General features: G+C 46.3%; 2 protein-coding genes across 2 annotated transcripts; both read left to right on the top strand.

Annotated features, from left to right (window-relative positions):
- Positions 1 to 26,498: 26,498 nt before the first annotated feature.
- Positions 26,499 to 31,530, top strand: NKX2-6 (NK2 homeobox 6). Its single transcript, XM_032144385.2, has 2 exons — positions 26,499 to 26,930; positions 30,185 to 31,530. Exons 1-2 carry the CDS (start codon positions 26,657 to 26,659, stop codon positions 30,814 to 30,816), a joined length of 906 nt encoding a protein of 301 aa, XP_032000276.1. The 5' UTR covers positions 26,499 to 26,656; the 3' UTR covers positions 30,817 to 31,530.
- Positions 31,531 to 50,252: 18,722 nt separating this feature from the next.
- Positions 50,253 to 54,477, top strand: NKX3-1 (NK3 homeobox 1). The gene is made up of 2 exons (XM_032144022.2): positions 50,253 to 50,587; positions 51,549 to 54,477. Exons 1-2 carry the CDS (start codon positions 50,302 to 50,304, stop codon positions 51,965 to 51,967), a joined length of 705 nt encoding a protein of 234 aa, XP_031999913.1. The 5' UTR covers positions 50,253 to 50,301; the 3' UTR covers positions 51,968 to 54,477.
- Positions 54,478 to 59,416: the final 4,939 nt, after the last annotated feature.

Raw genomic sequence — 59,416 nt, 5'->3', positions numbered from 1 at the left:
AAAAAAAAAAAAAAAAAAAAAAAAAAAAAAAAAAAAAACAAAGAGAAAAGAAATATATGATGCCAGTTCTTCCAGTTTCTGAGAAATGCCAAAAATCAAGATTTGGTGATTTTTTTCACCCTTTCTCATTTGAAAAACTTCTAAACTTTGAAAAAGTTGCAAGAACAGTACAAAAATTCCCATGCGCCCTCTACCAAGTCCCCGGACATTAAAATTTTACATTTACTTCATCCTTTTTTTCTCTCTATGTGTGCATGTGTAAGTTATTTTGTAAACTGTGAAATTTAAGACATAATGCCTCTTTCTACCTAACTAAATACTTGGGTATATGTTTTCTAAATACATTCTCTTACATAACAAGAGTGAAGTTATCAAAATCAGGAAATTAGCACTAACATCTTACTCAGATTTCACCAACTTTCCAGATATTGCCTTTCACAGAACAAAAAAAAAGATTCCTGGATCATGTTTGGCATTCAACGTCCAAGACTCTTTAGTCTCATTGAATCAAGAAGAGTTATTCACTGTTTCCTTAACTTTTATGATCTTAACAATTTTGATGATTAAAGACCTGTAATAGATCGCATGTTCTAAAAATGGCCACAATATTTCTAGTTCCATATGCTCTTCCAGAATAGTCTTGCCACTCTCCATTGAGAGGTAGAGTCTATTTCTTGAACATGAGTGGGTTATTGTCGCTTTGACCAGTAGAGTACAGCAGAGGCGATGCTCTCTGATTTCTGAAGCTAGGTTATGAAAAGAATGTGACTTTTGTCTGATTCTCTCTTTCTATCTCTATCTCTTTATCTCTCTTGCTGTCTCTCTCTTCACTTATCCTTGGAATCCAGTCACCAAGCTGTGAAGAAGCCAAGCAGATCTCATGGAAAAACCACGTATAGGTGTTTCTGCCAAGAGGCCCAGCCAAGATCCCAGCAACAGCCAGCAACAACTACCAGACATGTAAGTGAATGAACCTTAAGACACTTCCAGTCCCCAGGCTTTGAGTCTTCCAGCCAAGACCCATACATCACAGAGTAGGAGCAAACCACTCCTTTTCATACTTTCTGAATTCCTAGTGCAGAGGCCATAAACAAAACAAATGATTGTTTGACATAAATTTGTGTTGGGGTTATTTGTTACACAGCCATAATAACCAAAATAAGACCTGTTATTTTTTAAGATACCCCTTAATTTGTGTTTGTCCAATGTCAGATTTGTTTCTTAACATGCCTACTTTTTTTTTTTTGAGATGGAGTCTCACTCTTGTCACCCAGGCTGGAGTGCACTGGTACCATCTTGGCTCACTGCAACCCTCACCTCCCGGGTTCAAGCAATTGTCCTGCCTCAACCTCCAAAGTAGCTGGAATTGCAGATACCCACACCCACAGCCACACCCAGCTAATTTTTATATTTGTAGTAGAGATGGGGTTTCACCATGTTGGCCAGGCTGGTCTCGAACTCCTGACCTCAAGTGATTCACCCGCCTCGGCCTCCCAAAGTGCTGGGATTACAGGAATATTTCTACTTTTAAAATATGGGCTTAAATTAAAACACTTTAACATACAGCGTGGACCAGGCAATGATTTTTTTTTTTTTTGAGATACAGCACTGAAACACAATTAATGGAAGAAAAACTGATAAATTGGACTTCATTAAAATTTAATACTGCTCTGCCAAAGATACTTATATGAAAAGACAAGCCATAGACTAGGAGAAAATGTTTGCAGAATACATATCTGAAAAAAGGCTCGTGTTTAAAATATACAAAGAACTCAACTCTCAATACAAAAACAAACAACCTAATGTAAAAATGGGCAAAAGACTTCAACACATACCTCACTAAAGAAGATACGCAGATGGCAAAATAAGCACATAAAAAGATGCTCCAATCATTTCCCATTAATGAATTGCAAATTAAACCAGTGGTGAGATACCACTACAATGACTAGTTGACTAGAATGAGGTATCATTCGAATGACTAATATCCAAAACACCAACAATTTTGAATGCTGGTGAGGATGTGGAGCAACAGGAACTCTCACTCATTGCTGGTTGGAAAGCAAAATTGTACAGCCACTTTCAAAGACTGTTTGGAAGTTTCTGACAAAACTAAACACACTCTTACTGGTCCAGCAATCAAACTCCTAGGTATTTACCCAGATGATTTTAAAACCTCTGAGCACACAAAAATCTGCACACTAATGTTTATAGCTGCATTATTCATAATTGCCAAAGACTAGGAGTAAGGAAGATGAGCTTCAATAGGTGAAAGGATAAGCAAACTGTGATACATCCAGATGACGGAATATTACTGTGGCTCACGTCTATAATCCTAGCACTTTGGGAGGCCAAGACAGGAGGACAGATTGAGCCCAGGAGTTTGAGACCAGCCTAGGCAACATAGTGAAACCTTGCCTCTACAAAAAATAAACACAATTACCGAGGTGTGGTGGCGCACAACTGTGGTCCCAGCTACTCGGGAGGCTGAGGTGGGAGGATCACTTGAGCCCAGGAGGATGAGGCAGCAGTGAGCCATAATCACACTACTGCACTCCAGCCTGGACAACAGACTGAGAGTCTCTTAAATTTTTTTTTTTTGAAAGAGCTATCAAGTCATGAAGAGACATGGAATTACCTTAAATGCATATTGCTAAGTGAAAGAAACCAGTCTGAAAAGGCCACAGACTATGATTCCAGCTACATGGCATTCTGGGAAATGCAAAGCTATAGAAACATTTACAAAATCAGTGGTTGACAGGGATTCAAGGGGGAAGGAGGGAGAGATCAAGGGAACACATAGGATTTTTAGAGGAATGAAACTATTCTGTATGGTACGGTGATAGTGGATACATGACATTATACATTTGTGAAAACCTATAGAATATGAAACATCAAGAGTGAACTCTACAGTAAACTATGGAATTTAGATTAAGAATAAGGTATCAAATATTGGTTCATCTATTATAACAAATATATCACACTAAGGCAAGATTTTATTATCTAGTATGGGAAACTGTATAGGTGGGGTATGTGGAAACACTGCTTTCCGCTTAATCTTTCTATAAATCTAAAACTGCTCTAAAAAATGTCTATTAATTTGGCTGGGCATGGTGGCTCACACCTATAATCCCAGCACTTTGGGAGGCTGAGGCAGGTGGATCACGAGGTCAGGAGATCAAGACCATCCTGACTAGCAGGGTGAAACCCTGTCTCCACTAAAAATAAAAATGAAAAAATTAGCCAGGCGTGGTGGCAGGCACCTGTGGTCCCAGTTGGTCAGGAAGCTGAGGCAGGAGAATGCTGTGAACCCAGGAGGCGGAGGTTGCAGTGAGCCGGGATCACGCCGCTGCACTCCAGCCTGGGTGACAGAGCGAGACTCTGTCTCAAAAAAAAAAAAAAAAAAAAAAAAGTCTATTAATTTTTTTAAAATACAGCATGGGCCAAACCCACCATCTCTGCAGGACCAATAATTGATAACCCTTGCTTAAGAGAAGTGAAGCCATTAATATACGAATGAACCCTATTTTCAGAAAAAGGAACAGATGGCCATTAACGACTACAGTAGTTAGTTAATGGCTAAGTCAAGATTAGAATTTAGCCTTCTTGTTCAATTCCAAGTTCTTGTCAATACACCTTACTGCAACATTAGGGTCCTAACCCTATCTAAGAACAGGCTCAGATAAAACTTGTCTTTGCTGTAAGTGAGCTGTAAGTTACTACAGTAAACAGTCCACAGAATAGAAAAATGATCATCACTCCCAAAAATGAGTTGGAATGAGGCCTGATAAAGTACCAAGGGCACTGGTCAGTGTGGTCAAGGGTGCCTTCCAATGCCCAGCTCCAGAGGGCACACCATGCCTCTGAGGGTCCCCACCCCAATGCACATGCCCTCCTCAGATTGATGAGAGGTACAGAAACTAGTGCTGCCACAAACTGTCATTTTTCTTTCTATGCCTTTCCCTAAGAATTTTAACTCACAATAGGGAACCATGATCCTTGAGTCATTTCAGGGAGAGGAATGTAACTTTCACTTTTGAACAAAACAGCTCTGTGTGAATGCACATGTATTTAATATCCCTTTTATTTGCTTGGTTAGTCTCATCAATCTACCTCTTGAGAACTTACTGCAAACCCATGGAGAAGAAAATATAAACCTTTAAAGTCAGTCAAGGCTTTACATCCAGAAAAAGCATGTTTACATGGGGGTTTTTCCCCATAATTCTTGCATAAACCCAGTGATACAGATTACTATACCCATTTTACAGATGAGGAAACAAAGTTCAGAGAAGCCGTGTGACTTACTCAAATTCAAGCAGTAAGTGATATAAGCCAAACTTAACAACTTGGCCTCCAAGAGGCCTGCTCTTCATTACAAACCGCCTTGTTTTTTGTTTTTTTTTTTTTTTTTTTTTTTTTTGGTTTTGTTTTTTGTCTCACTCTGTCACCCAGGCTAGAATGTGGTGGCATGATCTCAGCTTACAGCAGCATCCACCTCCCATGTTCAAGGGGTTCTCCTGCCTCAGCCTCCCAAGTAGCTGGAATTACAGGGGCACACCACCATGCCCTGCTAATTTTTGTATTTTTAATAGAAATTGGGTTTCGCCAAGTTGGCCAGGCTGGTCTCGAACTCCTGGCTTCAAGTGATCCACCCGCCTCTGCCTCCCAAAGTGCTAGGATTACAGGCATGAGCCACCTCCCCTAGCCAAACGTCCTTGCCTTTCTAATCAATTCATAAGCAAAGAGCCTGCTCAAGCAAAGGAAGATGGTGCCAACTGAGGGCTGTGGGGAAGGGCAACTACCCTAAGTTTTCCGTCTCTTGAGCTAGCCCTGAACTCTGAATCCCTTAGACCTTTGCTATTCAAAGTGTGGCCTGAGGACCAGCAGCTTGTGGGAAGTGCGGAATCTCAGGTCCCACATTACTGAATCAGAACCTGCACTGTGACAAGGGCCAAGGTAATTCCTAGGCCCTGTAAAGTCTGGGAAGCCCTGGTACAACACTCAGCCCTGTGGGATAAGGCATTTTCTCTAGCAGAACTGTCCCTCATCAAGTGAACATGGAAAGTGGAGAAACAGATTGAGCCAGACACCCAGTGCCATCAAATTTGCCAGCTAGGTTGTTGGTTTTTTCTTTCCCCAAAGGGGTATGTCCTGGCAGTAGGCCCCAGTGGGCAGGTGAGCGTAGGTACATGAAGGCTGTTCCAGCAAGGCAGCTCTAGCAGTCACAAAGTGGGCGAGCTCTTGAATGGCCCCAGAGTGGTCCTGGAGTGTAGGTGAGGCACCACGGGAGAGCAAGCGGCAAGACTGTCAGCACTCCAGGAATCGCTTTCTAAGCTTACCTACAAAACCTCAGGTGTGGGCTGGCTGGTGCCAGCAGATGCCAGGTAGGTGGTCTCCTGCACCTCCCATCCCTTCCCAGGCTGGGAGAGCAGTGAATGTTCAGTCAAGGCCCCTGGGCTAGGAAGCCAATGTCGACAGCCTCCTCCAGCCACCCCGGAGCTGAGCATCACCGTGCCAGGAATCCAAGCGAGAAAGGCACGCGCAGCCGGGTGTGGGGCAGCTGCGGGGCAGGTGTGGGGCAGGTGTGGGGCAGGTGCAGGGCAGGTGTGGGGCGGGTGCGCGCTGCCATCCCCAAGAAAGGTCCCTACGCACCTCACCTCTTTCATCTGTAAAATGGGACTGGTTGTGGTGGGGAGAAGGGGTGTAAAATAGGATTAAACAATCTCTCGAATGTGGTGTGCAGGTCATAGATAGTGTGAAAGACGATGAGAAGAGACAGTTTTGCAAGTTATACTTACAATGCAATAACAGCATCCGTTAAAGCATGGTATCATATGCTTTAACGGATACTATTATCTAGATTTAAGTTAAAATAAATATTTTGTTTTACTTTTTCTAAAAGGTAGTAAAATCAACATAAACTATTAAGTAAATAATATTAACAGTACAGAGGGAAGTGGAGTGCGAGAGGAAAACAGGAGTAGGGTCGGGACGAAGGGTCTTGGCCACCATGCAGGTAAAGTGCTCAGGGTGGGTGCGCGATCCCTGCCGGCTTCGCTCCTCCGGAGTCCGGGAAGAGTGAGAGGGCCCCTGGTCGTTTCACGGCTCTGTGTGGGCTCGCGCCGCCCCTGCCCGGCCCAGGGCCGCCGCCCGCCCCGGCTCCTCTTACGGTTCCCCCCGGCCCGCGCCGAGCTCCACCACCAGCCCTGGCGCCGGCGGCCCCGCGCCGTCAACAGCGCGAGGTGTCGGGTGGCCCAGGGTGTTTGGGCCACACCGAGAGGCTGTTGGAATGACAAGGACGTCCCTGGGGCCAAACGAAAACAACCCCACCCCCTGCGGCGCCACCTGGCTGGGAGCGGAGAGAGACTGACGGAGGAGGCGGGGGCTCACGGCGGGGACCCGGACCCCAGCTGCATCGGGGACAGAGTCCAAAAGTAAGCGCGGCCGCGGGGAGAGCGGGCACCACAGCCGCGCCCTTCCAAGAAGCGCCTAGGAGGTGGCTGGGGTGTCAAAGCCGTCCCTAAATGTGTTTTATTTGTCGTTCCAGATAGCTCGCGTCCTTGGTGTTCGCCTCGTCGCAGGAGCCTCGCCATCGCGCAATCTGCACTCGCCCCTCTGCAGATCTAAGGCCAGACCTGGGCAACCCTAACTTCTCGGTATCTCCTATTTCTGCAAACCGGCCGGGTGGAGGATGCAGCCGGGCGCGGTGTCTACAAGGAAGTATCCTGGTGTTAAGAACTCAGCCTCTAAAACCCGCCGCCCAACTTCGAGTCAGCGACGTACTTTTGTTGTCCTGGCCTTAGCATCCCCGCTGCAATAAGAGGTACTCAACTCAAACCATCTGGGCGAGGATTAAACGAGTTCATATCCGTAAAGGACTAGAACAGGGCCTCGCACCACGTAAACATTCTTATCATCAAGGGTTAAAAAACAAAGTTCTCTAAGATTTAGAAAGTGAACAGGTTATTTTTCTACGGAGTATTTGTGTCTGTTTCAATGTAAAATTCAAGGTGTATATTTCAAAATATATAGCTAAATGAATAACTATTCTATTAAAATGATAAGAGAAATCTCTAATGAGAAAATGCAACATACAAGTAAACCTTACACAAATAATTCTGCTGAGACAATCACCGCTTATCACTTTACATTTTAAAAATCGAATCATCAGCCGGGCGCGGTGGCTGACGCCTGTAATCCCAACAATTTGGGAGGCCGAGGCGGGTGGATCACGAGGTCAGGAGATCCAGACCATTCTGGCTAACACGGTGAAACCCCGTCTCTACTAAAAAACAAAAAATTAGCTGGGCGTGGTGGCGGGCGCCTGTAATCGGCTACTCGGGAGACTGAGGCAGGAGAATGGTCTGAACCCGGGGGGCGGAGCTTGCAGTGAGCCGAGATTGCGCCACTGCACTCCAGCCTGGGCGGCAGAGCGAGACTACTTCTCAAAAAAAAAAAAAAAAAAAATCAAATCATCAAATCATCCAGCAAGTTCTGACTTGCCTGCGAACTCATCCTGTACACTTTTTTATTTCTTTTTTTAAGACAGGGTCTTACTCTGTCGCCCAGGCTGGAGTGCAGTGGCATGGTCAGGGCTCACTGCAGTTTCAGCCTCCTGGGCTCAAGCGATCCTCTGCCTCAGCCTCCTAAATAACTGGGACTACAGGTGGGCACCACCATATCTGGCTAATTTGGGAGTTTTTTGTTGTTTTATTTTGTTTCTTTGTTTGTTGTAGAAATGGGGTCTCTATTGTCCAGGCTGGTCTCAAACTTCTGAGCTCAAGTGACTCGCCCTCCTCAGCCTCCCAAAGTGCTGGAATTACAGGCGTCAGCCACCACACCCCAGCCACCTTCTACACTTTCTAATTCCCCTCGTTTCCCTAATTTTGCCCTGAAATTCTTCCCCAGTTGGCCCATACATTCCCAGTAGTATGCGTAGGAGTGAACAGCTTCCTTACCTGCGATGCTTTCTGTCTGGTTTTCCTGAGAATAGGGAACGGGGCGGGGCTTAGGGAGCCTCCACCTCAGGGTTCCTCCCAGTCGGAGGCTGAAACCCTGGTGGGCAGCTGGCTTTTGTTAACTCAGAATACACCTGACTGGGAATAGTGACTTATTTGAAGTGTTTGCTCTATTTGTGGAGAAAAGTTTTGGTAAGAAAAAATAATTATAATAAGGACATAGATACTATAACGCTAGCAATGGTTAATTTCGTAAATGCAAAGGTGATGACTGCAGGCTGCTTTCAAAAGCTGGAGACACTGTTTCAGGCTAAGCCTTGTTACGTTCATTACATTCAAGTAAAGATAAATCAATTATCTCTACTAAAGGACTAAAGTGGCCCTTAAAGAATCTCTACTAGGAAAGAATGTGATGTCCACAATGTCTTAACATAGTTTCACTTTATGTTTCACTAACATGGTTTCACTTTATGTGCATAGCTGACAACAGCAAAACTTTATCCCTCCACTCCTCCATTCTTTAATCAGAAAATAATAAGGGTTTCCCCAACCTCTGCCTCAGATAATATCTGTCCCTATTTTAACTGGGAGGAGGGATACAAAATATAGCAAACACACACACCAAAAAATGTATAAAACATAAATGTTGAAGCTACTGAACTGTAAAACAAACATTAGGACAACACCTGTCCAGGTCAGGATACCCCAGAAACTCTCACAAGCCTCTTCTGGCTCACAAACCTCTCTCTCTCCCTCCTCCTTAGTAGTCATCACCACCCTTACTTTTACAGAATTCATTCTTTTTCTTTTTATTTAGTAGTTGCATTACCTAAGTATTCCTCTGCAATATGCAGTAGTTTAATTTTGCCTGCTTTTAAGACCTTATGTAAATGAAATAATTTAGTATGTGTTTTGTATCTGGCTTATTTTGCTCAACATTTTGTCTTTAAGATTCATCCCTGGGGCCAGGTATGGTGGCTCCCACCTGTAATCCTGACTCTTTCCAAGGCTGAAGCAGGAGGGTCACTTGAGCTCAGGAGTTTAAGACCAGCCTGGGCAATATAGTGAGACCTCACCTCCCTTTGAAAATAATTTTAAAATTAGCCAGGCATGGGTGGCACATGCCTGTAGTCCCAGCTATTCAGGAGACTGAGGAGGGAGGATTGCTTAAACCCAGATAAAAGATGCAAGGAGCTATGACTGTGCCACTGCACTCCAGCATGGGCAAGAGAACAAGACCCTGTCTCAAAAAAAAAAGAAAGATTCATCGTTGTTGTGTGTATCTGTACTTCACTTACTTTTTTGTTTTAGAGTATTTCATACTACTTATTTCTTTACTGAGCATTTAATACTTACGGTATTTCATACATATTCTTCTGTGTCATTCCATACTATAACATATTTTGTTTTATCCAATTTTACTATGGGTGAACATTTGAATTATTTCCATTTTGGAGCTATTGAAAACAGTGCCACCATGAACACTGGTGTAAGTGTCTCAGCGCAGGTGTTCACACACTTCAGTGGGGTTTATTTGCACAAGCGGAATTGCTGGGTCATAGAATAATTGGACCTCCAACCTTGTTAGACACTGTCATGCAGACTTTCGCTTTTCACCCCCACTCACAGTGTATGGACATTTCTCTGGCTCCACATCCTAGCCTGCGCCTCCTGTGGTCAAACTTTGAATTTTCAGCCAATTTAGCCTGTTGATGAATGCCAATTTTTATGCTTATCGGCTGTTTAGATTTCTTCCTTCTGGGGAAAAAAAAAAGTTGTTTGTCCATATTTTAAATTATTATTGATTTGGAAGAGATTGGTCCATATTCTGGATACCAGCTCTTTGCCATGATGTGCTGCAAAAATCTCTCTGGTTCGCCTTTTTGGTAGAGTACTGATGGTTTTTGATGACCAAAATGTAGTCTCATTTGCCAGTCTTTTCCTTCATAGGTTGTATGTATTATAAGAAATCTACCCCCTACCCCAAAGTCATGAAAATATTCTTCCAAGTCTTTTTTTTTTTTTTTTGACAGAGTTTTGCTTTTGTTTCCCAGGCTGGAGTGCAATGGCACGATCTTGGCTCACCACAACCTCCGCCTCCCTGGTTCAAGTGATTCTCCTGCCTCAGCCTTCCAAGTAGCTGGGATTACAGGCATGCGCCACGACACCTGGCTAATTTTGTATTTTTAGTACAGACAAGGTTTCTCCATGTTGGTCAGGCTGGTCTCAAACTCCCGACCTCGGGTGATTCGCCCGCCTCAGCCTCCCAAAGTGCTGGGATTACAGGTGTGGGCCACCGCACCCGGCCTCATTTTTTAAGAAGTTTTAACTATTTGCTTTTCACATTTAGGGACCTTGGGGTTTTGAGTCGGTGCCTTAAAATTCTACCTCCAAGACATTCTCCTGCAATGCAAGACAAATATCCTCAGGATTCTGGTTGTGGCCTCTGTAACCACTGGATTTTCTTGGCCCCAGGCAGCCCGAAGTGGGGGAAGCTGCGGACAGCCAAGGAAAATTCATTTCTGCTTCTGTGCAACCATCTCAAAGCCAAATGATGCAGATGCATTCCACATTTGCCCCTTATATCCCCAAGGCAACTTGCAAAAATACCAGAAAGCCCTCACGACCCTGCCCTGGCTGCAGGCTGTGTTCAACAGTGGGGTGCCCAACATGAGCACTTCTCCAAGCTCCAACAGCCATTTCCGGGCCAGGGAACTCTCTGGGAACCAGGAACTGGGCCCATTCAATATCCACCACCACCCCACCACCCCTGTCACTTCGTGATCCCTTGGCTTCTCCTGGGGGTATCACCTTCTCTAGAAACTGAGGTCTCCTAGGAGACTGGAAGGAGCCCCCCCACCCCACCCCCACCCAGAGAAGGAGTGGCTGTGAATGGATCCCGCAAGGCACTAAGGCCCAGCTGGGGACAGAGGGACTCAGACTACACCCAGAGGCATCTACTTGAGACTCTCTGAGTGATGTCCATTTTTTCTAGTAGGTTCTGCCACCACAGTCCACCTTTCTGGAAGAACTGATGCCTTCCATCCTCCTCCCTGTCCCCCACTTTATACCAAGGAAAAACAGTCTGAGAAAAATATTTATTACAGGAAAGTTTATGGTGATGAACAATACCGTAGGAGGCCATTGTTTTAGACTGAGCTCTTGCACCAGGCTCCAACAGACCAGACCAGCCATAATGGAGTCACTCATGCTAAATGCCACAAAATCAAACTGAAATTTTATGAAAGCAGACAGGTTTCAAAACGAGCCTTTTTTTTTTTCCTAAAAACAAGAGATTCCAGTCTACTCAAGTCAGGATAATCAGGAAGTCCCCTCTGCTTTAACCCTTACAAAAAAGTAAACTGACGTTAACCAATCAGCTTCTTTTTTATTGTTTTTTTTCCTTGTTCCCACCTTCCAAAACTCACTGTTCGAACACCGCCCAGTGCAGCTCTCCAGATATTTTGTAGAATGGAGGCTGCCCCCATTCAGGAGTTGCAACTAAAAGTCAATTGCATCTATCACAAATTTGGTACAATTTTATGTCTTTTGACAATAGAAATGTTACTTATAAAAGTGAGAATCTGTAAGAAAACTAAATATCCCACAAAATAACTCTAATATCAAAAATTCTATAGATCCACTGGGCATGGTGGCTCACATCTGTAATCCCAGCATTTTGAGAGGCCAGGGCAGGTGGATCACCTGAGGTCGGGAGTTTAAGACCAGCCTGGCCAACATGGTGAAATCCAGTCTCTACTAGAAATATAAAATTAGCCAGGCATGGTGGTGGGCACCTGGGAGGCTAATGCAGGAGAATCGCTTGAACCCGAGAGGCAGAGGTTGCAGTGACCTGAGATTGCACCACTGCCCTCCAGCCTGGGTGACGGAGTAAGACTCCATCTCAAAAAAAAAAAAAAAAATGAAAAAAAATGAAAAAAAAAAAGAAAGAAAATAAAAATTCTATAGATCCACACGATAAAATATTATATAATTACTCAAAATTGTGTTAAAGAAGAATGTTTGATGACATGCACAATTTCTACAATATATTGTTAAGGGGGGAAAGCAGAAAGCCACATATCTAATCCTTATCTGTTTAGAGGAATTAATTATATACATATACAAAAAATAAGTAAATGGATAATAACAAAATTTTTTTCTAGGTAATGGGATTAGAAGATTTTGATTTTCTTTGTGTTTTTCTAAATTTTTCCTTGTGTTTGATGAATGCGTGCTACTTTAGGAATCTAGTGACTCGAACAAAGGAAGAAGGAGAGTGATCGAGAAAAAAACAGAGATTGAGATTGACTCATGACATTTTCAAAACTGCTTTGGCTCCTTGGGGTGAGGGCAGATCTGTCATCAAGGCTGGTTTCTGTGCAATCAGCTCTGAGGCTAGGTCTATATCCCTAGAAAACTCAGAATTGAGGCAACTACTGGGGTAATTCAGGCAGCAGATGAGAGAGAGAGAGAGAGAGACAGAGAGCGAGAGAAAAGGGAGGAAGGGGGGATGGAGAAGAAACCTCTGCTGTTTTCTGCCTGGAGAAGACTGGAATTTGCTTAATAAATGTACTCTTTATTCCAGTTATTTTGGTCTTTCTATGCAACCTTCTCCATTTGAATTAATCTACTCCCCGTCAAATAAAAGCCAATCCCAGTTACTGTAGTCAGAGGTTTCTTTGAACCACCCCTGAGAGCTGCCAGAGAAAAGCCAATCTGTGTTGCCAAACTGGAGAGCCAAGGCAGAGCCCCCGGGTCCCCCTCCTGCCCGGTACAGCCGCCCAGTTCACTCACCGTGACTCATCCTGCACAAAGATGAGTGACAACACACACGCATTCCCGGCTTCTGGAGGCCCAGGCTCTGAATCAGCATGCCCATCCTTTGGGTTTAGCCAGCAGAGGTGACTCTCACCCACCCGCCTGCCCAGCCACCCTGCCAAGGTCACCATTAACTCTCTGTTTTTAAATTCAAGATTCATTTCTAGGTCCTCTTACTTGACCCTACCAGTAGCATTTTACATGGATTTTTTTTTTTTTTTTTAGATTCTCACTCTGTCCCCAGGCTGAAGTGCAGTGGCGCCATCTTGGCTCACTGCAGCCTCTGCCTCCTGGGTTCAAGCGATTCTCATGCCTCAGCTTCCTGAGTAGCTGAGACTACAGGTGCACACCACCACACTCGGTTATTTTTGTATTTTTAGTAGAGACAGGGTTTCACCATGTTCTCAGGGCTGGTCTCAAACTCCTGACCTCAAGTGATGGGCCTGCTGTGGCCTCCCAAAGTACTGGGATTACAGGTGTGAGCCACTGTGCCCGGCCTTGCATTTTACATGGATTTTATTCCCTCCTACTTTACACACTTCCTTCACTTGGCTTCCAGGACACCCATTGCCCTCTCTGGTTGTTCTACTCTTCTCTGGAGTCTCCTATACTAGTTCACCCAAACTTTTTTTCTCTGACAGTTTCATTTTGAAATTGTCATACTATAGGAAAACTGAAAGAACAGGGCAATGAATACCCACTCGTATTTCCCTCACCCAACTAATCACCTATCCATTCACCAGCTATTGCCATTTTGCCACATTCGTTCTCTCTCCATGTGTATTTGTTGAACCATTTGAAAGTTGCGTATGCCACGACTTTCAACAAAACCACTCTACTATTATTACAGCTAAGAAAATTAACATTAATATGATACCATCTAATATCTATTCAGATTTCTCCAATTGTCCCAAAAGGGTTTGTTTGTTGTAGCTTCTTTTTAGCCAGTATCCAGTGCAGGTTCACAAAATGTATTTGGTGGTGATGACTCTTTGGTTTCTTTTAGTCTAGATCAGCTCAGCACATTTACAGAAAAGAATAATAACATCGACCTCTTTTGCAGAGTTCAGAAGAGTTGGTTTGTAAATTTCTCCTATCCCCGGCCCTCTTAACTGTTGGGCTGCCTGAGAATTTGGTTTTGGACTTCTTTTCTTCTCTATTTACACTCACTTTCTTGGTGATCTCATCTGGGATAATGGCTTTAAATATCATCCACATACCAATAACTCTCAAATATATATTCTCATCCTAGGCCTGTCTCCTGAATGCCTGATTCTAAGTATTAATGGAGATCTCTACCTGGTATCTCATAATCAGCTCAAATTTTAAAACTGAACATTTGGTTTTCCCAAAACTTCTTCTGCCTATGGCCTTTTCCTTCTCAACTGATGGCAACTCCACCTTTCCATTTGCTCAAGCCAAAAAACAGAATCATCCTTGACTCATCATTGTGTCTTACTGTCTACGTCCAATCTGTCTGGAAACGCTGTTCCCTCACCCTTCAGAATATACTCTGAATCTGACCACTTTTCACCACCTCCACTGCTTCCACCTGGGTCTGCTGTCTAGATTATTGCAATGGCCTCTGAACAAGTATCCCTCCTTCCACCTCTGTTCTCCTGTAACCTATTCTAACACAGACACCAAGGAGGGCTTTCATGATCTTAATTCACATTATGTATTATATACTCTTCTACTCAAAACCTTCCCGTGTTCTCGTTTGCCTCAAAAGTAAAAGCCAAAGACCTTCACTAGCCTATCAAGGCCCCCTCTCTGACCTCATCTCCTCTACCCCCTCTCCCCTCTTCCCCTCATTCACTTCACTCCATCTATTCTCAGCACATTGATTCTCAAACATACCAAGAGTGAGCCCACCTTTGGGCCTTTGCACATTCCCTCCAGACACCCACGTGGCTCCTTTCCCTACCTCCCTTGCGTCCCTTGCTCAAACGGCACCCTCTCAAAGAGGCCTATTCCTGACTTTTCTTCTTAAAATTGCAATTGCTTACCTTTGTGCAACACACATGCATGGCACACACACATCCTTGATCCCCCTTACCCCTTATCTTATATTACCTTCTAACATGCTATGCAATTTACCCATATGTTATATTTCTTGTTTATTTCCTGTTCCTCCATCCCCAGTGTAAGCTCCTGAAGGCAGAAATCAAGCTGACCTAAGCAAAGACCTGAAGGAGCTATGAGGACATCTGGCAGAAGAGATAATGCTACCGGTAAGGAATTGTACAAACACATGAGAAACATCCACAGAAAGCACAGCACCTGGTAAGCACAGAATGAGTACCAGCTATTATTAATATTTAGCCCACCCTCCCTTCAAAATGGAAAAGCAATGCTGTGAATTTTAATGAATCATTTATAATTAAACCAACCATGTTTATTTAAAGCTGCTTGGCAGAAAGGAACTAGGTAAGAAGGCAGGGCGGGGGGAGAATGCCAAAAGCTGATACCCCACAGACACCTAACTCATGCCTAGGAGACCCAGGGAGGAATGTGACATTCCCAGCAGAATAGAAGCCCTGATCCTTTGCTTCGAAGGATGTGCTTTCAATCACATTATTCAATTTCTCTGGCCCTGTCTGTAAAAACAAAGGGGGTAGTTGATAATGCCTAGAGTTCGGTAAATTAATAGCCAAATATTAGCTTTTGATAAAGAGTCCCTCCTGGAATAAGACAGGAAATAACAATTATTGTTAGGACTGGCAACTTTATCCTCTGCATAAACTTGGTTTGACACTCCTGTGTATTTTAACAAACACAATTTCAGCTCCTCCTTTCCTATCTCTATTCCCAGACTCTCAGAGGGATCAAAAGGAAACAGAGAGTAAAATTTTGAAGATGTGACTATTTGACAGTCGGCATGACGGTTCAGAGTCAAACATTCTATAACTTTTTCTTATAATTTCTGTTCTGCAATCTCTCAAATTGCTAGGACTCGGGAATGGAGAATGAATTAACAGCTTCTTTTAGGGTAAATGTATTCCCCTTCCATCCTCCACCTACCCCAAGCATGCCCAGGGTCTTCTGGCCACAGGTTCATTCCAACCCTGCTCCAGGCCCTGGAGTGAGGAGTCCTGCCAAAGGAAGTTGGATGAGCAACTCTGGCACAGTGAGAGCCTTCTGGGCCTAATTCTTTTATGTAAAATGGACCTGCTGAAAATAAGACCTTCCCTGGGTCGCTTTTAAATGACCCATCCTGCTCTCTAATACTTCTACCCAGCGTCAGACTGTCTGGGGAGGAGGTAGAAAGGGAAGCACACACTTGGTTATCAGGATAATTTATCTACATGGCACCAAACATCAGCATGCCGCTGTGCCTGCCTGCTCCATCTTTGTCCATGTAGTTGCTCCCCACTGCACTCCCCCTCCCACCACTGCTATGCATGTTTGGAGAGCGGCCACTGGGGAAAGAGTAATGGACTGTGCTGCAGCAGCTCCCCAGGCTCTGGGCTTCCCCTTCACTCCCCCTGCACAGTAATCACATGCCCTTCTCCTGTGTGTTGAGGGAAGCATCCATAAGTTCCCTGGGCATTGGTGGAGGATCTCAGGAGACTTTCCACTTTCCCTGGCATCCTTCCAGGATTAAGGAACATGGAAGCCTGTGGCCATACTACAAATTAAGTTCCTTCCATGCAAGGCACCCTCCAGGGCTGGGTGGTCCCACAGATGGCTAGGGACCTAGTCTGACAGTTGTTGCCTCAGGGGGCAATAGATGGTCAGACTATGAGTGCCTTGGGACTCAAAGAGTGCTGTGCATCAATGATAGAATGGATAAAGAAAATGTGGCACATATACACCATGGAATACTATGCAGCCATAAAAAATGATGAGTTCATGTCCTTTGCAGGGACATGGATGAAGCTGGGAACCATCATTCTCAGCGAACTAAAACAGGAATGGAAAACCAAACACTGCATGTTCTCACTCATAAGTGGGAGTTGAACAATGAGAACACATGGACACAGGGAGGGGAACATCACGCACAGGGGCCTGTCATGGGGTGAGGGGCAAGGGGAGGGAGAGCATTGGGACAAATACCTAATGTGTTCCGGGCCTAAAACCTAGATGATGGGTTGATAGGTGGAACAAACCACCATGGCACATGTATACCTATGTAACAAACTTGCACGTTCTGCACATGTATCCCAGAACTTACAGTAAAATTAAAAAAAAATTTTAAACAGTACTGTGCAGAGGCAAAATACTCTGAAGGATGGCATATCACCTCATTCACACCTCCATTCAGTCATGAGCCCCAGAAGCTGGGATAGATGGGTTTTGTTTTGTTTTGTTTGTTTTGTTTTTTGAGACAGAGTTTCACTCTGGTGCCCAAGCTGGAGTGCAGTGGAGTGATCTCAGCTCACTGCAACCTCTGCCTTCCAGGTTCAAGCAATTCTCCTGCCTCAGCGTCCTGAATAGCTGGGACTACAGGCACCTGCCACCACGCCCGGCTAATTTTTTGTATTTTTAGTAGAGACGGTAGTAGAGACAGGGTTTCACCATGTTAGCTAGGATGGTTCCGATCTCCAGACCTCGTGATCCACCTGCCTCAGCCTCCCAAAGGGCTGGGATTACAGGCATGAGCCACCGTGCCGGGCCGGATGGTATTTAACTGGGAAGCCCACTTCACAGCTGCTCTTAACACTTAGAACTGCTTCTAGTTTGGCCTGACCCACCTCACCTTAGCAGGTTTCTCCTTTTCCTAAAGAATGTGCTTAAAAAGTCTTTTAAAAGTTAAACTCACAAGCACAACTAGTTTATCTGTATTATACCCCAAAAATAGCTTTTAATTAGAAAAACAAGTTCAGAAGCCTGGGTTGCTGTAGCAAGTCACAGGAGGCCCCTGAGGGTGAATTCACGAACAATCCTTGGGAACTTGCAATTATGTTGAAGAAAGAAATCAACAAGGGTTTCTGTTTGTTTGTTTGTTTGTTTAAATGACTTTTTTTTGGTAGAAAGATTCCATTTAGAATGTTGTTCACTGTGGACACCTCCCACATATACAGCCAGTGGAGGGGGTGGGTGGCCCTATATTCAGTGGGCACAAGGAGAGGTGTTGACATATTGTACATTTGTAGAGAATAACAATAACGACACTAGAAACTTATTTATAGCAACGTGCAGGTTGGTAACTTCTTAAGGAAGGTGCAACTTGGAGCCCTGGGCTCGGCCCCGGGAAGCCATGAACTGACCCCCTCCCTAGGCGAGCGACTGGCCAGCGGCTATAAACAAGTTAAGGGACTCCTCTGAGCCTCAACATCCCATCCCTGGAATGGAGAGGAGGACGTCTGCCCTGCTTATCTCAAAGGGACATCGATGAGATCATAGAAGCCCAAGCTGAGGTTACATCTGATGCTAAAAACTAGACGAGAAAGGGTCTGGCTGACCCTCAAGGTCAGCAATGTGTGTGCAACTCCCCTCTCGGGGTCTGGGGACGCAGCCACGTGTTCCATCGCACACCAGGCTTTGGGGATTTTGTAGGGCTCAGCAAGACCGCCGACTGCCAGTTTATTAAAAGAGCAGCTGCCATCCCGGCGCGCAGTGGGACAGAGAGCTGCAGCCCGGCGCAGGCTCGACCCCGCAGGGAACCGCGACCCGGGGATAGGCAGCTCTGGGCGGCGCTGATCTGGGACTCTGTCTGCCCTACAGACACACACACACACACGCACACACACACGCCTGCACACACACACCACGCACAGCCGCTGGACCTAGAGTTTATTTTTCCAGGGGCTGGTGGGGACTCCGCTCCCGCGGCAGGCTGCGGCACTGGAATGTTAATTGAAACGCAGCTGGCAAGCACGGCGCAGATAAGCGTCGCCCAGCAGCGTCCCCGCCTGCGGCTCCCCGAATCCGCGATCCGGGAAGGCCTCGCCGCCTCTCCGGCCTCTGAGGGTTTTCTTTTCCACGCTGGAGGAGTGGAACGCGCGCAGAGGCGGCTCGGCGCCCGCAAACCCCCGGAGTCAGCCCCCGGCGGTCTGTCCCAGAACTAAACGGTCTCCGCCACCCAAAGCCGAGAAGCTAAGAGGCCGGCTGGGGGAGGGTGACACGGAGAAATGGAGAAGCCCACCCAGCGGTTACATACCAGCAGATTTTTATTTCCTTTAACTGGTTGGTTCTTCTAAACATTTAATGCAAGAAATCTCTTGGCCCGCTTCACTTTACTCTCCACCCATGCTCTTTCCCTAACCCTGAGAATTTTGCACAGATTTTCGGGGTTTCGCGGGCAGCGCCTCTGAAAGTGATGGCGGACAAACCGTCAAAATGGCCTCAGCATAGCAATTTAGGAAAAGATCATATCAGATCCTTAATTCACACCATACACTCGAATACACTCGAATGTAAGCAAAGAAATTATAACAAATACTAGAATAAAATATGGGTGAATTCCTCAGTGTAGGAAAAGAAAGATCTTCTCACCATGATTCAAATCAAGAAGCAAGTGAAGATAACACAAATGATTACATTTTATAAAATGCATGGTAAAAAAGCACTATAAAAGAAGTCAAAAGACAATTGTCAAACAGGAAGAAAATATTTGCAACATATAGCACACATAACCAAAGTAACTGATATTGAGAAAACTTAAAAATTGAAATTGGGAGATGGATACAATTTACATTTGTGTATGTATGTGTATATATTTATGTGTTTTTAATTTTTATGTATATTATACATGTATCTGTATAGATACATACACATATATATATGTCCCTTAAACATATAAAAGGATGTTGCACCTCACTTATAATTAGAGAAATGCAAATTAAAAACAACACTGAGATACTGTTTCTCACCTATCAAATTTGTGAGAATTAAGAGGCGTGATCATGCATTCCGTTGCCCAGGCTACCTGGGAGGCAGGCACTTCCATACAATACTGGTGGAATGCAAACTTGTGGAAACTTTCTGGAGAGGAGAACTCCTAAAAATATTATATATGCATTTATGTTTCACCTATGGTCCCATTTCTTAGAAATTTGTCTTTTGACAAATTCAATGGACAATTGTCTTTTGACTCTGAAGACATGCCTCCAACAATATAAAAACACATACAAACTTATTACTGTTACTGTAAAGTACTGGAAAACTCTAAATACTCATTCACAGAACAGTGGTTGAATAAACTTTGGTACATTCATGCAATGGAGTACTAGGCAACTATAGAAAACAATAAGGAAGACCTCTTTGGACCAATATGATGTGACTACTGAATATATTGTTAAGTGAAAAAAAGCTAATGGCAAAAGAGTATCTTCAGGAATCAATGAGAGCTGGGAACAGCTCTTGTTCTGGGGAGGAGGCTGTGCCGGCCATGGGGCTTCGGGTGTGTGATTGACTGCAGGTGTGCTTGCCTTGTGGCAGCAGAAAAAGGATGCACCAGTGATCAACCCGTCTCTTAAATATGGTAATCAGATCAACATCATAGATTTGAATGATAAAAGTATCATTATAAATGAAAATGTTATCCATCAAGTGGATGAAATTAGGCACATTAATGCCAGTCTGGCAGACGAAGGTGAGCTGGTGACATTCTACAGTAAAAGTTAATGTGTCTTCTCCTGACTGGACTGGATACTCCTGGAGTGTCCTGAAGTCTGTACTATTTATCTTTGTGTCTGAGTGCCTTGTATATGTGGTGACCATATGGACAGTTGTGGTTAGTTTATACTTGGCACACCATCTAGTTAGTGTTAAAGGACAATTTTCACTTTCCCAGTGTTAAAGGACACTGGCCTTTCCCAGTTAGGCCAGGTGCAGCAGCTTACTCCTGTAATCCCAATGCTTTGGGAGGCCAAGGTGGGAGGCTCACTCGAGGCTGGGAGTTCCAGACCAGCCTAGGCAACATAGTGAGACTCTGTCTCTAAAAAAAAGGTATCCCAGTTTGTGTGACAGATTCTATGATTACCTTTTCCATGTAATAGGCACTCTCAGAAAATATCTTCTGAATTGAATGGAATAATTTGGAGCATAATGAAGTAACAGTTTTGCTAAAATGTTTTAAATGTTGAGTATATTTTTCTACAGAGTAAGTGTACTAACACGTACTGAGCAAAAAAAGTAGGAAGAAACATAAAAAGCAATTACTAAATAAATGCATTGATCATAGTCCGTGAAACAGAAACAGCACCATATGGGAAATCAGGACAGGAGACAGATGTGGCCTCAGGTAAGTTTCTTTTCTTTTTTTTTTTTTTTGAGAGGGAGTCTCGCTCTGTCACCCAGGCTGGAGTGCAGTGACTAACTTGGCTCACTGCAAGCTCCGCCTCCCGGGTTCACCCTCAAATAAGTTTCTTAACCTTCCTTTCTCTTAGTTTCCTCATTTATAAACTAGAAATCATAACTACTTTACACATCTCACTGAGATATTTTGAGAACCAGTGAGATGAGATGTAAATATGCATTTTTTAAAAAAGGAAACTAGATTACAGGAAATAATCTAGGTCTGTTTGCCAAATCATTCCCCGTTATTTTTCAACTCTTCATTTCTACTCTAGAGGGAACTGATGCGGGAGCAGGCCCACAGAAGTGCAAAGCGATGGCCCCAGGATTGGTAGTGAGAAAACCTGGATTCTAATTTTCCTCTGCTATGTGACAGCCATGTGATCTTGGACCACATGTAATCTCTGTGTTCTTTATCTGTAAAATAAAGATGACTAAGCTAAAGCCATCATTTAAAAGAAAAAATGAGAAAGTTCACTGAGTCATTTTGAGGGTTTACTTTAAAATTATCATTATGCACTCTGAAATACAAGTTTATAAAGCCCTATGCTAACAGTCATGAGTAGTAGGAGATTCTCACCATCCTGAGTATACTGTAGGCATGGAATACCTTATTTTGAGCAAAGGAGATATAGGTAGAAAGTACACAGGCATTGTTATTGCAGCTATTGTTCTAAAGCAGTGGCCATGCACAGGTAGCAACCAGAGGCATGACATGAATTCAAAAATAATATATAAATGTCATGACTTTACAATATGAAAGAGTATCCATATTAAGCTACCTTGTCATGTAAGAAAGAAGGAAAAATAAGAAAATACACATATACCTGTTCATTTGTTGTTGTTGTTTTAGAGCACAGAAAGGACAAACTAATGAGATTTGAAGTGTGTACCAACTAGGAAAGAAAGGGGAGTGGGAACAGGAATACAGGGATAAAGGTGTACTGTCACTTCTTTAAGTATATCTTTTTACATAATTTTGATTTTGAGAACCATGTTAATTTTTCAAATACTCAAAAATATGAATACATTATTACAGTATTAAAAAGTGGATCCCAGCAAAAGGGACCGTGGCAAAGGGGAAATTGCCACCAATGATGATCCCCAGACACCCTTTGGGCCAGTGTGGAGTATCCTAGGAACTATCCCCAATCAAGCAGGACAGATATCTGTCCCCAATAAATTTGTTAAAGACCTACTACGCGCCTTGGGGACACAGCTGTGACAACAGACCCAGAGCCCAAGTCTAGCCTAGTCTAAGGGGGATCCTGCACTTGGGTTAAAGAGGACTGATTTCACCTCCGCCCACAGGGCCCACTAAGCCACGAGGTAACCAGGAATTGCCTGTTGAGTATGGTACTTGCTGGACGGAATCCCTTCGTTTTAGGAGAGTGAAAGAAACAGGAAATAATGACTTTTGTTAACCACGGAGAAGAAGAGGTTCAGGGCCGGGCGCAGTGGCTCACGCCTGTAACCCCAGTACTTTGGGAGGCCGAGGCAGGCAGATCACGAGGTTAGGAGTTCGAGACTAGCCTGGCCAACATGGTGAAACCCCGTCTCTACTAAAAATACAAAAATTAGCCAGGCGTGATGGCGGGCACCTGTAATCCCAGCTACTTGGGAGGCTGAGGCAGGAGAATCACTTGAAACCGAAAAGGCGGAGGTTGCAGTGGGCCGAGATCATGCCACTGCACTCCAGCCTGGGCAAAAGAGCGAAACTCCGTCTCAAAAAAATTTTTTTTCAATAAATATAGTGTACAAATTCCGTCTGATTGTGCAAGGTAACACACTGCATAGGAATCATTTAAAAGTCTGTCTTCTATGCAAGAATGCAAGTTCGGATAAGAGGGCTGAGACCTCTCATTTTCTCAGTATTCCCAGAGCTTTGGCAGAGCTAGCCCATGATAGGCGCTTAAAACACTCTGTGGACCTAAGTGAAGCAAAGCGGATCAATCACACCCCTAGCACGACCGTCTCCATCTCACCTAAGAACAGAGGTGATCACGATGTCTCCATTCCTAAGGGACACACACACACACACACACACACACACACACACACACACACCCCTCTCCGCACCACGCTGTTGGGGCTGCACGGAGACCTGCCTATGAAAGAGTCTCTGGACTCTCTGGCTTTTCTGCTGTCGCCGCCCCTCCTGGTTTCCTCCCCGGCTCTCCTGGGCGCCAGCGCTTAGGCAGGTGGCCCGTCGCTCGCGCCTCTGTTGCACTGCGAGGCAGCCGCTAATGCGCCTCCGATTGACCCGGAATGGGCGAGATTCGAGATACCAATTCCACTCTCGGCGGGCAGGCGGCTTTCAATGCTCCTGGCGCTGAAGGAGGAGGATGGAGGAGAGACCCCAGTCCCCTCCGAGAGGTGACCGAGAGAGGGCGAGACCCAAGTGAGCGAAGAAGCTGAAACCAGAACGCAGGACACTGCAAATTCCCGCCGCGTGGCGCGGTGCTGCAGAAGGACGGCCTTGCTCCCTGCAGGGGTGGGGAGAGGGCGCCAGGGATCCCCTATCCCCAGGTCTGCGCCGGGAGCGCACATCCTGAGCCGAAACGACCCTTTCCGTAACAAGGACTCGCTACGCTGGGGAGCCTGCTCTTGGAAAGCGGTGGGTAAATGCTCTGCAGACCTGGACTCGGGTCGAATGGAGACGTTTCCACCCCTCGAGAGGGGTTAGAAAGCATTTTCACGTACAAAAAAATATCATTTGATCCTTGCAGCAAGCCAGGAAGGACAAGGCTGGGGACCTAGGGCTACGATTTGAACTCAAGGCTTCCGAAGCCAAGTCCCCCACAAGGTGTCCTTTCTTCTACGACTTAGGTAGAGCGCGACTGTCTGCCACGAAAATTCCACCAAGTGATAAGGCGCTGGAAGGTTTCTGGCTTTAGGTTTCTACCCCGGGTCGCCCTACTTCCCCCCTCCAGCACTTCGAAGGCGAGAACCCAGCGAGCCGTCGGGATCCCCTGGAAGGACGAGGCGGAGCTCCTACCGCGGAAATGTTCTAAGTTCAGGGTCTCTTGTGGTGTCCGGTGATGATTGTAAATACCCATAGACCAGGCACTCGCCTGCACCTCCGGGGAAAAAATACGATAATACTGTTTTTCTAGGAAGCCCTGGAATGACATGTCTTATGAGCATTAAAATATTTGACTGATTGATGTTTCTTCTACATGTGTATCCTGAGAAAATAATAGAAAATATTGACAGGGATGAAAATGAAAGGCACAAAATGAAGTCTTATTTACAGTGATGAAAAAAGATATTATCTAAAAATACAAACACAGTCTACTATGGTCTATCCATAATATGAAATATTAGATTCCTATTTTAAATTATATTTGTTTAAAAAATTCTAAAGATGAACTGGGCATGCTTATGATGTAAGTTTAAACATATACAAACATATATACTCTATGAGCTCATATATACAGAAGTAAAGAGAAGAAGGTCCACTAAAATGTTGTCTCTGGGTGGATATTTTCTTTTAACTTTTCTTCACTTTTTCCAAGGTGCGCATGATGACTTTTATCAGGAAAAAAAATCCAAATAAATGTATGGGTCATCAGAAGATTTTGAGATCTCTAAGAGCAAAGGATGTATATTTCAAAAAGAAAGAAAGACAGGGTAAATTGTCTTGGTTTAGAGGCTAGTCTGGTCTTGCCATTTGGTGAACTATCTGGGCCACCTCTCTGATCTGGACTCCTCGCTGAACAAAAAAAGAAGAAGAAGAAGCTGGAAACATTTGGGTATAGATTTGATGTGAAGATTAAATATTACCATGTATAAGAAATCATTACTTTGTAGCTGAATGATCAAATGTGCTGAAATTTTGCATAAATCTTTGTGTGCAATTTTGCACCCATTAGCCTGGGGAGATGAGTTGGGTTTATCTGAATTTCAGGAGATAATCATATTCAAACAGCTGTTGTAACATTGAATTCATGTAAGTAGGTTTAAGAAGCATTTGAGGCCTGCGCGGTGGCTCACACCTGTAATCCCAGCACTTTGGGAGGCCGAGGTGGGCACATTGCTTGAGCTCAGGAGTTCAAGACCAGCCTAAGCAACATGGCGAAACCCCGGCTCTACAAGAAATAAATAAATAAGTAAATAAATAAATAAATAAATAAATAGCTAGGCTTAGTGGCCGCATCTGTGGTCCCAGCTACTTAAGAGGCTGAGGTGGGAGGATCACTGAGTTCGGGTCGAGGCTGCAGCGAGCCATGATCCGGCCACTGCATTCCAGCCTGGGAGACAGAGAGAGACCCTGTATCAAAAAAAAAAAAAAAGAAGAAGAAGAAGAAGAAAGAGAAAGAAAGAAAAAGAAAAGAAAGAAAGAAGGGAGGGAGGGAGGGAAAGGAAGGAAAGAAAAACAAAAAGAAACATTTGATCTGAAATCCCCAAAAGAACTCTAATGAGATCCCACTGTGATTAAAACACAATTTTTAAACCCTCTTCGCTTCAGTGCTGGAACTGCTGACACCAAATCACGTTTGCCTGATCCAGGAGTAGTAACAGCAGGAGCTGGATCTGTTGGCGCTATCTCCATGTTGGTAATCTTTGTGCCCCACTGCGCCATTTACTCCGTGCCCGCCGTAACCGAGGGCCTTTCCTGGAGATCTAATGCGAGTCAAATCTTCCCAGCCCTTCGGCGGGCGCCGCATTTATACGCGCACACAAGCTGGCACGCTCCAGGCAATCCGCTTTAAGGAGGATAAAGGAGAGCAAGAAAAGGAACGTGGGGACGCCAAGAGCGACGGGAGCCCACCCGCCACCCCCGCGCCTCTGACCACTTTGCGCGGGCCGCAGCGATTGCCTTCCCGTCTCCCCCACCATTCGCGAAGCCCTTTAAGAGGTCGAGGGCTCCCCACATGTAGCCCCCGCACCCATTCCTCGGTCCTGGGGCTGAGACGCCGCTCCTAGGAAGTGGTGGGTCGGGACTCCGCAGACCTGGATTCGGTTCAAAGAGGGAGGTTTCCATCTCAACATAGGCCCTGGCGGGTCAAGACTCACTTCTACTCTGCGGTCCGGCCTCTGCGCACGTAAGATCCCAGCGCGCACCTCAAATCCCGCGGGTCCCAGCTGTCTCTATCTTAGCTTTCCTCCGCCATAAGAATGCAGAGTTGAGCTAAGACCAGGCTGGATGGACCGGATCGGGTTGCACAGCAAGGACTCCACCTCCAATCCCCGCATGTCCACTAGGAGGGTCCCGGTGGACCCTAGGTTAACCTCGGAGGCTCCCGCTAGTACCGTATTGACGGAGAGCTGAGCCACGCGCAGCACTGTCTCTCCACGTTTTCTTTGCTCTGAGAACGGTCAATACGAACCAAACCTCCCAGGAAGGCGACTGGGGACTAAAGAGGATTAGACGGGCGCGGGAAGAAAGCGCTGGGGGAGGAAGGTGCAGGGCTAGCACGTGGTTTCTGCGAGAACCAATGGGGGGCTATGGTCTCGTCACCCGGCCCTGGACCCGGGCCCACCGACATGGCCCAGAGGAAGGCGCTGTCTGGGACGCTGGGCGTCTGTCCCAGAGCTTGGGTCTGTCTGCGGGGCCTACAGCGACAAGACGGGAAGCTCAGGGTGCCGCTCCTCACTGGGACCTCCTCGGCCCCGCCCCATCCGCCTTCGGGATGCTGCTGAGCCCAGTCACCTCCACCCCCTTCTCGGTCAAGGACATCCTGCGACTGGAGCGCGAGCGGAGCTGCCCCGCGGCTTCGCCAAATCCGGGGGTGCGGAAGAGCCCGGAAAACTTTCAGTATCTGAGAATGGACCCAGAGCCGCGAGGGCCAGAGGTTCACAACGCTGGTGGCGGCGGCGGTGACAGAAAGCTGGATGGTTCGGAGCCTCCTGGGGGTCCCTGTGAGGCAGTCTTGGAGATGGACGCGGAACGGATGGGGGAACCACGTGAGTAAGCGCTCAAGTCTTGCCTCCTACGGGGGAATGTGGGGGGGGGGGGCGTGATCCATGGGTGCATGGGGAAAATATGCCTCCTATCTCCTGGGTTCGAGACTCTCTCTCCATTTTCTCTCACTTGAGGAGTCCAAAAAAAGGCCTCTCGAATCCCATTCCCACCCTATCCTGACACCCAGTGTGCTTCACACACCCCTAACGAAATTAAAGCCCTGAATCTTAAGGATTCACTTTTCCCAAATCCGCTCCTCTGATTCCCACAAACGCATCGCTCCCACTCGCAGCCACAGTGCCCAGAACCTCCACCTTCTCATCTCTACAGCGAAACCCTCCGCAGTGTTTTAGCCGTGCTAGTCACCACCGCCCTTCCCTACCATCACCTGGTGTCTCTCCACCCCTAAACCGTTGGCAAAAGCATGTGGCCATCAAAGCAGTGGAACCCTCGTGGCTCTGAGGTCACTCCTAACCGGGCCCTTTCTTGCTGGCCTGGTCGAGGGCCCCCCATTCCTCCTCATGGATTTTTCTTCTGGAAGACGGAAGGTGGGGACCGAGTGGCGATTGAGTCTCCCGAAGTGGAAGGCCCCGCTGGCGCAGGATTCTCCGCGTCAGGGAGAATGTTAAAGGCTGCCAGGGTTTTCTCTGCCCAGGGACACGGCTCTGGCCGAGTCCTGTCGCTTGAATCCGAAGGCGCAACCGTGCGCGCCAGGCTGCGTGGCCCACGCACCTGTGTCCAGCCCGCTGGAAGGGAATGGGCTGGCGGGGAGTTGTGTTGTGTCGATCCCCGTGGCCCACGCACCTGTGTCCAGCCCGCTGGAAGGGAATGGGCTGGCGGGGAGTTGTGTTGTGTCGATCCGGAGGCTTCGGCTGGAGAAGCCCGACGTTCCAAGGGATGAAAACGCCACCTTTTTCTCTCCAAAGCTTAGCACCTCGCTCGGCATTCTCAACGCAGGGGCCCCGAGTGGAGCCCGGCAGGGCAGGCCTCCTCTGCCAGACTGTGCCATGGCGCCTCTGTTCAAGGCGCAAACGAACGAAATAACTCAAGGAGCTAGATCGGAGTTATTTACCGGCTTGCAGGCCGGCTACTCACTAACTCCAGAAGCCTAAGAACATTATTTGTTGTGTCCGCGAAGAAGCTGGTAGGTTTTCTGCAGCGGATTCTAAACTCCCTCGGCGCCGCTCAGCCAACTCGGCGATCACTTCGGCTCCGCTGACAAAGGATCGCGTTCCTTCGACCACCACAGTCGCCTCGCAGCCAGTGGTATTTGCGGCGCCTTCCTTCTCCCGCTGGAAACCAAATCCTGGGAGCGTCTATTCTGCGGCAGCAGTGGACGCCGCCGAGGAGGGACCCGAGGCCGGCTCCAGGAACTGAGCCCAAGGCCGCGGTGGCGATCCGGACAGGGAAGGCACCTTCGGTGGGCTTCATGCCCTCCTCCATCGCAGCCAATCACCTTGCCCTCAAGAACGCCAGGATTGTGAACAGGAGGGAGCAGGGTGCTGGCGCACCCTGCAGTGCTGTGCAGCCCCAGGGCCTGCATGATCTGTGACTTTCAAATGGGGTCCTCCTTGCTCTGCAGCCTGGCTGAAGGTCAGTTGTTACCTTTCGATGTGCTAAGAAAACAAACCCTCCTCAGGATTTTTCCTCTTTGCAAGGGGAGATGGCCTCAGTTTATCTGAGCACAGGCGTCTCTGAAGGAAGTTGTTCTCTCCTCAAACTTTAAATACCAAACAGCTCCATCGCCCCAGGAGATTGTGCCAGTGCCTTGGGTATTAGCGGTCTGGTTCCAATCGCACTGGCTCATTTAGAGTCCTGTCCTGTCTTGCCGTGAACTTGCACCCCCTCCATGGTCCTGGTTTTCTCCTGGCGTGAGATCCCATGAAAACTCAGCATTTCCCTTCTATCCACCCTTGGGGTAAAACGGGGCTTAAGCCCAGACAGGTGAGAAGTGAGAAGGGAGGAAAATGCTGCATCTTGGTGGGCACAGTCTCAACTGTAGGGGTCGCCCTGGGTGAAAGGAGGACTTCAGGGTGAAGCCCACACCACCTGCTTGCCAGAAAGACCCCAAAGGAGGGAGAGGCTACTTTTTAAGAAGCCAAATGTGGACCTCAACTTTATGTATCTCTCAAAGAGAACCTCAGTTTCTGAGCCAAAAGTCAGGAGCCAATAAATATTTTGTTTTCATAATATATTGTTAATTTGGATTACAAAGCATCACATCCAAGAAAGCTGGGATGCATCCCTGGTGTTGGTGGAGCACTGCATCAAAAAGACAAGAGTGTGCACAAAAGTGGGGTGAAGGTAGGAGACACTCAAGGGTCCTGCTCCCGGACTTACAGCCGAGTTCCCTGCAGTGCGCTTGGGGCTGCCAAGGAAAATGAGGCAGACAGGAGCCTACTGAGAGCCTGTCACCAAGTTTGCGCATTCTTGACACCCGGGCTTCTCTCTGTTTTTCCTTCCTTTCCTCCTTCTCCTCCTCCTCTTCCTCCTCTTCCTCCTCCTCCTCCTCCTTCTCCTCTTCCTCTTCCTCTTTCTTCTCATTCTTTCTCTACTTCCAAGGAGGGTCCAAAGTCTCCCCAATCTGATAGACACCTCCACTCACACTTGTTCCTCACAGCGAAGATTTACCATGCGCACACATTTTTTTTTTTTTTTTTTTTTTTTTGAGACGGAGTCTCGCTCTGTCACCCAGGCTGGAGTGCAGTGGCGCCATCTCGGCTCACTGCAAGCTCCGCCTCCCGGGTTCACGCCATTCTCCTGCCTCAGCCTCCCGAGTAGCTGGGACTACAGGCGCCCGCCACCACGCCCGGCTAATGTTTTATATTTTTAGTAGAAACGGGGTTTCCCCGTGTTAGCCAGGATGGTCTCGATCTCCTGACCTCGTGATCCGCCCTTCTCGGCCTCCCAAAGTGCTGGGATTACAGGCGTGAGCCACTGCGCCCGGCCCATGCACACACATTCTAAGAAGCAAATGTCTACCTTTTGGAAAAGGACTCACACAACGGGGACCATAAAGTGTCACAATTTATGTTCCAGCAGTAACATATAAAAGTGACAGAGCTTGGAGGGGAAAAAACACTGAGACAGTCCTGGGACAGGGTTCGTCCTGGGACAGGGTTCGGGGGCAGTAGGAGGGAGAAGGGGGCTGCCCAGAGTGAAGGCTGCCAGGGAGAGGAAAGTCTTGAAAACTAAGTAGGAACTGCTCAGGTGAGCCTTAGGCTGGGCGCTGATGTGTCCCTTCCTGTGCTTTTAGAGCCCGGCCTAAGGGCGCCCTCGCCCCTCGGCGGCGGGACCAGGGTGCCAGAGCGCGGCGTTGGCAACAGCGGCGACAGCGTGCGGGGTGGCCGCTCTGAGCAGCCCAAGGCGCGGCAACGACGGAAGCCGCGCGTGCTCTTTTCGCAGACGCAGGTGCTGGCCCTGGAGCGGCGCTTCAAGCAGCAGCGGTACCTGTCAGCGCCCGAGCGCGAGCACCTGGCCAGCGCGCTACAGCTCACGTCCACGCAGGTCAAGATCTGGTTCCAGAACCGACGCTACAAATGCAAGAGACAGCGCCAGGACAAGTCGCTGGAACTGGCCGGCCACCCTCTAACGCCGCGCCGAGTGGCGGTGCCCGTCCTGGTGCGCGATGGCAAGCCCTGCCTGGGCCCCGGGCCCGGTGCACCTGCCTTCCCCAGCCCCTACGGTGCCGCAGTGTCGCCCTATTCTTGCTACGGAGGCTACACCGGAGCACCCTACGGCTCAGGCTACGGCAGCTGCTACGCGGGTGCGCCCTCGGGTCCTGCGCCTCACACACCACTGGCCAGCGCGGGCTTCGGACACGGTGGCCAGAATGCCACCCCGCAGGGCCATCTGGCAGCCACGCTGCAGGGCGTCAGGGCCTGGTGAGTCTCCTCGGCTTGACTCTGCCCACCAGGGCCAGATGCTCGGTCCACTCCCCTCCGCCCGCAGGTCGCCACAAGAAGGAGTGGACGCGGCGCTGGAAGGAAGCGGCTACCCAACGGCGCTTCTTTCCGGAGCGATCTCTGGAACTGCGATCTGCACCACAGTCACCCAGTTAAAGGCCCCGCCCGGGACGTTCTTCCCCCAAAAGGCGACCCCTCCACCGGTCACCCACCAAGCAACACAGGGACTGAAGAAAACCGAGGCTGGCTGGCAGTTTGGGGTATGGGAGCAGTACTGAGGCGCGACTTTTGGGGCTTCAACCCCAGAGGCCCGAGAGGCTCTTGCATCTGTACGCAGCAGCCCCGGGGCATCGCGGGTGAATGGTGATGGTGATCTAGCGGGCTTACCATCCTCCAATTAATGACAGCTGTTGGGGAAGAAAGAGAAGAGGACGGGAGGGCGGGAAGGGGGCTGAAGAGCTGGGAACTTGAGGATCCAGGAAGTTCACGAAGAGGAACCTGCTTTGAGCCTCTTCCTGTGGGATTTAAACATCCCCACAAGGCCGCGCCCCTGGGGACTCCATTAATTCAGAGGAGCGCTCTTTTCTGGCCACGACTGCTCTCCTGGAAGTAGGCTCTACATTCCCGTCCCTTTCACTGTTGTGCATTTTATCTCTTTGTACATACAGCACAGCACCTCCAATAAATATACTAAATAAGTGTGCATGTGGTTGCCTGTGTGTAGGCCGTTAGAACATATATTCGCCATTACCTTGAAACAATTTCGAGTTAAAGTAAAAATGAAGCCCAGAAGTGCTAGGAGAACAAAACCAATTCAGTCTTGGAGGTAGGTTTCCTAATTTCTTCCCTCACACTCCTCTCGCCCTCTTTGTAGGTTTTCTTTGGAGCATCAGCAGTTTCTAAGTTTTGAGCCAGGAAAAGATCAAGTGCCCCAAAGTCCTAAAAAGATGGGTAGAAAGCCTGACCTTTAGGCTTTCTAAAATTGTGACATTTTGACATCTCAACCCCTAACGTATCTGAGGTCATGCAAATTCAAGGATGAAAACAAACTCATTTTACTCATAGGGACATGGGATCAAATAGAAAATGTGTGTTTGCCAAGACAGATATTATAGAAAATTTAGTAGGAAAATGTGGCTTTTTTTTTCTCCCCTTGGATTGCATTTTTAGACGATGAAAATTCTAATTATTCATCCCGCAGGACTACTGACTTCTTGAACGTTAAATTCTTGTATTTGATAAATTCCCATATTTAATTCAAATGTACTACCCCTGAATTTTCTGATTTCTAATACGGCCTGGTTGTTTTACTAAAGTGAGAAGCAGACTGCTTGAGGGTATGTAAACTATACCTGACTGTTGATAGCTTTCATCCCTTAGAGTGTATATGTTTAAGCTTAAAAAAAAAGTAGTGGTTAATTTTTTTACTATCATTTTCTTACATTTTCTCTCCTTTCGGTTTTTGCCACTTCTCTCTTTTCTTTTTTTTCCGTTTATTTATTATTTATTTATGGGGCTGGGGTATTTATTTATTGAGCCTGCTCTATTGCCCAGGCTGGAGTGTAATGGCATGGTCCAATCCTAGCTCACTGTAGCTTACACCTCCCAAGCTTGAACCATCTTCCCACCTCAGCCTTTCAAGCAGCTGGGACTATAGGTGCATGTCACCACACCCAGATAATTTTTTAAATTTTGTATATAGACAGGGTCTCCCTGTGATGCCCAGGCTGGCTCAAGCGATCCTCCCGCCTCAGCTTCTCAAAGTGCTGGGATTACAGGTGTGAGTCACCCAGCCGAGCCCAGCCCTCATTTCTCCATGCTCACTGCCAATAAAAGTGTGTTCAGAAACACTTCACAGTATCTTCCAATTATAGTGTTGTGCCCCTGGGATTAAAGAGTGGATATGCCTATTTTAAATTTGGGAATATTGGTGAGTCAACTTGGTCAACAAAACTGAGAAAAAAGGTGGAGATTACTCTGAAAATCTCCACCATGAGAGAATTGTCATAGAGTGCCACCCCTCTTCTTTCACTTGGGAGGCCACTCCTTACAAGGGGAGAGGTCTCACCCTTGGACACCAGCCTTAGACCCATGACAGGCGAGCTGCAGTCCAACGCTGCCACTGAGTTATATATAATCTGCCCAGCCTGCAATGGTTAAGTGAGATTTATTAAACTTTTCTATTATCAGATTCTAAAATGCTATATGTTAATTTGTTTAAAATCCTCCGGGTAAGGTCCCTAGCCCAGAAATATAGGTCACTGTAGTATGGATTGAGAAGTACTTGGCACAGAGTAGGAAATTAATAAATGTTATTTCCTTCATCCTCTCACCCTCTTCTAACATAGAATAGTAGCAGAAGAAGCAGTTACTAGATATGTGATGTTTTGAATAACTTTGTCTCCAGAGTTAGGGCGAGTGAAAGACTCCCATGCCTTCTCTACACCTTTATGACCACAGGGAGAAGTACAGGAAGATCAGGGATGGTTGGGTCAAGGCTCACAGTGAAGGGGAAAAAAGGGGCTCAGTTTAATCATCGGGAACTCAAGCATTGCTGAACATTCCTGGTAGGGACACAAGAAAAAAATAAGATCTGGCTGCCACCCTTAAGGAATGTATTTTCTAATTGGGAAAGCAAAGACCAACATGAGGAAGGTGTCTAAAAATAAAAGGTGGTATATGCTGCATGTCAAATAGGACAGACATTAAGCTCACTCTAGAGAGAAAGAAAATCTGGCCCAAGCTGGGGTGCTTAGAGAAGGCTACATGGAGGATGGGGGTTAATCCTGGTGATTAGCAGGGGAATGACACTGTTTACTGGGTGAGGTTCCAGGAAAGCTCTAGGACTTTGGAATGGAGAAAAGAAATGGGTATATGCCAAAGCCAGAGCTAAATTTTATAGTAGTTTGAGATACAGTTCAAGTTAGCTTCTGGGACTTTGTAAACTGCATTCAGTTGGCTGAAGGGGTTTGGGAGGTGGGAAGGGGTGTCAGTTACATGTACACCCAAGATCCTTTAGATGTTCCATTTGCTTGCCACATTTTTTGTTATGCTCCCTAGATTGCTGAGGCATCTATATCTGGATGGCAAAAAAAAAAAAAAAAAACTATAACAAAAACCTTGTCCATGTGCAATCCACGTGGCTTTTCCTTCAGACCACAGCAAGGAAGTTTGAGATTCACATGACAGCAAAGATTTCATTCCTAAAGGAAAGGAGAATGAAGGAAAAATTCTCTTCCCCCATCTCCCCACTCTCTGCCTGTCAAGATCACTTTAAAATGCATCACTCTCCCAGCTCATCAAGCCCACCCCCAGCTGCCTGTCTTCCGTCTCCGTAATCTCTCCTCTGCACTGAAAGCTGCCCCTTTTTGTGTGTCTCTTACCGACAACTGCTTATCCTCTGCAGAGCTTTTACCAGGGAGCCGCTCTGTAAGCAATCAGCCTCTTATCTCCATCGTTCACTCCGGTCACCTCTTAATGTTCACAAGTTCCCCAAATGGGAAGTAATTGACCTCTAAACAAAACAAAAAAGCTCTCAGAGAGATAGCAGAGGTTCCTTTCCTGACTGTCCCAGGGCTAGGGGTCTCACCTAGGCCAGGTGGATAAGTCAATAAAGTTGCAGACTTCCTGGCTCCCTGTCTTTCCTTTCCCATCCCAGCCCCACTCCAACCCAGCTCCATCCTGATACCATCTGCAAGTCAGATGGAGTCTAATTCTAGATCACAGACTTGCCAGATTCCTGGTATTTATTTTTTGTAATGTTGTCATTATTATGATTAACGAAATCATTATTACAATTTGAGGAAGGCATATTTAAATCTTTTAAAATTCCATTTGAAAAGCGTTTACAATCCTCAATGTTTCTGCCAGCTCTTTATTATTTTATTGGCTCACCAACTGGCCCTTTTTCTTTTTCACAAAACGAGGGAACTCTCAGGTTTAAAAGCTGTGCTCCTCCCTTCCCTTCCCTTCCCCTCCCCTAATGAAGAGTCCAGAGACATAGAGGAGGTAGAGAAACCTGAGTTTGGAGTCCTTTCATTCTAGTCCCAGTTCCACTGAGAACATGCTCTGTGACCTTGAGTGAGCTTCCTAACCTCTCTGGACTTCATTCTCTGCACCTATACAATTGAGGAGATGGGTCTCTGAGGCTACTATTCTAATTTGGGGTGGCTCTCTATTGATTTCAGATGCCTTTAATTTTTTTAAAGTATGAGATAGATCATAGACCCAGAAGACTACATAAAACATACGTACAGTTTAAAGAATACCTGTAAAGTGAGCACTGATGGAAGTCCCACTCAAAGCAAGAAACATGGGATGCCAGCTCCCTGGCAGCCCTTCTTCCCACACCCCTCCTAGAATGCCAACCCTTTCCCCCTCCTCCTCCCAAAGGAGGTACCAGCTACTCTGACTTCTCTTTAATAGTAATAAATAATGAACAGGCTTCTCTTTATGGATTTACCAGTCTTCTCTTTTTGTATTTACCCATATGGACACATCTCTGAACAAATATGGTTTAATTTTGCTGGATTTTGAATGTTCCTTTTTCCTTTTTTTTTATTTGAGACAGGATCTCACTCTGGTTGGAGTACAGTGGTGTAATCATAGCTCACTGCAGCCTTGAACTCCTGGGCTCAAGAGATCTTCCTGCCTCAGCCTCCCAAGTACCTGGGACTACAGGCACACACCACTGCACCTGACTAATTTTTGAAATTTTTTTTAGAGACAGAGTCTGGCTATATTGCCCAGGCTGATCTCAAACTCCTGGCATCAAGCGATCCTCCTGCCTCAGCCTCCCAAAGTGCTGGGATTATAGGCAGGAGTGACTGCACCCAGCTGTGTATGTATTTTTTCATGACTTGCTTCTTTTATTTAATTTGATGTTTGTGAGATTTGTTCACGCTGTTGTGTACAGCTTCTGTTAGCTCATTTTCACTGCTACTGTGTGTTCCATTAAATGCCTATATCTCAATGTATGTATTTATTGAAAATGTAGGGAGTTTCCAACTGCAGGTAGTAACAGATTTCTGTTAGTGGTACCCTGTCTCACAGGTACAGCTGAATTCCATAGCTGGAATATGTCCTGGCCTGTCGTGCACTTTTGTGACTTGCTGGCAAGCATCCATCCTCTGATAGATATATATTTTATATAACAAATAACGGCCTTGCACTGGCATATCCTTTGAACTATGGTATGATTTTACTCTGTACTTACCATCCATACAAGGCAGAATATATTACTACTCCCATCCAGAGTTAGAGTCCAAGGGTCAGAAAGGTGACAGCAACACTGTGAGTTAGTGATGGAACTGGGAATAGACTCTGGGCTCCCTGTCCTTTCGCCCCTGGGTTCCTTCCACTGAATACTCCACAAGGCATTCTTGTCTTCATACAAATCACGGGACTATTGAGTGACACTTTCTTTCTGTGCTGAGTGAAAAATGCATGAGAGGTAGGAGGACTTTGGAAAGCATGAAGAGGGGAGAGCTATGAAGCGAGATGCCAGAAAGGGTGGGCAGGGAAGGGAGAGATACAACTGCATCTTCCGATGCCTGTGGGTAAACAACATGCGAAGACCCTGGCTTCTACATTCCCCTTGCCTAGTTCAGTCCACATTTTCCTCTGTGCCTTGAAGCCCTGGGGACACTGATTCCAGCTTTTAAATGGCCAACTCTTCAGAGTGGGGAGCCTTCCCCTGACTGTTTCTCCTCCTCAGATCCACCTCCCCCCACAGTGGGGAGAGGGCTTCCTGGGAAGTCGATCTGCCTTCCTCCCTGACCCTCTGTTTAGACTGTCTAGCAACCCCCACACAATCCAAAAGAAAGATGTGGTCTTAGTGACATAGTCCAGATTCCACTGTAAGAAAAGCAAAGATATGCCCAGCAGCCCTGAGCACAAACCTCAGAGTGCTTTGGACTCTGTCCCTGTGGGGCTGTCCTTGTAAGCCGGTCTCAGTTAAGCCTGCCTCCTTCCCATTCATGAGACAGTGACTCCTGCTTCCTCCCATCGCCAGTCCAGTTTAAATGCCTGAAATTTGAGGGCGCAGGATTGAAATCCTAAGTGAGGACTTTAGTGGTCCAAAGGGGATCTTTTCCTTGCACAGCTCCCATATCCAGGCCATCGCAGAGCCCTCTGGTGCCTCGCCTGGACATTCCTGGTAGAGAGCCTGTCTTAATGCCCCAGTTGGGTCAGGTGCCTCCAGCTCGAGATCCTGGAGTACCCCGGATGTCTCCACGACAATTCAGTGACTCTCCGTATTTGTTGTCCTTTTTAAACAATCAGTTGTTTGTTCTTTTTAAGCAATCAATCTGCCCTATGTATTTCCAACTTGCCCTGTGCCCATCATAGAGGAGGGGCCCCGTACCATTTGTTGATTGATCCAATGAGTGAACGGCTGCTGGTTGGCTTTTTTGTATGAGCTTACAAAGTCCTCATTAAACATTCAGGCTCTGAGCTGGCTCCTGAGCAGTCAGATCCTCTGGAAGAAATCCCTTCTCTGTGCGGATTGGGACATAGCTGTTGGCAGGGGTTGTCTGACCCCTGATAACAGGGACCCTAAGAATTTCTGTCAGCCAGGATTTATGGCTATGGAGAAAAAGGAAGTTCTTTGTTTGCTTCTTCCAACCATTCTCCTGTAGATCAACTTAACTTTAATTAGCAAGTATGACAAATAAAGCACTGTGGGTGAATATAAGATCAGTATCATTAAAAAATATTTACAAGAGACCTATTACTTAGGGCAAAGTACTCTTCTATGCACTGAGAAGAGGGAGCATAGAGAGCAAGAGAGACCCATGGATGCAAAGAACATTTAGTTCTATTCTCAAGAAGATTATAAACTGGCAGGTGAGCCATCACCTCTACAGCTAATTACACCACATGGAAAACTAGAAGAGGTGCATTATAAACATCACATGGGAGCACATGGAAGGGAACTATTTATTCTGACTGTGGTCAATCCTTCATTCAATTAATTGAATATCTGCATTATCATTCCTGTCCAAAAGATGCTTATGATGAGAGACAACCTGGCTGTCATCCAATGTCCATCTTCCCTCTTTCCTCTTTAGTAATTGAACCCCAGGGTTTTAGTTAAGCACACAGTCTCCCAGCTAAGGATTATATTTCCCTGACTCTTTCTGCAGTGAGGGGTAGCCAAATAATTACGTCCTAGCCAAAAGGATGTAAGCAGATGTAAGGGGGGCACTCTCCACGACACAGCCTCCACTTTCCTTCTCTTCCTGCTGCTGGCTGGAATACAGATGAAATGGTGAGAGCACTAGCAGCTTTCATTGATTATAACAGAGCAACAAGATAGAAGAAGGCTAGGTCCCAGGTTCCTATCTCCAACCTGACCGTGTGCAGTTTCTCCTAACTGGCATCCCTGGATGCCAAGTCATTCCTTTTTCTCTCCAAGCCACTCCTCATGCTTCTACAAGATTTTTTAAAAGTTATGTTTCTTGATGAAAAGACTTTCAAATGTAGTCTGCATTCTTCAGCCAGACACACAAGTTTCAATAATCTTTCTCTTCCCTACATTTCCAGTCTCATTCCCTGCCAAATTGTTCTGCGTGCTTTCTGCTTGCAGTCAGCAAACCTCTGGCTCTCCAAAACACATAAGGCATGGCTTCTTCTTTTGGTCTTTCGTGCCCAGTTCAATGCCACCCCTAAAGAAGTCCTCTGAGTTGCCCAGTCAAGGACTCTGGTTAGGGTGCTCCGAGCTGTCACAGCTCACGGTTTGTTCCCTGTTGTCGCACATAGTTCACCCTTGGATTGCAGTTGGCTGTTTCCCTAATTGCTCTCCAGTAAAACCATAAGCCACTTAATTGAAGAAATCCGTTTTAGCCAATTTTCTTTATGTATATACATTTTTATTGAAGTATAGCATATGTAGAGAAAATTGTATAAATAATAAATGTATAGCCAGATAAAATTTAATAAAGTGAACTTCCCATATAATCAGCACCCAAGTCATGAAACAGAACATTAATATCCTCCCCCACAGAAACTCTCTTGTACTCTTTTTACAGTCAGCACCGCCCAAAGGAAACTACTATCTTGACTTTTAACATCATAGATTAATTTTGCCTGTTTTTGAAAAAGGCAAAAGTAAACATAAGTTGAATCATATGGTTTATACTCTTTTTGTCTGGTTTCCTTTGCTTAACATGATGTGTGTGAGTTTCATTCATGTTGTTGCGGGTGGCTACAGTTCATTCACTCTTATTGCTGCTTGGTTTTCATTGTATGATTATACCACAATGGATGTATCTATTCCACGACGGATGGGCATTTGGGCTGTTTCCAATTTGGAGCTATTCTTATCAGTGCTGCTATGAACATTTTTTTCTTTTCTTTTTTTTTTTTTTAAGACAGAGTTTCACTGTTATTGCCCAGGCTGGAGTGCAATGGCACCATCTCGGCTCACCGCAACCTCCACCTCCTGGGTTCAAGCAATTCTGCTGCCTCAGCCTCCCGGGTAGCTGGGATTACAGGCATGCACCACCACCCCCGGCTAATTTTTTATTTTTAGTGGATACGGGGCTTCTCCATGTTGGTCAGGCTAGTCTCAAACTCCTGACCTCAGGTGATCTGCCCACCTTGGCCTCCCAAAGTGCTGGGATTGCAGGCGTGAGCCACGGCGCCTGGCCAAATATTCTTGTGCATGTCTTCTGGTGAACATATGAGCACATTTCTGATGGGTATATACTAGGTGTGGAAATTCTGAGTCATGGGATAGGCATATGGCCAGATTTAGTAGATCTATTTATCCAGAGGAGTTGTGTTAATTTACATTCCCACTAGGAGTGTCTGAAAGCTCTGGCTGCTCCACATTCTCACCACCCCTAGTCAGCTGTCTATTCACCTCTCCCTTCTTCCACTTCCTTGCCCAGAACAAGGCAATACAGACAGTGAGGGTATCATGAATGTTTGTATAATGGTATATAGTTGAGTTGAACCATTGGAGGAGCAGAGGGAGGTAAAAATAATGAATGTTCAAACCCATACCGAGTGCTGAGTTCTTGACATGCTTCATAGTATTTAATCACCATAATCACTCTCTACACTCTAAAATCCAGTGAAGCCCAATAAACTCCCAAATTAGGAAACTAAAGACCAGAAGGATTAGGGAACTTATGCAGAATCACCATCACTAAAGGTAGAGGTAGAAGCTGAGCCTCCAAAGTCCACTTGCTTTCCATTAGATTCTGTTGCCTTCTGGCACTCATTACAATTTGCTGCTCCTATTTTTTAACTACTTAAACATACAGCTATATTTGCTAATGATTCAGCACCCATCATCTGCCTTCTGACTGTGGTGTTTTTTTTGATCCTGCTATTTTCATCCCAGCCTCGGAGGGAGTGACTCGGAGGGAAAGTGTCTGGCCCAAAAAGCACCTTCAGATGTTTCAGAAGGCTAAGATCTCAGCGATGCCCATGGGGATCTGATCTCTATCCAGGGATGTCTGCATTCAGAATCTATAAACGACTCATTACATATCAATGTTGCATATAACTTCAAGAACATCTGTGCTAGAGGTAACACCTGTGGAGCAACCAGCAGCCATTGCTTGCAGAACTTAAACTGCCCACCAGGGGACACCATTGCCTCCAGTTTCCCACTGTGGGAAAGAGGAAATTCCCCCCAAACTCCTTGGGACTCCACTCCAAGCCTTTGTATTTGACTTTGAGCAATGATTCAGGTTTCCTTTTTCAGGTCAAGCCCTTTACGTTCCTATTTGGATGTTGACAGTTGGGAATGAACTGGAGACATTGAGTCAATAGATTAAGGGCTCCAAGGATAGCTGCTGTTGGCAATGGTTTTTCAGTGTGGCAAATATTAATGATAATATTGGTGATGCTGGTGGCTATGAGATCAGTGGGATGCTTTACAATGCATTAATGTCCTCATCTCACTGCAACCTCTGCTTCCCAGACTCAAGCAACCCTCCCACTTCAGCCTCCCCACCACATACATCCCCCTTCCTCCGGTAGCTGGGACCACAGGCATGCAGCACCACGCCTGGCTAATTTTTTTGTATTTTTGGTAGAGATGAGGTTTCACCATGTTGCCCAGGCTTAACTGCTGGCTTTGACGGGAGAATATGTGAATGAGATTTTTTTTTTTAAGTCCTTTACATTTCCACTGCCATGTCATAGAAGTAAAACACTGGAAAGGGGCTTTGACTGTGCCTGTGACATTGTGTTTCTTTTTTTAAAAGTACATGAGATAAATCAAATTATAGCAATTACCTCCACTTTTTTAATTGTTTAAAACATGGTAGCGTAAAAAAAAATCCTATTTTTTAGGAGATCGAATTAAAACTGATCTACACATCGAGAGACATAGGTCAAAGTTCTGACTTGGTCACCGACATGTAATTTTTGGCGAGTTATTTAGATTATCTGAACCTCAGTTTCTCCACTACTACAATGATACCTGAGGCCTTTATCATGCAATTCTGTGGATGTTTAAATGGGAATGCTGCAATGTCTCCTGTTCCTGGACATTCTCCTCTCTCTGCCATTCCCTGCTTCCATGCCTTCCAGCTTGTTCCCTATCTCTTTCTTTCCTCCCCTAGCCCCTCGAGAGGGGAAGGGAGCCTGGATAAATATATGAATGGATGAAAGGCTCTGTCCATGCCCAAAGCATTTCAGGCATCAGGGCGCTGCTGCAGGGTGGTCTCAGGCATCTGTCCTTCCTTCCCCACATGCCTGAGGTGGCCATTTCCCTTATGAGCTGTGAAAATACCAGGAGGGTCTTGCCTGCCTCCCTTCCTGGGAGCAACAGGGATGGGACTTGCCTCAGTCCAAATAGGAACTCTTGGCTGAGCAAATTCCTCCCCACCCAGTGGTCCACCGTTGTGCTGTTCCAAATAATTTTCAGGAAAGTGTCCATCAGAGGAGCTGCAGTCAGAAGTCCAGGGGAAAAGCCGTTTGCTTTGTGAGGCAGCCTCTCCAGTCCCGCAGGTCCTGTCCAGTCTCAAGGATCGGTAGAATCTTCTGGAGAGCCAAGCAGAAGCCTAGCCCACAGCCCCTCACCACAGGGATCTGTACCCACACTGTGCCTGGAAATGGGCTCCATCACCTTCTCAGATGATCATCCACCTGGGAAGGTGTCATGTTGGGGTGCCAGGAGGCTACAATAACCTGCTTCACTTTATGGTGGGCACTGTGCGGCAGGAAGTGGCAGAGGGAAAGTCTCAAATTGCTCTGGCAGGCAGCGCAGGGTGGGAAGGTCAGAGCCTCCTCCCTTAGACAAACAACACCTGATGTATCTCCCAGGCGAGGGTCTTCATTAAGCTGTTGAGCAGAACAGGCTCGGAAGGACCAAGGCCACCCAGTGAGAGGGCAGGGAAACTTCTGCAGACTCAGCCCTGCAGCCTGGGGCTCTCCAGAAGCCGGCAGCCATGGAGGGGTGAGGAAAGGTGACCAGGGCACTGTTAGCAAAATACTCTTGGATTCCTGTTTTCCAGTAAATCCCCCGTGGTGGCTTCCCTTGGGCCATAGCATTGATGAGGGGTGTAATGAGGTTGAGCTATCATCTGCTGCAAACGTTTCCCAAACCTTCATGCCTTGGCCTTACAGAAAGGCCTGCAGGGAGAGCTTGCACACACAGCTACAGAGTGGCAAGGTCAGATATTTTTAAAGATTCTGGGATGCAAAGGAAGAGGACTTTTGGCAGGTAGGAGATAGGAAGCATGAATGGGTATGAGCATGAGATAAAGAGCACAGAAACACATGAGGTCTAGAGTCCCCAAGAGGAACGATGGAGACGATTGCGTGAACCTATAGTGGTCTCTGCCTCCTCCTCATAAAGCCCCCCTCCCTCCCTGGCTGAGCCGCTCAGAGCCCTCAGCTCTCACTACTCAAGAGAGAGAGGGTTTGCTGGACCAGTAGCACAGGCATCACTTGAGAGTTTTTCAGAAGCACAATCTTAGGGCCCTCCCAGATCTACCGAAGCAGAATCTACTTTTTTTTTTTTTTTTTTTGGCTGGAGTGCAGAGACGTGACTGCACTGCAACCTCTGTCTCCCAGGCTCAAGCGATCCTACCCTCTCAGCCTCCTGAGTAGCTGAGACTACAGGCACATGCCACCATGCCCAGCTAATTTTTTGTGTTTTTTGTAGAGATGGAGTATCGCCATGTTGCCCAGGCTGATCTCAAGCAATCCACCTGCCTCAGCCTCCTAAAGTGCTGAGATTACAGGTGTGAGACATCACAACTGGCCTCAGAATCTACATTTTAACAAGATCTTCAATGTGTGTAAGTGCTGCCCCAGCAGTTGGTCTCTTTACCCTCCCCTCTTGTGCCAGGTCTCTCATAACCTGCAGCTCTGCCCTCTGCCAACCACCAGCTGGAAAATAAAGATCAGACTAATTCATGCCACTGTGTAAATGGTGGAGAATCACTTAATGTGCCGCCAAACTCACATCACATTTTCATATTAACACATGACAATAACCTTAACCAAATGCCACAGGGAAAAATGTAGGGCCCAGAGCAAGACCAGTGGGGAGGGGCTGCTGGGGAACCACTTAGGAAAGGAAGTGGCCTGAGGGCAGTGTCATTTGCCTCTGGTTCCATTCTTCAATGACCCTGCCTATTGGGCTCCCTTGGAAGAAGAAAAAGAGAAGCAAGCCAGGAAATGGGGTCAACTAAGCTAGGAATTTCGGAGAAGCCATGGACGACCGCTGCAACCCTTGGGAACTCGTCCACAGTCCTGGCTGCCTTCCTCATTCTATGAAACTGACGCATACTTTCTCTTTTCCCAGTGTCAACCCAAACAATGAAACCCAGGCTGTCAAAGAGCCTGATCTGTTCTCAAAGCCATTTCCAAACAGCCAGGTCGACAGGTGTTTATGGAACACCTGCTATGTGCCCAGTGCATGGGGTCGCGGGGAAGGCATGAGCTTTGAAGCCAGGACAACCTGGGTTAACAGTGAGAACTTGGGCATGTTACCTTCATGTCTGAGCTTCCTTCTCTGCACAAAACGGTCCCCAGTGGGTTGTAGTGCTTATTGAATGTCTGTGGTGAGCCTAGAGTGAGCATTCAACAGGTGTCAGTCTTCTCTCCCCTGTCCTGGTGTGGGGCAGGAAGAGGAGAAGCCGAAACACAAGCCTGGGCCTCAATAAGGTTTACAAGATAACTGGTGCTATGGTTTGAATGTGTCCCCTCCAAAGTTCAGGTGTTGAAATTTCATGGCCAAGGTGATGGTATTAAGAGATGGGGCTTTAGGAGGTGATTAGGTCATGAGGGCTCCTCCCTCATGAATGGGATTAAGGCTCTTATGAAAGTGGCTTTACAAAGGGTTCAGCTTCTTGCCATGTGAGGACACAGCGTTCCTTCCCTCTGGAGGCTTCAACATAAGGCACCACCTTGGAAGCAGAGAGCAGCCCTCACCAGACAACTGAACCTGCTGGCACCTTCATCTTGGACTTCACAGCCTCCAGAACTGTGAGAAAATAAATGTCTGCTCTTGATCAATTACCTAGTCTATGGTATTTTGTTATAGCAGCACAAACAGACTGAGACAACTGGTGAGCATCAAAAGATTAAATACTCTAAGGCAATATAAGATTATGTGCCCAAATGAGCCACCGAACCATCAATGAAGGCTGGAGAGGGCTACAAAGTCTTTTGGGAGGAAATTAAACCAGTGAATATAAACAAGAGACAGGAAATGTACATGCAGCTTGCAAAAAGGCCTAGGACTGATAGAACTGAGCATAACACGAGTGGGAACAGTGACAAACCAGTCGGGAGAGGCAGGGGAGAATGTCAATAAGGAAGGGGAGGGAGGACAGGGAAGCTGAGGATTGTGACTAACTATCCAATCCTAAATCTGTGTAGCTGTCTGCTCGCCTAACCCATTCCTTTCCATTAAAACCACCATAAAGTCCCCTCTATGTCCCAACTGACCTTGGTGTTTCCCTGTGTGGCCCTGCAGTCTGTGCCCCTGCTTCTAGGGTATGTGAGTATAAAACTTTCTTCCAGGCTGGGTGTGGTGGCTCATGCCTGTAATCTCAGCACTTAGGGTGGCCGAGGCAAGTGGATTATTTGAGGTCAGGAGTTGGAGACCAGCCTGGCCAGCATGGGATACTAAAAATACAAAAAAAATTAGCTAGGTGGGGTGGCGTGTGCCTGTAATCTCAGCTACTCAGGAGGCTGAGGCAGGAGAATCGCTTGAACCTGGGAGATGAATGTTGCAGTGAACCAAGATTGCTCCATTGCACTCCAGACTGGGCAACAAGCGTAAAACCCTGTCTCAAAATAAATAAATAAATAAATAACACCTTCTTCCTTCATGACAGTAACTTCTGGGTCTGTGTGTCTTACCATACCTGATTAAAACAAACCCCAGATACATTTTCAAACACACATATAGGGGCCAATTCTATGGGCTCTGGTTGTACTTCCTACCCTGGAGGGTAGCAGCGGGGGCAGGTGGGGTGGGTGGAAGGATGGAGGGTGATGCAGTGGAGACGTCCGTGGGCCCAGAGGTTTAGGGACTCAATTTTGTTATAGTTCTTGTCATCTCTGTAAACTTAAGGCTCCCTCCTAGAAAAGCAAGACATTTTCTTAGATAACCCTGAGGTCCCTCCTAGCTCTTAGATGGTTTCTAAAACATGTAATGGAGCAATGTAAAAATGTTTACATGTAATATGAATTTGGGAGGAAAAAAGGCTATAAAATTATATTTACCCTACCATTGAAGATAGCCAAAGACTGGAAGAAAATACACAAAGAAAACAGTTTTAATGAAGGGATGGGATCATGGGTCTAAAGAGATATTTATAACTTAAAAGGAAAAAAGGATCCAAAGTTCACATCTGCAGTCAAGGTCGAGCTGGTAGGGCCTCCTTCATCACTGCTGCTCTTTTACTAGTGCCCCTATATTAGTTTCTTACTGCTGCTGTGGCAAATTACCACAAAGTTAGTGGCTTAAACCAATGCACATTTATTATGCTATAGTTCTGGAGATCAGAAGCCCACACTGGCCTATTGGGCTAATATCAAGGTGTCATCAGGGTTATGTTCCTTCTGGTGGCTCTAGGAGAGAATCCACTTCTTTTCTTTCCCTGCTGCCTGCATCAGTTGGCTCCTGGCCTCCTTGCTCCTGGCCTCCTTGCACCCTCAAAGCCAGCAAGGGCCAGTTGAGTCTTTCCCACAGTTGAGTCTTTCTAGCCTTGCTTCAGTTGTCATATCTTGTCTGACTCTGATTCTCTGGCCTCATACTTGTACTGATAAAGACCCCTGTGACTACAACAGGCCCACTTGGATAATCCAGAATAACCTTCCCATCTCAAGATCAGCGGACAAGCAAACCTAATTCCATCTGCAGCTTTAACTTTTGCTGTCTATTTACATAGCATATTCACAGAATCTGGGGACGAGGGGTTGGCCAACACTGGAAGGGGGCATTGTTCTGGGCTGCAGCCCCTGAGTGCCTCCAGATTGCCTTGCACATTTTCACCCAGTTTAAACTGCATAAACACAGCAAGGGGAGGAGGATGAGCCTTCCACTGTGATTTGCCTGGGGGTCCTTTGGCCCCTTATGTATAATTCTGCTAGCCAGTGAGATGTCTCATAACAACAGGAGCTGGACATTGAGCCAGCAAGCATTTATGGAGCACCTTCTGTATGCCAAGAACTAAGCCAGACTTTAGGGATGGTACACATATGAGGAGGATACAGTCCCTTCTCAGGGAGCTCATAGTCTCATAAAGAAGACGAGCCATCCACACCCCCAAATACAAAGCACGAGAGGAGAAAAGATGCAGTGAGGTGAGGCCGAGGACCGTGAGCTGTGGCCCCACTCACAGGCCTGAGGAGGGTACGGTGGAGGAGGGCAGTCCAGGCTCAGCTCCAACTTGATATTTTTCATTTTTTACAATTATCAATGAGTACAGGGAAGTACACCGTTCCACTATCCTCCTGTCCCTCTCCCAACCTACTGTCTCCATCTCTCCATCTCACTGAGCAGAGGTAACTACTCTTTGGAAAAAAAGAATACATATGTATAAATCTTGTTCCTGATATATTCTGTATGTTAAAGTGTTCAAATGAAAAACATTATATAGGTAACTTATAATGCTGTTTTATACAATGGGTTTCATCTATAACACACTTTGCAGCTTGAACCAGTCTCTGACCAAATTGAAGATACGTTTCCAAATCAATACATTGTGTATTTGTGCACTTCTAGGGCAAATCGCCAAACACAGAATAGCTATGTCAAAGGATATGCTTAGTTTTAATTTTGACAAATATTCCCAAGTTGCCATCCAAAAACAGTCATGCATCCTTAGGGACAAGAATATGTTCTGCGAGATGCAATGTTAGGCAATTTCATTTTTGTGCAAACATCATAGAGCTACTTACACAAACTTAGATGGATATAGTCTACGACACACCTAGGCTACATGGTATGCCCTACTGCTCCTAGGCTACAAACCTGTACAGCATGTTACTATACTGAATACTGTAGGCAAAGGTAACACAATGATAAGAATCTGTGCATGTAAACCTATCTAAACACAAAAAGGTACAGTAAAAATACAGTATCATAACCTTATGGAACAACCATCATATATGCTGTCTGTCACTGACCAAACGTCACAATGCAGTGCATGGCTGTATGAGAGCAGCTGTTCCTCCACACTCTCACTTACACTGGACATTATCCATTTTTTTTAACCTTTGTCAATCTGAAAGGTGGAAAAGGCTTGTCTCAATGTGATTTTGATTTGCATTCCTTCACTGATGAAGTGTAGTTAAAATATTTTTTTCACAGGCTCATTTGTGTTTTACATCTTTGAGCTGTCTGGAATTTATTTTGTCATAAGAATAGGACTTTATATTTTCCAAATGGCAGCACTTGTTATTAAATAATTCACATCCTACTCTCAATTTTAAAAATGAAAGGAGGCCGTCTCAATCTAAACCTCACACTATATACAAAAATTAATTCTGAATGAATCATGGACTTAAGAGTAAAGCATAAAACTTTTAGAAGATAACATAGGAGCAAATCTTCAGTATTAGGACTAAGCAAAGAGTTCTTAGGCAGGACATTAAAATCACAGTCTGTAAAATCCAAAAATTCATAAATTGATCTTCAACGAAATTAAAATCTTTTGTTCTGTTGAAGATCCTGTTAGAGGGATGGAAACACAAGCTACAGACTGGGAGATAATATTTGCAAATCACCTACCAAACAAAGACTTACATACAACAATATATAAAGAACTATCACAACTCAATGGTTAAAAAAAAAAAAAGAAAAATTCAACTATAATATGAGCAAAAGGCTTGAACAGATATTTCACCAAAGAAGAAATATGGATGGCAAACAAGCACATGACAAGGTATTCAACATCCCTAGGCATTTGTGAAATGCAAATTAAAAATTTAAACCACAATAAGGCCAGGCACAGTGGCTCACACCTGTAGTCTCAGCAGTTTGGGAGGTGGAGGCAGAAGGATTGTTCGAGCCCAGGGCTTTCAGACCAGCCTGGGCAACAAGGTGAAACCTTATCTTTACAAAAACTACAAAAATTAGCTGGGCAGGGTGGCACACACCTGTAGTCCCAGCTATTCAGGAGGCTGAAGTGGGAGAATCTCTTGAGCCCAGGAGGTTGAAGTTGCAGTGAGCCATGATCTCTCCACTGCACTCCAGCCTGGGCAACAGAGCAAGACCCTATCTCTAAATAAATAAATAAATAAATAACGTCTGTAGTCTAGTTAACTGTAATGTCCCATTGTAAATTTCCTGTTTTCTACATTGTCCTACAGTTGTATAAGATGTCATCGGAGGACACTGGAGATATTGTTTTTGCAACTTCCTGTGAATCTACAACGATTCAAAAGAAAACATTAAAGAATGTTCTAATATAAAGAGACTTTGAAAAGATGAGAAGAGAAAACCAGCTTTGCCAAAGTCTTTCCCATTGCACAGGTAGTTTTCTTTGGCGGTTGCTTTATCGGCAATAACCTATTAACTTTCCTTCCTCCAGAGACACATGACATACCATCCTTTTGAAAAGTTGCCAGTCGAATGGAAGGCGTCTTAGACCAGGACAGACAAAAAAGTTGCATTAAAAAAATGGTTCTAAAAAACATCAGCCTACCCGTTTTCCAGATTACCAACTGTTACCATTTAACCCATTGGCTTTATGGTGTGGGATCTATCAGTGTGCATCCTTGTTTCAGAACCATTTGATGTTAAGTTTCATAGATCTTGTGCCTTCGCTCCTACTTACTTCAGTGTTTATTTCCTAAAAATATTATCTTCTACATTGACAGTACAGTGTGCAACTTCAGTAAATTTAACATTAATTCAATATTTCCATCATCGGTCTGACGCTGAGACTCACGCCTGTAGTCCTAGCACTTTGAGAGGCCAAGGCAGGAGGATCACTTGAATCCAGGAAATAGAGGCTGCAGTGAGCTATGATGGCATCACTGCACTCCAGCCTGGGCGGCAGAGGGAGACCCTGTCCGTAAAAAAAAAAAAAAAAAAATGAAGAGAAAAGACAAGGAAAGAAAATACTTCCACCATCTCTGTTCCACTTTCGTCCGTTGTCACGGTACCGTCCAGTCCAGTCACAGTAATGGTTGGGCCAATTTGGCTAACCCATTGTTTAGCCAATGGGTTAAATGTTAACAGTTGGTAATCTGGAAAAAGAGTATGCTGATGTTCTTTTGAACTACTTTTTTAAACGCAGTTTTTGCATCTGTCCTGGCCTGAAACGCCTTCCATCCGTCTGGAAATTTCTCAAAAGGATGGTATGTCATGTGTCTGGGGAGGAAGGAAAGTTAACAGGTTATTGCGGATAAAGGAACCACCAAAGAAAACCACTTGTGCAACGGGAAAAGGCTTTGGCAAAGGTGGTTTCCTTCTTTCAGCCTGGGGTCTGGCTGCACCTACTTGTCATGCCTCTTTGAGATCGCAGAGAGAGAGAGCACCCAGAACTCTCACGGTACCGCACGGCTGCAGTGACTGCGTGCTCATCCCCTGTGATTGGCTCTGACGGTCCTGAAGAGCTAACTGGAGTGTTTGTCTTGGTCATCCCATCCCCAGGAGCTTCTCAACTTCTGTTGCGGGTGGGTTGGGGCAGAGGAGCCCCGCTTTGGGGAGCGCTCCCGGCCTGGGAAAACGGCTCAGGGCGGAGGGAGGAGAGCTGGGGAAGGAGAGGAAATTGGGGAAGGAGAGGGAATTGGGGAAGGGGAGGGAACTGGGGAAGGAATCCCCTAGGGAGGAGCGGAGCAGGGCAGTGCTCAGGTCTCGCCGTTCCGCGGGGTCACCTGGGGCTCAGGGCGGCCAATCCGCGGCGCGGCCCGTCCCGCGGCCAATGGGAGGGCGGCGCGGCCCGCTCCCCTGGGCTATAAGCGCGCCGGGAGGCGGAAAGTGAAAGCGGTGCGGGCTCCGCGGGCGCAGCCGGGCCGAAGCGGGGCCGCCGGGATGCTCAGGGCTCCGGAGCCGCGGCCTGGGGAGGCGAAAGCGGAGGGGGCGGCGCCGCCGACCCCGTCCAAGCCGCTTACGTCCTTCCTCATCCAGGACATCCTGCGGGACGGCGCGCAGCGGCGAGGCGGCCACACTAGCAGCCCGAGACAGCGCGACCCGGAGCCTGAGCCAGAGCCAGAGCCAGAGGTAGGACGCGGCCGCGCCAGGGCGCAGAACGACCAGCTGAGCCCCGGGTCCCGCGCCGCGCCGGAGGAGGCCGAGACGCTGGCGGAGACCGAGCCAGGTAAGCGGCGAGGCCGGGGGCGGAGGGCAGCCCAAGGCTGACCCCCCAGAGGTCGGGGTGCAAGGACGCGGGGCCCCGCGATGACAGGCAGAGGGACCTCCCCGCCTCCGCAGCTACGCGCGCGCCCCCGGAATGAACCCTGAGCCCCAGCGTCAGGGCGGCGCAGGATTCTGACACCGCAGCACTCGCCCGGCTCCGTGCCCTCCGCTCCCCGGGGCTCAGAAGCCGGCGCGACCGCAGCGCCACCGCCCTCCACCGTCCCAGGAGCGGATCCCGCCCCGTGCCACCCGCGATCGGCGCCAGCCCCCCGGTAGTCACGAGAACTAATAATTATTAACAGTGACAAAGCAGGGGTTGACCAGCAAAGCCTCCGTGTGCTTCCCAAACCCGTGGGCAGTAAAGCGGTACATTTGGGGTTCCCTCTTGTGTCCAGGAGAGAGAGTCCACTTATTTTCTTTCCTGTCACTTCTGATGAGGCGACCGAACGCCTCGTTTAGCGAAGAGGGAATTAAAGCCCAGAATGAGCCTGCCTCTGCGTCTCCCGTGGCACAAGCCGTCTCTTGCCCACCTGGATCCTAACACCGGATGTCTTTTGGTCCGGCCTTCCAGGGTATCTTGTTCCACGGCGTGTTCCCTGCCTCCCTCTCCCGCCTCTGCTCAGCACACAGATCCAGAATCCCCATCTAATTCTACTAGACAGTAGGGAGAAAGTTCAACCACAAAACGCCTCTAACTTTGGATTCTTGATGATTCTTAGAAAATGAATGCGTAATAAACATATTTACTCACTCTTCACTCCAGAAAGCTCCTTAGTCATGTGAAAAAGGTGAAATGTATCCACGATGACAGTGGGCTGTTTGTTCACTCACTAAAGAGATAAGGGTGGATTGAATTCTGTTCTCTTCCCTGCTAACATGTAACTTTTGTCTTCTCATCCCTCCTTCCCCGCTCTCCTTTCCAGAAAGGCACTTGGGGTCTTATCTGTTGGACTGTGAAAACACTTCAGGCGCCCTTCCAAGGCTTCCCCAAACCCCTAAGCAGCCGCAGAAGCGCTCCCGAGCTGCCTTCTCCCACACTCAGGTGATCGAGTTGGAGAGGAAGTTCAGCCATCAGAAGTACCTGTCGGCCCCTGAACGGGCCCACCTGGCGAAGAACCTCAAGCTCACGGAGACCCAAGTGAAGATATGGTTCCAGAACAGACGCTATAAGACTAAGCGAAAGCAGCTCTCCTCGGAGCTGGGAGACTTGGAGAAGCACTCCTCTTTGCCGGCCCTGAAAGAGGAGGCCTTCTCCCGGGCCTCCCTGGTCTCCGTGTATAACAGCTATCCTTACTACCCATACCTGTACTGCGTGGGCAGCTGCAGCCCAGCTTTTTGGTAATGCCAGCTCAGGTGACAACCATGTATGATCAAAAACTGCCTTCCCCAGGGTGTCTCTATGAAAAGCACAAGGGGCCGAGGTCAGGGAGCAAGAGGTGTGCACACCAAAGCTATTGGAGATTTGCATGGAAATCTCAGATTCTTCACTGGTGAGACAATGAAACAACAGAGACAGTGAAGGTTTTAATATCTAAGTCCTTCCCCCAGTGCATACTGTAGGTCATTTTTTTGCTTCTGGCTACCTGTTTGAAGGGGAGAAAGGGAAAATCAAGTGCTATTTCCAGCACTTTGTATGATTTTGGATGAGCTGTACACCTGAGGCTTCTGTTCTGCAACTCCATCCTCCTGTGTCACTGAATATCAACTCTGAAAGAGCAAACCGAATGGCAGAAAGGACAACCAGGATGAGGATGTCACCAACTGAATTAACCTTAAGTCCAGAAGCCTCCTGTTGGTCTTGGAATATGGCCAAGGCTCTCTCTGTCCCTGTAAAAGAGAGGGGCAAATAGAGAGTCTCCAAGAGAACGCCCTCATGCTCAGCACACATTTGCATGGGAGGGGGAGATGGGTGGGAGGAGATGAAAATATCAGCTTCTTCTTATTCCTTGTTATTCCTTTTAAAATGGTATGCCAACTTAAGTATTTACAGGGTGGCCCAAATAGAATAAGATGCACTCGCTGTGATTTTAAGACAAGCTGTATAAACAGAACTCCACTGCCAGAGGTGGGGCTGGGCCAGGAGAATCTCCGCTTGTCCAAGACGGGCCTAAGGAGGGTCTCCACACTGCTGCTAGGGGCTGTTGCGTTTTTTTTTATTAGCAGAAAGTGGAAAGGCCTCTTCTCAACTTTTTTCCCTTGGGCTGGAGAATTTAGAATCAGAAGTTTCTTGGAGTTTTCAGGCTATCATATATACTGTATCCTGAGAGGCAACGTAATTCTTCCTTCCCTCCTTTTAAAATTTTTTGTTCCTTTTTGCAGCAATTACTCAAGGGCTTCATTTTAGTCCAGATTTTTAGTCTGGCTGCACCTAACTTATGCCTCGCTTATTTAGCCCAAGATCTGTTCTTTTTTTTTTTTTTTTTTTTTTTTCTTTCCCCAAAGCTTTATCTGTCTTGGCTTTTTAAAAAAGTTTGGGGGCAGATTCTGAATTGGCTAAAAGACATGCATTTTTAAAACTAGCAACTCTTATTTCTTTCATTTAAAAATATATATCATTAAATCCCAAATCCTATTTAAAGACCTGACAGCTTGAGAAGGTCACTGCTGCATTTATAGGACCTTCTGGTCGTTCTGCTGTTACGTTTGAAGTCTGACAATCCTTGAGAATCTTTGCATGCAGAGGAGGTAAGAGGTATTGGGTTTTCATAGAGAAGGAAGAACACAGCGCAGAATGAAGCGCCGGGTTTACTGAGCTGTCCAGTGGAGGGCTCATGGGCGGGACATGGAAAAAAGGCAGCCTAGGCCCTGGGGAGCCCAGTCCACTGAGCAAGCAAGGGACTGAGTGAGCCTTTTGCAGGAAAAGGCTAAGAAAAAGGAAACCCATTTTAAAACCCAACAAGAAACTGTCCAAACGCTTTGGGAACTGTGTTTATTGCCTATAATGGGTCCCCAAAATGGGTAACCTAGACTTCGGAGAGAATGAGCAGAGAGCAAAGGAGAAATCTGGCTGTCCTTCCATTTTCATTCCATTATCTCACGTGACCTGGTAGAGGGGAGACATTAGAAAAAAATGAAACAATAAAACAATTACTAATGAGGTACACTGAGGCCTGGGAGTCTCTTGATTCCACTACTTAATTCCGTTTAGTGAGAAACCTTTCAATTTTCTTTTATTAAAAGGGCCAATTTACTGTTGGTGGCAAAATTGCCAACATAAGTTGATAGAAAGTTAGCCAATTTCCCCCATTTTCTGTGGTCTGGGCTCCACATTGAAATGTTCAATGCCACGTGCTGCTGACATTGAACCGGAGCACTAGCCAGCACAAAAGGCAGGGTAGCCTGAATTGCTTTCTGCTCTTCACATTTCTTTTAAAATAAGCATTTAGTGCTCAGTCCCTACTGAGTACTCTTTCTCTCCCCTCCTCTGAATTTAATTCTTTCAACTTGCAATTTGCAAGGATTACACATTTCACTGTGATGTATATTGTGTTGCAAAAAAAAAGTGTCTTGGTTTAAAATTATTTGGCTTGTGAATCCATCTTGCTTTTTCCCCACTGGAACTAATCATTAACCCATCTCTGAACTAGTAGAAAAACATTTGAAAAGCTAGTCTATCAGCATCTGACAGGTGAACCGGATGGTTATCAGAACCATTTCACCCAGACAGCCTGTTTCTATCCTGGTTAATAAATTAGTTTGAGTTCTCTACATGCATAACAAACCCTGCTCCAATCTGTAACATAAAAGTCTGTCACTTGAAGTTTAGTCAGCACCCCCACCAAACTTTATTTTTCTATGTGTTTTTTTGCAACATATGAGTGTTTTGAAAATAAAGTACCCATGTCTTTATTAGATGTATCTGCGTGTGATTTTCAGTTTCCTAAAAACTACATGCTGTGTAACTTAGATATTTCTAATTACCATATCCTCTTGCCCTCGTCCACCTAACACACCAGTTGCAACCTATGGTGATCAAAAGCCTCAGCCTACCCAGTAGCTGGTGACAGCCATCCTTTTATAAATGCACTGTCCTTCGTTCCTGTTAAGTCATGGGGAGAGGAAGGCCTTTTCTCTCTTCAGTCTAATAATCAACTGTTCCACTATTCATAATAGCAACATCATGGGCTGAACCTATGTGTCCATCAACAGATGATTAGATTTTAAAATGTGGTGCATATATACCATGGAATACATACGCAACCATCAAAAATAATGAAATCACATCTTTTGCAGCAATATGGATGGAACTAGAAGCCCTTATCATAAGTGAAATGACTCAGAGACAGAAAGTGAGAAACTGCATGTTCTCATTTGGAAATGGGAGCTAAACGATGGGTATACAGAGTGGAATAAGAGACACTGGAGGCTCCAAAATGTTGGAGGGTGGGAGGAAAGTGAGGGATGAAAAATGACTGGGTACAGTGTTCACTATTTGGGCAATGGGTACTGAAATTCCAGACTTCACCACTGTGCAATAGATCCATGCAACACAACTGCACTTGTACCCCCGATGCTATAAAAATAAAAATAAAAACATTTCAATAATCACCTACTCCAGCCAAGGAATACCTTTTGTTAAAAAAAAAAAAAAAAGTATTTACTTACATTTCTTGAAGACCTTAAAGGGAACACAAAGACTACAGCAATCCTTCTTTAAAAGTTCCCCTTTGGCCAGGCGCGGTGGCTCACGCCTGTAATCCCAGCACTTTGGGAGACCAAGATGGGCAGACCACCTGAGGTCAGGAGTTCGAGACCAGCCTGGCCAACATGGTTAAACCCTGTCTCTACTAAAAATACAAAAATTAGCTGGGCGTAGTGGCAGACACCTGTAATCCCAGCTACTCCAGAGGCTGAGACAGGAGAATCACTTGAACCCAAGAGGTGGAGGTTGCACTCAGCCGAGATCATGCCACTGCGCTCCAGCCTGGGTGACAGAGCAAGACTCTGTCTCAAAAAAAAAAAAAAAATTCCCCTTTTATGTTCCACTGGCCCCTCACACTATAACTTCCCTGGCTCCTGCATCTCCCAAAAAATGTCACCTTCATCCAAAGCTGATAGACCTCTTGCAAGTGACGCCTTTGAACTGGAATCACAAGTATGAAAAATAGGTTTTATTAATGTGTTAAAATAAAATATAAACAACACATCCTTCATCTCCTTGCACTTAAACCTTCATTAAATCCCACAAGAGGAGAATCCCATGCACCTGATTGCCTTCAAGAATTGATGGTTTCTTCCTCCCTCCTTCAAGGAAATAGAAGCTTAAAGAGTAAGGTGCTTACTCTAAAGAAAATATATCATAATTTCAAACTTTGCTCTAATCCTTTAAGCACATGTACACATAGGTGGGGCTTCTCTTGGCATGCTCACATCCTAAGATTTACCTCTTTGCACAAATCTGTAACCATCTTCCCCTCCCCTGGAAGGCCATGAGCTCTCAAATTACAAAGACACTTGCAGTCAATTAACAGATGTAGATTTTAACACGGTGAAATCCTGTCTCTACTAAAAATACAAAAAAATTTGCCAGGCATGGTGGTGGGCGCCTGTAGTCCCAGCTACTCGGGAGGCTGAGGCAGGAGAATGGCGTGAACCCGAGAGGCAGAGCTTTCACTGAGCCAAGATCACGCCACCGCACTCACTCCAGCCTGGGCGACAGAGCGAGACTTCCTCTCAAAAAAAAAAGGAGTAACTAATCCAGGAAATTAAAAAATCTCCCATCCCTTAAGAAAGTCCTCTTCTCCCTCCTCTTTTTGTCCCTTTTCCAACTTTCTTTCAATATCTCTGCTAATCTCACATCCCTCTCTTCTAGCAACTCCCCCTTAGCATGCCATCCAGCAACCCCAGTTAGCATGCCACATGTTCATGGCATCTGGAATTTCTCTTCAGTTTGTCTCTCAAGCTACTTCTGGTGAAAGTGTCTAGAGCTACTGCAGCTTTGTCATCTGTAGTCCCATTGGTTCTCCCCAAGCCTCCTTAGGAAGGCCAACCATAGCTGTCAGAGGGGAAATGAATGTCAGAGACTTGCATCAAACAACAATGTTTTCCTTCTATCAAAGCAAATTACTGTTGTAGGGTGATGTTAATTTCACACATCTTAAAGCTGACCTTGAAGGAAACAGTGGCTATTATGAGAAAGTCACTTAGCTTAGGTGCCCGGGAAACAGCTCCAGTGAATGGGGAATTGCACACAGAAGCTTTCTTGAGAGGGTGCTTGGGACACATCTTGGAGGAAGTGAGGAAGGCAGGGTTGAGAGAAGGACATTACTAGTTTTTAAAATAAGTACTGAGGCCACACGCCTTGGCTCACACCTGTAATCCCAGCACTTAGGGAGACCATGAAAGGAGGATCACTTGAGCCCAGGAGTTAAAGACCAACCTGGGTGACACAGTGAGACCCCTGTCCCTACCAAAAATACCAAAATTAGTCAGGTGTGGTGGAGGAAGGCAGGGTTAAGGCAGCTGCAACTGAGGCCTCACCCAATACCTTAAGAAGCTCCAAAACCACTGTGCCCCAAATTGAGGATCGTAGGCTGGACATTTGTATCCCAGCATCAGCTGCCTCCTGAAAATGAGAATACCCCTGGGCAATGTAGTCCTGTCTGTGTTAGGCAATGGCCATCGAGGAACCCAGCTTTGATTCATTGCACCAATATGCCTAGCAGCTGGGAGCACATCAGCCCTGCACAGGGGGACTCAGTGGACCACCATGTGATCCACTATAAAACATAAGATCCTTTCCTTGGTCACTCTCAGGGCCACGGTCCCACCATTTTTCGCAGTGAGAAAATCAGTGTCAGATGAGGCTTGGAGCTCTGAGTTCTGCACCCAGACAGCCAGACTCTGCTCCTCCCATGGCCATGATGAACACGTCACCAGGGCATGCTTTTCAGAGCTGAAAGTTATTTACTGCTCAAGAAAAACGGCAGGACCGATAGCCCTGGGACATGAAGAGCTCCTAGTTTAGCCTAGACTTGGCCTTCATGCAAACTTTCCCAGACAGACTACCCCATGGAAAGGGTTATCTAAAGTCTGCAAGGGAAAGGAAAAGAATTTCAGTTTCCATGGTATGTTCTCCCCTAATTTATGCAAAGGCTGTAGATGCAGCCTTGACTTATTTCCTGAGCTTGCTCTGGGTCCAATATGGAGTAGAGGATAGATTTAGGACAGAGATTTAGGATAGATCCACTGTGTGGCATCTTCTAACTGGGCATTCTTCACCTGTTTCTAGCCAGCTCAGTCATAGGGAGAGCCCATACTGGGGAGGTGACTGGGTAGAGAGAAAAGGGTGATACACAGAGAAAAGTCCTATTTTCTCATTGGAATGATTGTGGGATACCTAGAGAATTTGTTTAAAGCCTAGTGTATTAGTCCGTTTCTACAATGCTATAAAGAACTGCCCAAGACTGGGTAATTTATACAGGAAAGAAGTTTAACTACTCAAAATTCCACAGGCTTAACAGCAAGCATGGCTAGGAAGCTTCAGGAAACTTATACTCATGGCAGAAGGCAAAGGGGAAGCAAGGACGTCTTACATGCGGCAGGTGGGAAGTGAACTGAGAGTATAGGAAAAACTCCCACTTTTAAAACCATCAGACCTTGTGAGACTTGTTCACTATCATGAGAACAGCATGGGGGAAACCACCTCCATAATCCAATCACCTCCCACCAGGTTCCTCCCTTGACACATTGGAATTGCAGTTCAAGATGAGATTTGGGTGGGGACACAGAGCCAAACCATATCACCTAGAAATCTGCATGGGAGAATAAATGCTGATTTTGCTCTCTTAACAGTGAAAGTCCAGCAGTAATTAGTCTCAAAGACCAATTGTACCTACAATTGCAGTTGCATCTGTGGATGCCTTTTACCCAGTCAGTGGCTGTCAGCACTGGTTGCACAACAGAATTTCCTGGGAGTCTTTGAAGACATAGGAAGGCCCAGCCCTACTTCCTACTTAACACCAACTGTGCTGTAATCTCTGGAAGTAGGGCTCAGGGATCAGTTTTTTATTGTTGGTTTTTGAGGTTTTGTTTGTTTTTTGAGAGAGGATCTTGCTCTGTCACCCAGGCTGGAGTGCAGTGGCACAATCATAGCTCAATGCAGCCTTAAACTCCTGAGCTCAAGCCATCCTCTTGTCTCAGCCTGGTGAGTAGCTAGGACAGCAGAAGCACACCACCACGCCTGACTAATTTTGGTATTTTTGGTAGGGACAGGGGTCTCACTATGTCACCCAGGTTGGTCTTTAACTCCCGGGCTCAAGTGATCCTCCTTTCTTGGTCTCCCTAAGTGCTGGGATTACAGGTGTGAGCCAAAGCATCTGGCTTCAGTACTTACTTTAAAAACTAATAGCGTCCAAGGTTACAAACCACTTCCTTATCCTCCTTTCAACTGGTTTGTCTACTCGGCCTCTCAGCCCTTATAAAATCTTGTGAGAGACAAATGGATGCCAGGACAGGAGAGAGACACCTGGAGGTGCCCACCAGGAAGGGAGGAGTTGGGCGTGGGTTTTCTTTGTTTTGTTTTGTTTCTTTTTTGATTTGCTTTTTCTTTTTACAGAAAACAGATGTTCAACTTTCTTACTTTCCTCCCAAGCCTCCTCCTCCTGGAATGTCTGATATCATCAAATGCCTTTTGTAATCTAGGAGACCCCAGCTCATTCTGGTTGATCTCTCAATAAAAGTTTAAGGGACTCAAAGTGTGTGGGTGCTTTTGCTAACCTGGTCATCCAGAAGCATTTATTACCCGTCTCCAGCCCAGGCCCCTCCAGACTGGCAACACACTCTTTGACTT

Source organism: Hylobates moloch, unplaced genomic scaffold (assembly GCF_009828535.3).
Source record: "Hylobates moloch isolate HMO894 unplaced genomic scaffold, HMol_V3 SCAFFOLD_22, whole genome shotgun sequence".
Lineage (NCBI taxonomy): Eukaryota > Metazoa > Chordata > Mammalia > Primates > Hylobatidae > Hylobates > Hylobates moloch.
This window is presented reverse-complemented; position numbering and strand designations above follow the sequence as displayed.

Coding starts and splice junctions, on each gene's coding strand:
- NKX2-6 (XM_032144385.2), top strand. CDS start 26,657: ATGCTGCTGAGCCCAGTCACCTCCACCCCCTTCTCGGTCAAGGACATC. Junction 26,931..30,184: donor GGAACGGATGGGGGAACCAC/GTGAGTAAGCGC, acceptor CTGTGCTTTTAG/AGCCCGGCCTAAGGGCGCCC.
- NKX3-1 (XM_032144022.2), top strand. CDS start 50,302: ATGCTCAGGGCTCCGGAGCCGCGGCCTGGGGAGGCGAAAGCGGAGGGG. Junction 50,588..51,548: donor GCTGGCGGAGACCGAGCCAG/GTAAGCGGCGAG, acceptor TCTCCTTTCCAG/AAAGGCACTTGGGGTCTTAT.